This window comes from Phoenix dactylifera, chromosome 2, assembly GCF_051530095.1.
Source record: "Phoenix dactylifera cultivar Ajwa chromosome 2, Ajwa_hap1_PhDact_Kaust_v1.1, whole genome shotgun sequence".
In the NCBI taxonomy this organism is placed as follows: domain Eukaryota; kingdom Viridiplantae; phylum Streptophyta; class Magnoliopsida; order Arecales; family Arecaceae; genus Phoenix; species Phoenix dactylifera.
In genome coordinates, this window is record NC_143191.1 from 48,458,405 (window position 1) to 48,530,493 (window position 72,089).

General features: G+C 39.8%; 1 protein-coding gene and 1 pseudogene across 9 annotated transcripts; one reads left to right on the top strand and one right to left on the bottom strand.

Annotated features, from left to right (window-relative positions):
- The first annotated feature begins 11,760 nt into the window (after positions 1–11,760).
- On the top strand, positions 11,761–26,990 carry LOC103720164 (putative potassium transporter 11). 8 transcript variants are annotated; one of them, XM_008809753.6, is made up of 9 exons: positions 11,811–12,613; positions 13,435–13,660; positions 16,817–17,062; positions 20,957–21,007; positions 21,712–21,972; positions 22,076–22,128; positions 22,213–22,327; positions 22,449–22,667; positions 25,831–26,990. In XM_008809753.6, exons 1-9 carry the CDS (start codon positions 12,494–12,496, stop codon positions 26,868–26,870), a joined length of 2,331 nt encoding a protein of 776 aa, XP_008807975.3. In that variant the 5' UTR covers positions 11,811–12,493; the 3' UTR covers positions 26,871–26,990. The 8 variants fall into 8 exon arrangements, with proteins under 8 accessions (XP_088572859.2, XP_088572857.2, XP_008807975.3 ...); XM_008809752.6 differs by having other exon boundaries at positions 11,838–12,613; positions 22,413–22,667; XM_008809755.6 differs by having other exon boundaries at positions 11,871–12,142; positions 22,413–22,667.
- A 1,779-nt stretch (positions 26,991–28,769) lies between these two features.
- Positions 28,770–47,910, bottom strand: LOC103720163 (nuclear transcription factor Y subunit C-4-like; annotated as a pseudogene). Its single transcript, XR_015975762.2, has 3 exons — positions 47,796–47,910; positions 46,885–46,948; positions 28,770–29,555 (listed from the first exon to the last, which is right to left on the bottom strand). The product of XR_015975762.2 is annotated as a nuclear transcription factor Y subunit C-4-like (transcript).
- Between the last annotated feature and the right edge of the window lie 24,179 nt (positions 47,911–72,089).

A 72,089-nucleotide genomic window follows, 5' to 3' on the forward strand; every position in this document is an offset into this window, starting at 1 on the left:
GACCATCTACCAATCGTACATTATCAACAAAGATTGATGAGATGATTTGTATTTTACCTATACCAATGATGTGACCTTGATTATTGTCTCTAAATGTCACTGCACCTCCCTTTTTAGGCTCTAGGGTGAAGAATTACTCCTTGTCACCCGTCATGTGTCTTGAGCAGCCACTATCCAAGTACCAACAATTTTTGTCGACTTTGGCTGCAAGACACTCCTACAAAAGGAAATCATATAATTTTAGGTACCCAAGTTTTTTTGGATCCTTCAAGATTAGTAAAGTTGGTTCCTTTTGGAACCCAAATCTTTTTATTTTTTCTTTTAGCTCCTACCTTCCTATGGTCACACACATTAGCTTTATGTCCTACCTTTCCACAGCAAAAACAGGTTATATTCTTAATTTTACTTTCCCCTGCTTTCACAAAAAAATTACTAAGGAGCTTTTGCTTATTCTTAGGTTTGTATCCTAAACCAGCTCTATTAAACACAGCTCGTTGATTGTTAAGTATCATTTCCAATTTTTCAGAACTATATGTAAACTTTTCAACAATAGGTTTGTATTTTTCAAGCTCTTGTGTAAGCTTTTGTTTTTCTGTTTTTAGTATGTTTAAGTCTTTTGTGAGATTATCTTTTAAAGTTTGTTTACCGTTTTTAAGTTCTGAAATTTTCTTGGTTAGTTTTTCGTTATCTTTAATTAAGGTATTAGTTTTTTGAATTAATTTTTGGTTGCTTGTTTTAAGTTCTAAATTTTCTTTAATGATAAAATCCTTGTCCTTAATTAATTTATCATACTTATGGAAGTGAGATTGATTAGTTAGTTTTAGTTCTTTATTCTTAAGATTTATTGTCTTATATTCATCCATTAGTTCATTAAACGCATCATACAATTCATCAAAGGTAAAATTTAAATGTGTTTCAGATGTTACCTCATTTTCATTCGCCATGAAGCAGAAGTTGGCCTTTTCCTCTTGTTCCTCATCCGATGATGATGATGATGAATCGGAGTCCGACAGAGTGGAAACGAGGACTTTCTTTTTCTTATATTTACTGCCCTTCTTCAGCAAGGGACAGTCAACTCTAAAATGTCCCGTCTTCTTGCATTTATAGCATCCGATTCCTTCATTTTCCCGTTCCTTACCTTTATCCTTGTTGTAGGAACTTGAGAGACCTCTTCTTTGATGAAAGGACTTCTTCCGGTTGATGAACTTTCTGAACTTTCTTATGAGAAGAGCCTCATCATCATCTCCCTCATTATCTTCTTCTTCGCTGCTGCTACTGCAAGATAAATCCTTGTTAGAAGAAGTAGATTTGAGGGCTATTACCTTTTTCTTATGAGAGGATTCTTCTTCGCTATGTTGTTTCATTATGAGCTCGTGCGTCATTAAGGATCCAAGAAGCTCCTCAAGTGAAAGCTTGTTCAAGTCCTTGGCTTCTTGGATTGCCGTTATCTTGGCCTCCCATGACCTTTGCAAACATCGAAGAATTTTTCTGACAAGGTCACTGTTAGTATAATTTTTGCCAAGGCTTTTTAGGCCATTGACAATATCAGTAAATCTAGTAAACATGCAAGTGATAGTTTCATTGGATTCCATCTTAAATAGTTCATATTTATGAACTAGTATATTTATTTTTTTAGATTCTTTTACTTGATTCGTGCCCTTGTGGGTCACTTCAAGTCTATCCCATATCTCTTTTGCAGAATTGCAAATAGAGACTCTATTGAATTCATTACGGTCTAAAGCATAATAAAGCACATTCATTGCTTTGGCATTTAGTTGTGCCTTCCTAATATCATTGTCATCCCAATATTTTTCAAGTTTGGGTATAGTACACCCTCTACAAAGATTGATGGGATGTATGGTCCATTAAGTATGGTGGTCCAAATCTCATAATCTTGAGCTTGGATAAATATCCTCATCTTAGCCTTCCAATAGGAGTAGTCGGTTCCATTGAAGAATTGAGGTCTATGGGTGGACTGCCCCTCAATATGAGAAGATCCAAATGGGGTTGTCATTTTGATCTTTTACTCTTTTGGTAGAAGAGTTTCGGCTCTGATACCACTTGTTGCCCAACAAGACAACCCAAGAGGGGGGGTGAATTGGGTTTTAAATAATAATTGCAAATTAAAAACTTAATGAGTAACTAATTAAACTTTATTGCAAGTGGATTAATTAGTTTACTATATGCAGTGGATGAGGGGAATGGGAGAGATAATTAAACAATCACAAACACAAGAGATTTTATAGTGGTTCGGAGCTAACCCTTGCTCCTACGTCCACTCCCTAAGCTTCACTTGGGAGTTCACTATAATCCCTCGGATTACAGCCGGTTGTTTTACAAGCTCACAACCCAACTTGTTGTTTTACGAGATCACAACGAACTCGGTCGGTTTTCACAGGCTCACCGACTAGAACCACCCGATTGTTTTTCCGGGATCACAATCGAACCCTTACACCGTTGGTTTTAACCTCGGCTCACCAACAAACCTCTACAACCTTGATTCAATCCCCTGATTGAATCAACTAACAAGAAGACAGTTTGTAAAGAGTACAGGAAAAGCTTCTTAACAAGCAAATATGAACAATATAAATAATGTAGAGTTAGAAGCCCTCAAACAGATTTTGGAAGAGGAAGAAGGGGCTTCTCGAACCTGAGTCTCCTCTTTGAATGCACTGATGATCTGATGTCAGAGGAGAGCCTTGAATGCGAGGAAGACGTTTGGAGAATGGACTTCAATGCACTTCTTTCTTCTTTCTCTTGTATTAACTCTTGAAAGGCTTTGGTAGGTGGAAATCCCTTTTGCTTTGAATGGAGTCGCTCTTTCTTACTCTATTACTGTTCACTCTGGCTATTTAAGCAATCCCCATCGAAAACTAGCCGTTAGACATACTTTTAGAGCTTTTCTGCACAATCTGCAACTCCTGACAAAGTGTCCGTTGGGATCGGAGTCGACTCGCTCGATCTGAAGTCGACTCGGCTGTTGCTGGAGTCGACTCATGCTTTACTGGAGACGACTCGCCCACTGTTCAAAATTTGAAATAAAGTGCCGTCCCATTCTGGAGTCGACTCGGCTAAATCTGGAGTCGACTTGCCAATGTCCGGAGATGACTCTCCCTTCTGGAGACGACTCGTTCTTCAGGATTCCAAAAATTTTTCTTTCGGTTTTACTTCCTCGAGTCGACTCGGATTCTCTTGGAGTCGACTCGGCTCTCAGAGCCAGAAAAACCGGTCTTCTGTCTTTGGAGTTGAACTGCCTCGGAGTCGACTCGGATTCTCTTAGAGTCGACTCGGCTCTCAGAGCCAGAAAAACTGGTCTTCTGTCTTTGGAGTTGAACTGCCTCGGAGTCGACTCGGACTTTGCTGGAGTCGACTCGGCTCTCAGACACCGAAGTTGGCTCTCTGACTTTTAGTCTTGCATTCCTCTGAGAGTCAACTCTTGCTTCTATTAGGAGTCGACTCGCCAACCGTCGGAGTCGACTCGAGTTCTTCTGGAGTCGACTCGGCTCTCAGAGTCCAAAACAACTTCTCTGTCTTTCTGTCTGTTACTCCTTGGAGTCGACTCGCACTTTGCTGGAGTCGACTCGGCAAGCATCGGAGTCGACTCGAATTCTTCAGGAGTCGACTCGGTGACAGGGTCTGAGATTCATCTTTCTGTCCTGCTGTCTGTTCTTAGTAGGAGTCGACTCGTAATGTGCCGGAGTCGACTCGAGTCTGTGCCAGAACGTCTGAAACACTTGGAGTCGACTCAAAATCTTCCGGAGTCGACTCGCGTTCCAGACTTTGGTTCAAACTGAGTTTCATACTTAGCCAAAATGTATTGAACCAAAGCTAGAGACAATTAAACATAAATTCACAAATATTTGGCTGAAACACTAGATTGAATTCATTAATATAACATAAGATATACTCAAATGCTTTGAGCTCATCAAAATCAAATAGGGTTATAATCAATCACTCCACAGGGTGGTTGTCAATCTTTTTTTCTTTTATGGTGTCGATCCGGATTGATACGCTGGGCTGATTTTCGAGGCAGGCATGTGGCGTAATTTGGGTGAGGGGTAAGGCTGGTTCCCGGCGATCTGGTCCATTGGGGATGTCTACATAAACCCCTTGCTAGCTTTGGGAAACCCCATTTGGCCGTCGTAGCTTCTCTTCGTTTTTTTTTTTTTTTTTGCTCTTCCCCTCGATAGTGGTTGAGTCTCTCCTGAAGGTACTTTGGGGTATCCTCTTTCGGTGTGAGCTCAGTCTCGGGGTCGTCTGGTAAGGTGCACTCTACTATGAAGTCAGCGAGCACTTGTGCCTTGATTGCCGACCTTGGTCGGTACTCGAGGTCGAATTATCCAAGCTCGACCATCCACTTTGCGATTCTCTCTGCGCGGTCCGACCGTTGTAGGACTTGCTTTATGGGTTGGTTGATTAATACAGCCACAATATGAGCCTGAAAGTACAGCCAGAGTCTTCGGACTAAAATAAGCAGTGCGTAGACCGTCTTCTCTAGCTTGGAGTATCGGATCTCTGCGTCCCGTAGAACTCGACTGGTGTAGTATATCGGCCTTTGAGATTTGTCTTCTTCTCGAACTAGGACCAAGCTGACCGCTACCGAGGAGACAGTCAGGTACAGGTAAAGGAGCTCACCCGGGTGGGGTTTTGTGAGCAATGGAGGGGAGGCGAGATGGCGTATGAGCTCTTCAAAGGCTTATTGGCGTTCTTCGATCTACACAAAGTCCTTCGGCCGTTTGAGGACTTTGAAGAAGGGAAGACATCGTTCCGCCGATTTCGAGATAAACCTTCTCAGGGCCGCTACTCGTCTAGTGAGTTGTTGTACCTCCTTAACTGTCCTTGGTGGTACCATTTTCTGCAGTGCTCGGATTTTCTCGGGGTTTGCTTCGATCATGCATTGGGTCACCACGAAACCGAAGAACTTGCCCAAGGTAACCCAAAGGCGCATTTGATGGGGTTGAGCTTCATCCGGTACTTCCTAAGAGTGGAGAATGCTTCATCGAGGTCGGCGATGTGGCGCTCTACCGTTTGGCTCTTCACCAGCATATCGTCCACGTAAACCTCCATGTTTCGGCCTATCTGGTCTTTAAAGACCTTGCTGACCAACCTTTGATATGTCGCTCTAGCATTTTTCAACCCAAACGGCATTACTTTGTAGCAATAGAGGCCTTTGTCGGTGATAAAGGTTGTCTTCTCCTCATCCTCGGGCGCCATCCAGATCTCATTGTATCCCGAGAAGGCGTCCATAAATGCGAGCAGCTGGTGTCCTGAGGTCGAGTCAACAAGTTGATCGATCCTGGGGAGAGGGAAGCTATCCTTCGAGCATGCCTTGTTGAGGTCAGTGTAGTCCACGCACATGCGCCACTTTCCGTTGGCTTTCTTCACGAGAACCATGTTGGCTAACTAGTCTTGGTAGGTGACTTCTCTGATGAAGCCGGCCTCGAGGAGCTTGTCAACCTCCTCAGCCGCTGCTCGCTGTCGTTCCGATGCGAAGCTCCGTTTCTTCTGCCTCACAGGCTTGTGGGTTGGTTTCACCTGGAGTTGGTGGACCATGACTTCGGGATCTATTTCCAGCATATCAGTGGGCGACCAGGCGAAGACATCCATGTTGGATTGGAGGAACTCGATCAAGCGATCCTGCTCGCGAGGGCTCAGGCTAGAGCCGATCTATACGGTCTGCCCCGGACAATCTTTTCTCAAGGGGATTTGAATGAGGAGCTCGCTAGGTTTTGCCCGTTCCCTCTTAGGCTCGTCTCATACCTCCAAGATTTCGATGGGCAGTGCCTAGTCCGAACTTTGGGCGGACGCGTCAGTTGATTGTTCTGCTTGGCTTGGTGTTTTAATTGGTTGCTTTGCTTTGAGAGTTGCCATGTAGCATTGCTTGGCTGTTACCTGATCGCCTCGAACTTCGCCGACCCTTCGCTCGGTGGGGAACCGCACGAGCAAATGATAAGTCGAAACTACAGCTCGGAGGGCATTGAGTCCTGGTCGGCCAAGGATAACGTTATAGACCGAAGGCAGTCAGACCACAAGGAAGTCCGTCCTCATAGTGTTTTCTCGAGGAGCAAGCCCGGCCGTGATAGGTAAGTTAATCACACCTTCAACCAGGACTGAATCTCCAGTGAACCCGACCAGCGGAGCGTTCATTTTTCGGAGCTGGCCCTCCGTTATTCCCATTTTTTGGAAAGAATCATAATATAAAACATTTGCCGAGCTTCCATTATTAACTAATTTTACATCAAATTTATTTATGATCATAGAAATGACCACAGCGTCATCATGAGGAGTTTCAACTCCTTTTAGATCTTCATCCGAGAACGAAAGGACTTTTGCGGTACGTTGACGCTTCGGGGGGCTTCCTTCTCAGTGGATTCTCTGGCCAAGCTACCTTCAGCAGGGACACCCTTTATCACGTTGATGGTGCCGGCAATGGGCCTGTTGTCGTTTTGCCCCTCAAGTGATGTGGCATTTTTCACTGGTTCTCTTCCCTCGCGTCGGTCTCGTACAAATCGACCGAGCATTCCTCGACGGATAAGTGCTTCGATCTCTTCTCGAAGCTGGAAGCAATTCTCTGTGTCGTGACCATTGTCTCGATGGAAACAACAGTACTTCCTAGAGCATTTTCGAGCTTTCGTCTATCGCATTTGAGGTGGGGGTCGGAGGTAGCCCTGACCCTCTATCTCCATTAAGATCTCAGTTCGAGTAGAGTTGAGGAGAGTATAGTCTTTGAGCCTCCTCGGTGGCAACCTCGGGCGGGGTGGCGATCTCGATCGATGTTGCGGTCTCGGGCGAGGTGGGCTCTTGAGCTGAGGCATGTTCTTCTCTCGACGGGGCGACCTGCTTCTTGGGCGGCCACGCTACTCGCGACGCTTCTTCTGCATCTTCTTGTGACGCTTCTTCTTCTTGGTCGTTCAGTAGTGTCTCGCCAAGTGGCCATGGCTTCTTCTACCTTCGCATATTTCCAAGCTCGGGCCAGCATCTCTGCGAAGTTGGCGGAAAAGTTCTTTTCGACGGAGAAAAGAAACTTGTAAGACCGAGCTCCAGTCTTCAGTGTCGACATGGCAATCGACTGGTCGAGGTCGCGAACCTCCCAAGTAGCGGCGGTGAAACAGTTGATGTAGTCCTTCAAGAATTCTTCCTCCTTGACCTTCTTGTCGAGTTCTCTACCTTGGGACGTCTCCACTGTTGCCCGTCCCGGCGGAAATTATCCCAGGGCTAGGGCTGACCCGGCCTCGGAGGACTGTGGCCGGTCCCGGGGCTGTGGCCTCCTGTCTTAGCGACTCCCCAATGACTCCTCTTGAGGAGACGTTTGGGTGGAATCCTGGTGGGAGCGCTATTTTCCGTCGTTGATCCTTGAGGAGCCGCGGCGGGGATTTCGACTTCACGACACCTGCCCGTTTGGGGGGAGTGCCGATCGAGCGCGAGTTTGCAGGGGTGGCACCAGAGGGACCCCCGCCTGTTGCAAGCCTTGGACTGCCGCAGCCAATGCCTGGACTTGTTGTACTAGCGCACCAAACTGTTGCGGCTGGATCTGCGGAGCTTGGCCCATCGGAGGCATCGGCGGTAGGTTCTGGACTGAGCGGTCAGGAGTTGGTGCACGTTGTTTGGAGGTATTAGAAGCTCCTCTGCTCCTCAGCCTCATGATCACGATTCGGGCCCTTCCTCTAGCGCCAAATGTTGTTGTTGGAAATGGAACCCGGGGGTGATCGCGTACCAAAGGGAGGAGCTTCCGCCGCAGGCGGTTGCAGAAGGCTGTCTCCGGGAGATGGTGGCAGCTGATGGCTACTTCTGGGGAACCTGCAAAAAGCTTGGGTCGGGGGTTCCCTTCGATGCTTAAGTCAGAGAGAGATTTGGAGATAATTTTTTAGTGGAGAAGTCCCGGCGTGAAGGAGGAAGAGTCCCCCTCTTCTTGGAGTTTTTTCTCTTTATAGGAGGTGGTGTGGCAGTTACATGCTATCAAGCGTTATAGCGGGGATTTCGGACTGAAAATACGTTACCTCAATTGGCCTAGAAATTTGAATTAGCTGGCCCTTGGCGGAGAATGGAAGGATTTAAATTCGACAGATATCGTGGCGCAGATTGCGGGGGTCTATCCCAGATATGGAGAACGTGGTTGCCGTTTCGATTCAGAGATCAGCTTGATTTTTGGTGGAGTCGGCTGTAGGTTTTGACTGGTCCTCTCTAGCCTCGAGTTCAAGCGGGCTCTGCTCGGTCAGGGCACGCTTGCCGGGCTTGCGTTTGTTGGGCTCATGGTTGCCGAGGCCATGTATGCTAAAATCAGGCTTTCTGAGGTCGGTTTTACCGAGATTGCGTTTGTCGAGCTCGTACTCGCCAAGCCCATGGCTGCCGAGACCATGTCTACTGAGATCACGTGCGTCGTCAGATTTGAGTTCCTCAATCACATGCGTTGGTGGGCCCACTTTTTTCCTTATGAGAAATCGTATATTGTAGTGAAAGAGGTAAATCGATTGATATATATCTACTCAACAGGACAACACAAATTGTAATTTTGTGCACTTTTTCTGCATTGTGCGGGAAAAAAAAAAAACCCAAATGGATAATAATATGGTAGAGAAAAAAAAACTCCAGGCAAGCCACATGATACACCCAAATAATCTATAGGGGGATGTCACAAGCACGTAATCGCCTAGATTTTTATTTAAATCTTCTAAAATCTTGCTCATAGGTGACGGGGAAAAAAAAATCTTCTTGATCATAGATTAAAAGAATGTAGTCACGATGAGGATAGAGAAAGATAAAGATCAAAAGGTGGCGCCGCCGGCTTTGGGCTTGTCGGCCGAAGTCGTCGGTTTTGTCGGGCAACGAATCTCTCTAGAAAGGCGAGAAGATTTAACGGGGGGAAGACAAGAAAGCCCGCCGAGGTGGATAAAAGGATGGACAAAGTGCGGCACCAACCCAGGCGGCCTCGGCGACGCTTAGAAGGATAGAATAAGAAGAAAGGGACAGCGAAGGCTAATTATTGGGTGAAGAAAAAGATGGCCAACTTTGATGAGCACAGCGTCTTGATGGTGCTTGAGAACTTATGTGCCAATCTATAGGATCTCCCATGGCGTACGTTGCCTTGTACTTGGTTGTCTACATTGTCATGAGGTCATGGTGTATATTGTACCTTACCTGGTTGTCTGAATCATTTCCATTGGCAGCACCCTTTTACTTGGATTTTCATGGAACGTCGCAGTACGTAGGGAAAGTTGCATGACTCCCATCATAAACTCATGAGATTTTAAAAATATGGTGGACTATATTTTTGGCTAAGTAATTAATATTATGAACAGCAGGGTGCCATTCATACACAATGAGGTTATTAGTTTTGGGAGGAGTGTGAATCCTTATAATTTTAGTTATAGGAAAATTCTTTGATAGTGTAAATTTTTATTGAACATACATATTTGGCCTATTCAATTCTAAAAATAGTCAAGGAGGCATGTCCGCTAAAATATAAATGGTCAACTATTTTTTTCTTTCTATCAAAAATATTAGAATTGAATTTCTTGAGAAAGGAGTTAAGAATTCAAAATCAATAATAGAATATCCAAAAATTTCGAATAGGTTTCTAACATGGAGACCAAATTTAAATCTATATATATTTTAAAAATATAAATCAATATAATTCAATTTATATACCCTATATGATGGAATTTATATTTTTATTATAATATGGAGGTGGATTTTGCTCCTCTCGAAATGAGAGGGCATCAACTTCTTTTAGGTCCAAAATCAATAATCTAGCACTTAAATTGAGCATCCACATACTTGATCATAAGCATAACAAAATATAGTTTCAGATAACTTGAGCCACTAATTTTTGCGTCAACTTGATACATAAATTAAAAATCACTGAAGCATGTGTCTTGTTTTTTAAGCATGATCTTCGATTAATGCTCAATTATTTAATTAGATTTAATAGAACTAGATATCCTATCCTCTCGAGAGAAGCAAAGTATATTTTTGTATTATATATTAATTTTATATAAAAAATGATACAAGACTCATAATATATGCTATTTTGATAATTTTCAATCTTCGAACTACTTTATTTGGACATTAACATTTATCTCTAAGTTAAGTCCAACCATTTCTTTGATGTTGAATTATATAGAACTAAATATCAAAGGGCACTGTCATCCAACATTTATCAGATCACCACTAAGTTCGCATGGTGCAATCCAAAATCGATGCAGCAGATGGGAAAGTAGTTTGTCTGATGAACTTCCAAATTTGTCTGATGAACTCAATGGTGATCTGGTGGTAGGTAGTTTGAGTAATTTCAGTATTAAGTTTGAGATGATTACAGTAATTTAAATTGCAACAGAGTCGATTATATAATTAATTATATGCAACCAAAAAATTGCCCGGTTTGATGCTCACTTAACAACGACTAATGCACGAGCTATACTTAAATAACTTTTCGGTTGCAAGTGGCTTTCTGGATGGTAGAATATCCCAGTTATCAAAGCTTGGGTGCGAAGAACTTTGCTGTCCGTCTCCGAAACGTGCTCATAATTTTACTCTTTTTTATGCTAGGGAGTTCAAAATTTTACTCTTGGACCCACTCAACTTGTCATCTCTCTCGTAGACCCACGCAGCTTGTGGCCTCTCTGGTCCTCCACTCAAACGATCAGATACATGCATTCATACAAACCGCACAACAGGGTAGGTGACAATTCTTGGAAACCTCTTCCAAAAAAACAAAAAAACTTATGGAGAAAGTGATCGCTCTACTTTTTTTTATATATATATATATCGAGATACTCCCTCTTTTTCACACACACACTCTCTCTCTCTCTCTCTACCTTCGATTCGAGATCAGGGGAAAAAAAAATGGCTTTCAGAGATAAAAAAAAGTTAATTTACATGTTAAAAAAATAAAATTTTAACTGACTCATTCTATCCAGCATGCTTCGTTTAACTCTACCCATCCTGCTCTGCTCCAAGATTTTATCCTTCCCACACTAAGGCCTCCAAGACTCTACCCATCCCAAGTACAAATGATAACTTATTTTATTCATACCCAATTAGTTATCATCCCTATGAATATTCTTGGCAGTTGCTGGATATAGTTGGCCAACCTTCCAAATTTCGGAACACTAATCTTTATCTTGATAACCATATATAACAAGTTTTTCTGAGATTAACTATATATAAGAAATAAAAAAATTCATAATTGCAATTCACTTCATCTAGCCAATTGAAGGAGGATCATAAATTTCAATCTCATGGAAATATTTTTATATTTCTCTGCTTTTAAGACTGACCATATATTACTGGCTATAGATAGCTGAATCAAAACTAAGCTCAACCAATTGACGATAAATAATGTCCAAAAATATGAACAAAAGCATGAAGAATTAAGAACATAGTACATCATCACCTTAGTATAATCCATGGAAGCCATAGGGAGACAAAGTTATGCCCGAGACAACCTCAATGGGATTGAATCTAGATAGCCATTTCATGGAGTATATATCATCTTCTTGTGGTTAAACAAACGTTTATCTATTGTTTATGTTAAGAGCTCAAGTTCATTTTTTTCATCAAGTCCATTTTTTTTTAAAAAAAATATTACTCCTTAACAATCTTCAACTTTATAATTATTTCTCAGCAGGGATCTTGTTAGAATATCCTAAGAACAATCCTTGTTAGGAATCTAATAATTTATTAATCAATATATGGTTAAATCCGCAGTATTAGACTGATCTGTGCAACCACCACTGTTTGAAGTTAATTAAAATTTTCCCAGATGCTATCGGGTCGATGGAAAGAAGTAAAACGCCACCTGCTCGCTCTATAAACCCAACCCGCTCTCTCATGGCAGTAGAAATCGCTTGTCGCTCTCTTCCGGAGTCCCCGCTCGATCAACACCCTCCCTGTGATCCGAAACCCAACAAATCCTCGCAACGCGACGCCCCTATCGCCTCTCCCCTCCCCGGGACCACGCCCGCTTCTCCTGGTACCATCTGCGAGCACTCCGAGCTCCGCAAGCGCCTGTCCATCCTGCTCTGTCTTTACTGCCTCCCTGGTGACAACTGCCGCCCGATTACTGGCCAAAGATCGACTTTTGGAGCTGCCTGGCGTCAAAGCTCGGGAAATCCGTGGGCTTTGCCTCTGGAAATGAGCGAAGGTGGTGTTTTCTTGGTGGATTTTTAGTTTTGCAGCGATTTTATTTCCCCTCACCGGGAAAAGTTCGGATCTTTGGATGCCTTTTGTTATATGGGAATGGGTTCTGTGCCAAATTTAGCATCTTGCTTTCCAGTGGCATTCGTTGCAACTCCCCACGTCTCTTTTTTTGGGCCGCTTGGACCCTATCTCAAATCCACAGAAATACCTCTCTCCTCACGAGGTCAGATGTGGTTCTGGTGCCTGTTTATGGTGTGAGCGAGTTGATATCAGTGATTGAGATATTTGTTGTTGATTTGGGCCGCTTCGGGGAGCAGAGATATCGAAAAGAGTGTACTGAAGGAGTTGAGATTCCATGGCGTCGGAAATGGTGAGTGAGGAGACGAAGAAAGGGAGTATGTGGGTTTTGGATCAAAACCTCGATCAGCCGATGGAGGAAGAGGCTGGTAGGCTTAAAAATATGTACAGAGAAAAGGTCTACTTCAATCTTCCATTTTGAGTCCATCCTATAGTTTATAGTACTTCCTGTTTCTCTTTACAGCAAGATTCTGTCTTATTTTTCAATAATTGGGCAGAAGTAGAATGACCACTTTCTTTCAGATGCATCATATTTTGTTATCTTCTCTCCATTTCTTAATTCCAGTTCTATAGTCCTCTATTGTTAGTGGAATCTCTTCATTTATAAACTCAGATCTTATAATTCAATTTAAAGAACACATGACAGCTAACATCTATCTGAAATCTTATCTGATTTGGATCTTTATCATGGTTATTAGGGTTTTTTGTTGTTTCTAGTATGAAGTGAAGGAACGCAAATTCATTCTTACTGATTGTCATGTCATTGGTTAATATGTTTCTTTTTTCAGTCATTTGCTAGCCTGTGTTTGAGATGGAACTAAATGCTGTAAATTCACTAAAAACCATGTTGAAGACTGATATATGAATTATTTGGCAAAAACTTAGCAAGGTGCATTTTGATGATTCACATGATTTATGATTATTCGGTTTCTTAGCTTGATACGTTCTGATCTTCTGAGAAATGTGAAATTGTAAGTTCTTCAGAAAATTGCCTTTCTGACTTCGAGAGCTTCTTGTTGTTTTCTAATGAGAAGAAAATTTCTAATAAGAAGAAAAACATAATCGTCTTACACTTGTGGAATCTCTAGGACACAAGCTGATCTAAGAGACTGTTTTAATTTTTCTATTTTATTTTTATTTTTATTTGCTCAAACTCATGCTTGTGATCTAATCATTAAAACACTTCGATATGCTGACATGCTTTGTTCTTCCGTGCAGAAATTCTCATTGGTTTTAGTTTTAAGGCTCGCATTTCAGAGCCTAGGTGTGGTATTTGGAGACCTGGGCACATCACCGCTATATGTTTTTTGCAATACATTTCCTAAAGGGGTAAAAGATCCAGAAGATGTTATTGGAGCTCTTTCTTTGATCATATACTCCTTAACTCTCATCCCACTCCTTAAATATGTCTTCGTAGTGTTGAGAGCAAATGACAATGGCCAAGGTCCACTATCATTCTCCATTTTTAGTTTCTTTTGTTCATTTTTGCTACATCCAAGTAATGCATAGACAGTATGTGGAAAAAAAATCAATCTTATTGAACTAAGATGTTAGAACAAATTTCGATGCAAATTTCATTACTACTGTAACCCAAAAGAGTTTGGTGATCACGGAACTGGATCTAAAAAGAACAATGTAAAAAAGAAATTTCAAAAGATTTTTGAGCATATTCAGTATTAATTAATGCTACAAGCGCACGTACACATCATAAAAAAGAGAAAAAATCTGTCTAGTAATTGTATGATGAGCAAAAGGATATAAGAATCCTATATTTCAGATGAATTAACAGCAAAAAGGATTCTAATGCTGTGATGGTAAGATATGCCAATTGGTTTGGTGAATTATGTATCACCATGAAGAACATTTTGAGGTAGTTAAATGTAAAGAAGTTTCATAGTTAATAAATTGATATATTGCACTTAGACCCTTATGCTATCACAAGACACTTAGGGATATAAATCCTGTCCCCATGTCATGAACTTTAGGAGCAAGTATTGGGATGCTGTAGCAATGATCAACTTATTTGTGGGTGATGGCCCAAACCTCACACTCAGAAAAGTCCACAAGCTCTCATAGATAGCATTTCTTACAATAAACACATTTTTAGCCACATGTTCACATTTACCAAAAAGAGGGCAGGTCTTGGAACAACGGTAAGGTTGCACCAGTATGACCTGGGTGTCGCGGATTCAAAATATGGAAATAGCCTCTCCAAACCCTCCTTAGACCTTGCAATAGTGGAAGCCTCATACACTAGAATGCCCCTTTTTATGTCATATTTATGAAAACACTTATAACTAACACTTCAAAAGATCCACACTTCTAATGCCTACCATTTTGTTTTCATGGTTTGTTCTGCTTAAATATATGGAAAAGTTTATACAGACTTAGAAATAGATAGATAAACATGAGGGTCCTTGGAGAGACCTCATGCAGTCTTGATGCTTCTCCCTATTTCTCTAAATATGATATCTTGTGAGTTCATATCGACACCTCACCAATATGTCCAATCTGTTGCGAAGCTTGGCATCAAAGAAACATCTGATAATGAGGGATCCATTGAAGTTGTTTTGGCCCTAGAAGCCTCCCCTCAACACCCCCTCCCCCAACCCAAAAGAAGAAAAAAAAATGCTGATGGTATCAAAATGTCACTGTGCCTGGATACCTTATTTGTTTCTCCAAGAAAATGAATATCTCCAAAAAGGATTTCATGATGGTTACAAACTCTGGAATTGAGTCATCATTATGTAGGGCTGTTAACGAGCCGAGCCGAGCCCGAGCCTCCGCAGGCTCGGCTCGGCTCGTTTCACCAACTCCCCGGCTCAGGCTCGGGCTCGGGCTCGGGCGGCATAGCTCGGGCTCGGGCTTGGGCTCGTGAAGCTCGTTTGCCCGAGCCCGAGCGGCGAGCCCGAGCCCGAGCCCGCCCCATCCCCATTCCTGTCCCTGTCTCCGTCGACCGTCGGAGAGAAGAACGAGCAGCCGCCAGCCGAGCTCGGTTCCGGCGGTTCGTCGGAGAAGAATGAAGGAAGGAAAGAAAGAAAAGAAGAAGAAGAGAAGAAAGAAGGATAGAAAGAAAGAAATAAAAAAAAAGAGAGAAGAATGACTTACCTCGTCGCGTGCGGCGGCCGCTGGCACGGGCTTCGGCCGCTGGCACGGCCGAGGACGCCACGGGCACCGCGGGCGTCGCCGGCCGCAGCCCGACCTTCCCGTGCGAGGGACTCCCCTCCTCTGTCGCAGCCTCGCCGTCGTCGCCGGTGGAGGAGTCGGCAAAGAGGGGAAAAGAGAGGGAGAAACGGAGAAGAAAGAGGGGGAGGGACAACCCTATCCAGTCTCCGATCGAAACCTCCGGAACCGAGCTCGGCATCGGCGGCGGAGGGAGGCAGCGAGGCATCGGCGGCGGCGGAGGAAGGCGAGAGGGGAGGGGAGGGACACCCGGAGGGGAGGAGGGGAGGGACACCTGGAAGAGGGGATGGGAGGGACACCCGGACGCTTCTGGAAAAACCCAGAAGAAAGGAGAAGAAAAAAAAAAGAGGAGGTGGGAGGGAAGGATTAACGGATTAGGTTTGGGTTAACGGGCTAAGTCCGAACCCAAACCAATTCAATTCGATTTTGGAACCCTCTTTTGGGCTCGCGAGCTGCTCGGGCTCGAGCTCGGGCTCGGGCTCGGGCTCAGATTTAAACGGGCCTCATTTTGGGCTCGGGCTCGGGCTCGTTTGACTAACGAGCCAAGCTCGAGCCGGGCTTTTACCGAGCCGGGCCCGAGCCGAGCCCGAGCAGCTCGGCCCGTTGACAGCCCTATCATTATGCTTGATTAGAAGAAGGTAGAAGCATAGAACTCCTATCCAAGAACTAGCTTGCAGTAAGCTTTTTTGGCATTCTTGTTTGCATTTCCTTCAAAATCATCTATGTTTAGTTCCTTTCTCCTTCTGCATGACCTTTGTCAATCTAAGAGATTATCATCATCAATCAGCCCTATTAGGCTCATTGCTAATTTGTTGGATATTGAGACCCCATCAAGGATAAGGTCCTTAGCCTCTTATGAGAATTGAAATTATACATGGCCTGGGAACTGTTGTTTCAGATTGCTACATCGCATAATAGTTTAAATGCTCACTGTAGGTTCTCTCCAAGGCGATCCCTTTAGTGAATATCCTTACTTATATCTATCTACTGTTTGGCAAACTTAGGTTACAAATCCACTTAAATATTCTCTCTGCAGTTGGCATTTTTCAGTGTCTATCAATGAGTCTTATGCTTCAACTCCAACGTCATAGCTTCCATGCAGAAGCAGTTGGCATTGTGCTGATTATTCATAATACTTGTCATTATGTGTATACAGTATGATATGCACCTTATTTTACTGGATGATGAAGATTTAGATTGCTTATCAAATATAGGTTTTGACATAATTTGTGGACCCTAATATATGCAGACTGCCGGTTGATTTGTTGTATAAAAAATATAATGTAAACCTGAATGTTGTACATTGTTGTCACTAATATAATGGGCTATTAAATATGAAACCTTTATTTTCTTTAGCTGCTTTCTTTTCCTTCTTATACATACTGAAAAGATATGAATGTCACTTTGTTATGTGCAGGTGGTACATTTGCTCTATACTCACTACTTCGCCGCCATGCGAAGATAAATACTATTCCCAACCAACATAGAACAGATGAAGAACTAACAACATATAGTCGTCAGACATATGATGAGAATTCCCTAGCAGCGAAAATCAAGAGATGGTTAGAGGCACATTCTTATAAAAAGAATGCTCTTCTTATTCTTGTTCTTGTTGGCACATGTATGGCAATTGGAGATGGGATACTTACGCCAGCTATATCAGGTCAGTTTGTTCTGTGTTTTACTTTTCCTTTGCTTAGTAGCTCGACTGTATTATTTTTCTATGTACATCATCTTTAGTCAACTTGCTCCCAGTAATTCTCTTCATGTATCAATTTACATAAGCTCCTGAGGCCTGACGATGGTAATTTAGGTTAATATTTTTTTCTTTTTTGTTGAGGAAGACTGGATCTTGTTCACAATATTTTTTTCTGTAACCATATCCAACAGCTTATCAGCTCCCTTAGTTGCAAAGATTTGTTCCTAAATGTTGTTTGTATTTCTCATTACAGCAATATTTTTAGTCAAAGATCTCTTCATGTTCTTTGAGTTTTTTCTCCGACAGTAAGTGCTGCACAAACCTGTGCAAACACATGCATTATACATTGTGCTTAGTTCACAGAAAGTCCATATTATTGCAAAAGACTGAATAAATTGTTGTGTTGGCTCTTACTCCTTACAAAGTGAGCATCCTTTTTGGTAGTCAAAACAAATCTCTGTTCCATACTGATTCCAGATTTCATGATTATCAAGCTTCTGCTGTTGTTGGTTCCCTAACTTCTCCCGTCATTTATTGCCTCCTGCATCCATGCTGCGGGTCTATGCCATTAAGACTCCAACAACTTTTTGGGTGATTTTGCTATCTTGGGTGTAAATCATGGAAGTGCACATGTATTTAGTACCATGCCTTGTGAGAATTGGATGCGTTGGTTTCATCATCATCATCATTATTGTTATTATTATTTTTATTATTTTTGCTAACATGGTGCATTTACTTTAGTGTTTTGCTCTTCACAACTAGCATTGCATCTTCACAAGGTTTTCACAAAAATGTCCACCAATTAAAAGTCATGCATCTCAAGTCTCCAATTCAACATTTTCATTCCTTTGCTGCAGTAACTCTTTATTTTTGCTCTTTCTTTTGGATGATCTAGCATGGACCTATTGTTGGTCTATCTTCTTAGATCAGTGGGTTTGTAGAGGACCAGCATGTTGATCTATTATATCATAAAACGTTACAGAATAATCATTTTTGTGAGCTGTCCGTATTTTCATTCTATATCCATGGTCAATCAATTAGATTCTTGGAATTGGATTATTTTCACCATTGTATCTGGTGTATGGGCGCTTAAGATTTACATTGCTTATTTAAAAGGAAATATTGTTTGACAGATGTTGTGTCAACCATCACATGGTATGCAAGTGACTGTATAGTGGAAGAGTGCCTTAACGAATGGTTATAATCAAGGTATGCTGAACCGACCGGAACCGGTCGGCTCAGCCCGTACCGAACCGGTGCCGATAGGTACCGATACGGTACAACATATAAAATCGATTCCGACCCAAACTGGATCGAAACCGATTGGTTCCGTACTTGAACTAGTGCGTGCCGGCTCGGTACTCACCGGTACAAGCCGGTACCTGTGCGAACCGGGCCGGTTCGCAAGCGCGGCTTTCCCGCGTGCTCGCGCGGGCGCGAGCTGGGAACTGCACTCGCGCGCAGTTCCCCAGGAGCGGTTCCACAAGCTGGGAACCGCGCCCGCGTAGGGTTCCCCGTGCTAGGAAGCATCCGCGCGCGGTTCCCCGTGCTGGGAACCGTGCCCACGCGGGGCAGCACGCCCGCACGGGCGCGAGCGGGGAATCGCGGCCCCCCCGCCCGCGGCCGAGTTCTCCAGCCCGCGCGGGGCAGCCGCCCACGCGGGCTGGCAGCTCATTTAACGCGTCCGCGGACGTGGGAGCGAACACGAGTTGTTTTTTTTTCCGCGTGCGCGCGCGGACGCCCGCATTGTTTTCTTTTTTTTTCTGTCCACGCACGCGTCTGCTCTATTGGCCGGTTCAGTACCGGTTCCAATCGATACCGGTGCCTACCAGTACGTCGGTACAATCAATCCAGCGGACCTTGGTTATTATACTTGTCAACCATAAAGATTTGGTATTAGAAATTTATTTTATTATATAATTTGTTTTAGAATTTGTCTGGATTGTTCTATTCGTGTGATTCACTTGTTGATTTAAAATTCATGTATTTGATGGAAGTATATGATCCATCAATTAATGAAAAGTTTTTGCTCCCAAATAAGATCTCTTTTTTGAATAGGAGATTCGATATGTTATATTTTGTAAACCTGGGAGTTTTTATCGAGACTTGGGGCATCATGCTGGTCACCAGTAGGCTTTATAGCCTTATACATGATACACCAATCTTTCGTTGTGCTGTCAGGTGTATATTTTCACTGTAATTTTGAAGTTACACGCTAATTACTTGAGGTGTTATGTGTGCTGTGCATTGACCCATATAATGGGCTGAGTCCTGAATGTTAACATATTTTTCCTTAAAAGCATTCACTCTCATGCACAAGGCTTTATGCCCAATGAGATTTTTTGCTTCTTATGTTTCAACACGTATTTTTTTACAATGTATAGCTGTATTTGGATCTAGGAAGCCTGGATGAGTCCACATGCCATTTCCATATGGATATGTATCGGATTAACTTGTTGGGTATTTGAGTATTTCTCATGTCTGATACTTGTGTTGAACATTCTATTTTAAAATAGAAGGCATTCCATATACTTCTTGGATACACTCAAGATGCTGCCTTGATGCTTCCAAAAATACGGCAGGTGTTTTTTTTTTCTTTCAATGTTAATCATTTTTAATGGTGAGTCATCGTTGTTGGAGGAAATGATTTTAATGTAAAATATGAAGTATGCATCAAGGTTTATGGGTTTGAATAATGACAAGTGATAAGCTTGTAAAACTTAATGCTAACATCTGAAGTATGGATTGTTATTTTCATAACATACCATGCTTTATGGATGTTTTTTCCAATACGTATATAGACACCTGTGTATATAGCTACATATGCATGTATAAATGGAAATACATAATTCCTTGATGTATCCATTGCATATTGTATCTTATAAGGTTTACTGTATTGGCATATCCATATCCTGTATCCATTTCTATGCTTCATAGGTTCCAAATGCACTGATGAAATACCTTAATTGGAAGTTCCCGTTTTGCAAAAGGAACTTATAATCTTATGTGCATATTGCATGCATGGCTTAGAAATAATTGAAAAAAATCTTAAATCTCTTCAGTAGTAAAATTTCATGTTTTGCTATTTTCTCCGGTTACTATCTCCTAGAGAGTTATTTATAACGAAATACAACTTAAATAAAATATTGAATATTTCTTTTGATCAAACTTACAAGTAAAAAGAAGTAAAATATGATTTAATTTAAAAGGCATCCATACAAAACCTAAACTTATAAGCAAGGTACGCTGAACCGGTACCGATAGGCGTACCGATCGCCTACTAGACTAGTTCGTACCGGTGCCGAACCGGTCCGCATAACACACGCGCGCCGGTGGGCTGCCCAGCACGCGCGAGCGCGCTTGTACCGGTGCGAACCGGACCAAGGCGGTACCGGGCTTGTACTGGTCGGACCCGATCCGGTTCGCACCAGTACACCTCCGTACCGCTTGGTTCTGGCCCCATAGGGGTTGGAACTATTTTCCACCGTGTGTTGAACCGGCCGGTACGGGCCAGTTCAGCATAACATGCTCGCAAGGTTTTCTATTGAGTTTCGAATGTTATTTTTTGTGGAGGCATTTCCATAATATTAATCAAAAATTTTATTGTTGACTAAAAATATGTTATGGGAAAGAAAGACATTTCACTGAACACGGTTCATTGCATGTGCTTGAAAAGTTGCCATTGGATCTGTATGATTTCATAAAGGGGCTTCTTCAATTTTACAAGCATTTTCTAGGATACTTTTAATTATATAAGGCAATCTTACTATTAATGTTTCTATATATCTTGAATGTGAGTGCTTTGTTAACCTCTGTAAAATTCTAGCTTTAAATTTTAAAATTTTATCTTTTTTGCAGTTCTTTCAGCATCAGGTGGAATAAAGATTGACCATCCCAAGATGAGTAATGGTATAGTTTTTTCCCCCAACCGTGCATATATCTACTTTGATGCATACTTTTGAATTCATGGAACCCTTGATTCTCTAAATTGCAGAAAATCATTTTTGTTTCTTATACTCTTAAGCATGATGCCAATGTTTTTCATTTATTGATTCTAATGATGAGGATTGTTTGTCCCATGAAAATTGTCCATCACGAACATATTATAAATGCCTTTCAAAGGGGTATGTCTGGACTGGAAATAAAAGATCTAGTAACATTTCCATGTAAAAAACAATCATCCGGTTTTGTGATATTTTTATGTGTTTGAAAGTTACAAGTTATATTAGACAATTGGGTGTTCACTAGTATTATGACTTTTAAAGTCCCTAAAATCATGGAATTAGAAATCTCTACTTTGAGTAGAATTTTCCAACTACATGTTTTTGGCTCTTCATTTTCTAATAATTTTCCATTTTTTGAATTTCTCCTTTTAATTATCAAACAACTGCTGGAAAATATCAACATTTAAAATATAAAATTTTAATCTAGAATGAGGATAAATCTTGTTTTTGAATGATAAATCCTCCTAACTTAACATAAATAAATAATTGACTTCAATTGTCTTATGCTTTTTGTTTATTGCTGTTGATATTTGAGGGTTTTTGAGGGGTTATCGATATTTTAATTATGTATGGCTAATTGCTCTTTTTCCTTATATCCCAATGCCTCAGATGTGGTTATACTTGTTGCTGTGGTCATATTAGTTGGTTTATTTAGCATGCAGCACTATGGTACAGACAAGGTTGGATGGCTTTTCGCTCCCATAGTCCTCCTCTGGTTTATACTAATTGGTGCTATTGGTGCTCTGAACATATGGAAATATGATAGTTCTGTTCTCAGGGCTTACAATCCAGTTTATATATATCGGTATTTTAGACGAGGGAAGGCTAATAGTTGGACGTCTCTTGGAGGAATTCTGCTTAGTATCACAGGCGAGATTCTTCTGAACTGATGCATTTTTCTGCAGTGTTATATATATATATTTCTTGGTGTACTGAAAGCTAACTTGCATTATCCTGCAACATTGTTTTGCAGGGACAGAAGCATTATTTGCTGATCTGTGTCATTTTCCTGTCCTAGCTGTTCAGGTTTGTATATCCATTTACACAGTTATGATCAATATCTCAACTTCCTATTTACTTGCTCAGATTATGTGGTTTCTCTATATGCAGATAGCTTTCACTCTCATTGTGTTCCCTTGTCTTCTTCTGGCATACACTGGACAAGCTGCTTACATAGTTAGCAACGGAGGGCATGTGTTAGATGCTTTTTATCGTTCTATTCCAGGTCCCTTCTGACTCTTACAGCATAGAGCCCTTTAAGTCCCGCTTTCAATATGAGTGGATGATTACATCTTTTTTATTCTTTATAGGTATTATATACTGGCCAACTTTTGTTGTTGCAACAGCAGCAGCAGTGGTTGCTAGTCAAGCCACCATATCTGCAACATTTTCAATAATCAAACAAGCTCTTGCACTTGGCTGTTTTCCAAGGGTCAAAGTTGTTCATACATCAAAAAAGTTCCTAGGTCAGATATACATTCCAGATATTAATTGGATCCTTATGGTTCTTTGCATAGCTGTTACGGCTGGATTCAAAAATCGAAGTCAGATTGGAAATGCATATGGTAAGCTGGCCTTAACTTCATGCACATCAACACTAATTGCAAGACATATCTGCTTTATTGTAATATGGTCAGATGTTACCATGAATTAGTATGATGACAATAGTTAAGAAGACTTGTCATGTGACTGATCATCATAGGTTTGATAGTTATGGATACTTTTGCATACATAGCCTTAAAAAAGTGCTTCTTTGCTTGTTAATCCCTTCATCAAGTGAAAAATGCACATATATCCCTCGAGAAGTGTACAACTTGCACATATACCTCTCATAAAATCTGCAAGCTACAGATATGCCCCTCCAAAATCTGACAATTGCATATACACTTCTACAATTTGATGACACACATACCATATCATCTTATCATTTTTTCCTTCGCGTTTTTTTATCCATGATACAGGATTTCTTTAGTCCCTAGAACTGTAATGGAGTTGTTTTTCCTTTGTTTTAATCCTTGCAGATTTCTATATTTTTTCTTTTTGATCTTTCAACAGAAATTTAGACTGTTCTTCCTGCCATATGTCCTCTGTTTGCTGTTGCACATGATCATACCATCTAAAATTCCCAATTTAATGAAGCCCCTAAACTTCCTCTAATGTTACTTCTACCTTAATATTCACATCTAAGTGTTGCTCACGCAGTAAACTTGCTTCCCTCTTAAGGCCCAACCTTTTGTCCATGCAGTACTATCAGCTTAGCTTAAAATACTTTCACTTGTGAAGAAAGGCCTATGCAGTAATATGACGAGTTGCTGAGCAACTCAACATCATAACCCACTTTAAAACTATCGTTCATGCTTTCATTCATCTTCTTTCCAACAGTAAACATAATGCTGGCATTGGAAAGTTTTTGGAAACAACCCAGTATGTTTTCTGAGAATAGCCTGGGGTCTTTGCATGTAATGCATCCCTTTATGTAGACTAAAGACAGGACTTGACCAATGGATACACGAAGCACACAATGGTGTGAGGCAAAGATGTTTGATGGTGCTGCAATTATCTCAACAAGTTTTGTCCACTCATCAAGGATCACATTTTGATAGCAATTAGTTGTGCAAGTTTTAAAGCCATTGGTGGTGGACCTGCTTGTCACCTGCCAGCAAGGTATGTGTCATGCAGTGCTGTGCAGGCATGTTACCACACATTGCTGAAACTAAAAGAAAAATATGAAAGGGTTAAAATCTTTTGAATTAAAAATCAAAAGAAAAAATATGTGCTCTGCTGTCTTGTGATGGGTTACAACCTAGCTTAGCATGGACTGGTGCGTCAAGTACTTGGACGCTTAAAGATTTCTTTTGACATTGATATAACTTCTAATTAGTGAGTTTAACACCAATGTTGGAGGGAGACGAAGTCTTTAAAAGTAAAAAGCTAAAACTGAAGCATAGGCCACTTACATTTGTAGCCTTGGCACTAAGCAAGAGAATAATATGCTCTTAGCATTTTCATATGTGAGAGCATCTATCAGCTAGAGGCTGGAGTTGGTTGTGGAATGCTTGTCAGGAGAATTACTAGCTTAAAGTCAACAAAGGTCTACAGAGCAGGAGAGTAACAATCCATCAAAAGTATCCAATAAGGCATAACAAAGTTAGGCAATGGATGAAATGAGCCTTCAAAATTTGATCTACTTCATGGACACATGATGATTACTTGTCCAAGAGATTGGTAAGTAAAACAGTAAAAGTCTACTAGGTAATGATATCAGAAGGGGATTTCTTGTAATGAGAGCAAGCTGTAACTGAATCTTCATTTGATTAGTAGAAATGAATGTATCAGTCAGATAGTCACAAATAATCAGAGAAAGGTATGCTTCTCTTCCTTTATCAAGTGCCATTTAGAAGAGATGTAAACCACAAGAAAATCAATAGCTAAGATGGTGATGGAAATGCTGAAGCCTCATAGTGGAGCTTATTTGAAACTAAAAATTGCAAATCAGATATAGTTAGCATTATCTAGAGGTTGCAAGGGATAGGGGGTATGTTTCATGTCTATCTAATAGAGAGGCTGGCCATGAGCTGTAGTCATGACAATCAAAGCATCACTGGTGTCAATTCTTTGCCACTTGAGCAAAAATCTAGTTATAGTAAGCAACATATTCCTGAGTGAAATCTTTAGCAATTAGATGAACTTTGTGATCTATTAACCTGTCAAAATACTCTCTCCTAATTTTGTAGGCCCTGATACCACTAGAACATGAATAAGGTCCTATTTTTCTGTTCTTAGAGGTGTACATTGCTTTTCTATCATGGCTAGCTATCAGTCATGATCTTGGGCTGACTTCCAAGGTTCTCACAACCAGGGTGCTGTACTGACACATACACCGTTAAGGTGTTGGCACCCTTATTGAGAGAGAGGGAGGGGGGGGGGGGGGGGGGGGGGGGTATGACCCGGAAGTGGGGATGATTTTATATTTACTGATGTAGCTCGGGTGAACCGGACAAAACCAGTTCAAACTGCACAGAATCGGTCTAGACTTGTTTTGACCAGTTCCATCTCCACCCGGAACGAGACTTGCATACTAACCCAGTTCCGCACTCATTTGGTTCAGTACTCCCAAACCAGGCAGCTCAGGTTTTAATAGTAGACCTTCCTTACTCTTACTGAGAATCAGTCTTCTTTATGGGCATGAATGTCAATGCGAAATGATAAATTATAAGGAGTGGAAGTCAACTTAGATAAGTACTTCACCTGGGTGTATCACGTCATGCTCAAAATAACGAAAGACAATACCATAATCGCAGGGGTCAGGAGGGCTTTTTCAAAGAAAACATCAACGGAAGACACTCTGAAGAACTCTTGATTGTAAAAAACTTAGTAGGCACCTAAAATTTCCATGATATATGTTTGCGAACAGAATATATAATTGATGACTTAATGCTGCCACCTGCATGATATGTCCTTGCTGAAATTCGATCATTTATAAGTTGATCTATGTATCTGATTTGCATTCTGTAAAATCTGTGAACAGAAAGTGTCAGCAAATTGGTTTTTCATGACCTTGAAATGACAACCTATTTTGTGCCATAATTATTCTTCAGTTTTCTGCAAGAATCTGGTTTGTAACTGATCATTGCAAAATAGAATCTATGTGTTTGATACATGCATCTCTCCATCAAATTTCTTCATGCTTGTTTCATATATATAATAAATTCTATACTTTATGAACAGGAACTGCTGTGGTGATAGTTATGCTGGTGACAACATTTCTTATGGTTCCAATAATGCTGTTGGTATGGCGGAGCCACTGGATCCTTGTTGCCATCTTCACTGGTCTTTCCTTGCTGGTGGAGCTGCCATACTTTTCTGCAGTGCTCTTCAAGATAGACCAAGGTGGTTGGGTTCCACTGGTCATTGCTGCTGCCTTCCTCCTCCTCATGTATGCATGGCACTATGGTACTGTGAAGCGGTATGAGTTTGAGATGCACAGTAGGGTCTCAATGGCCTGGATCTTAGGCCTTGGCCCCAGCCTTGGCTTGGTCCGGGTTCCTGGGATAGGCTTTGTGTACACAGAGCTGGCAAGTGGTGTTCCTCACATCTTCTCGCACTTCATCACCAACCTCCCTGCCATCCACTCTGTTGTCGTCTTCGTGTGCGTCAAATACCTCCCAGTCTACATGGTGCCCCTAGAAGAACGGTTTCTTGTAAAGAGGATAGGCCCGAAGAATTTCCACATGTTCCGCTGTGTTGCAAGGTTTGGATATAAAGATCTCCACAAAAAAGACGATGATTTTGAGAAGATGCTTTTTGATAGCATCTCTCTCTTTGTTCGTCTTGAAAGTATGATGGAAGGTTACTCTGATTCTGATGAGTACAGCTTATGCGGGCAGCAGACTGAGAAATCTGCTGATTTCCTTTTTACTGAGAATGACAATGCCAACACAGTCTCCTCCAACATAGATCTAAGTTACTCGTCATATCATGATTCTATAATACCTTCCCAATCCCCAGTCAGGGGAAACAGTTTGGTAAGGTCATCAGGCCAGACAGTGGGGGAAGAATTGGATTTCTTGAACAGGTGCAAGGATGCTGGTGTGGTCCACATTTTTGGGAACACAATTTTGAGGGCTCGAAGGGGATCGGGACTTATTAAAAAGATCGCTGTTGATTACATTTATGCATTCCTTCAGAAAATCTGCAGGGAAAACAGCGTGATCTTTAATGTTCCCCATGAGAATCTATTGAATGTGGGACAGATATTCTATGTATAGTTTATTTGATCAAAAGAAGGTGGTTAGCTGCACCTGCTGTCATGAACTCTCTTTTCCCAAAACTTTTTTTTGAATGTGGTATCTTTACAAGATGAATATAAAGGTAGAAGTGTTTTTTCATAGATAGGTAGGACTGTTTTTTGATAGATGCCTTGTTTTTTATTTATTTTTATTAATGATCTTAACTGTTGTCACCAATCCATGCAGGCACTTGGCTGAGCACCATGTAGTTGTTTCTTCCCCGCTATTCATCGTACGAAGAAAGTGCTCTCCCCAAGTGCCTTGCTGGTTTGGACTAATTATAAGGTATGCTATGTTTGGATATGTATTGGTTAAATTGAGTAAAAAGCATTTGGGTTTTGTGGCTCCTTAGCTCTATCAAACGAAGTTGTTTCATAATGCATAGAAGGGTTGGTTGCATTATGGGCATAGGGATCTTTCCAATTACAAATAGCAATATTGCCAAAAAGAGTTTAAATTCTTTTATCCTATGATTTGTGGGCAATAGTAAGTTCATTTTCTTTCTTAATCTTCACATGCTTTATTGTATACTTGGTTTTCTCAGCCCCTTTTAGCATTGACCCAGAACCATGCTGTAACCTGAGGAAGATCACTTTGGGAACCCTGTGCTTTCGTAAGTACGAGCTGCGAAGGTATATCAAGAGCTTATGTGGGAATTTAGTTTTTGACTACCGATATTGGAACAGGATCATTTTGTAGGAGCATCATGTAGGAACTTGCATTGGTAGATAGGATTGAGTGCAGAAATGCCAAGAGTACTGGTGCTATGTCGTAAGAGGCAAAGCGACAGGACTTTGTGGCTTAGTTCTGCTGCACACCCCATGGAATAGAGTAATCTCATAGTCATAATAGCTCCTTTGAAAAGTGATTTGATTGCTCTCGCAAGATCAGACACCCTTGGGAAGAGAAATTAGATAAATTTCTAATCGTATATTTGTTGATGAAGATCTGAAGTATAGGTATCCACCAAGGCATCCCAATAAAGGTTCTGCTGAAAAGAAGGAAGAGCCTCATCTTGAGACATAAAAAGTAGAGAGGCTTGGAAATAATATCGAGACTACTCGTATCTTCCCAAATTCTCTAGGAAGAAGTCTTTGATGATTCATGCACCGAAAAATTTATATTTTTGTAGATTAACTACAAATTATGGAGTTCCTGCCTAGAATTTATTGGCTCACAAGAGATCAATTCTGCCTGTTGAAAGACATGCTTAATTATGCAAGTATAGAAGCACTAAATTAGTAATATTTGGTGCGCGCTCCATGTTACCCATCACCAGCTTACCTACAGAAAGACATGCTTATTGTTTGCATGTAAGCACCAAACCAGCAATGAATGGCTTGCATTTCATGTGAACATCTTCATCGCAAATACCATATCTTACCTGTTAAAAAAAAAAAAAAAGACCTGCTTAATGGGATTTACTATGCAGCACTGAACTAGCAAATTCTTCGCGTGCATTCCATGGTGACACCATTCTCATAGCCTGTAACCTACCATGAAGAAAGAACTATTGTTAAGACCTGACACCAGGGTTCCACCCTCCCAGTGTTGCTCCTTACAAAATTGACCTCACAAGATCATTGACGCCACAGTTATAGATTAAGAACAGTACAATTTATTCTCTATGCAGTCGCAGAATGGAAGCTGAGATAAAACACCACTTTACAAAGTTGTGCCCCCTTCCATCTCCATGCAAACTACATTAGTTTTTTCTTAGTTCACCAACTACCCAACTAAAAAGAGGTCCATCACTAGCTTGTCATAACGACCGCTAGGACTATCTGAACCATTAGGGAACATGCCATTCCATCTAAAAATTAACCTCCCTACATCTGAAGAAACCAGAAACACAAAAGGCTCTCTTAAACTATATCATAAGTTCAACTACTATCGGGCATCTTGTTGCTGCTGTGGCTGGTGCGATATGTAAACCACTGGAGAAGGCAGCTAGGCAGTCTACAATGCTGTTCTAGCTGCCTGATCAATGGGCTTCCTGATGATCACCCCCTGCGCCTGTTATCTGCTGCTGTTGTGGTACATAGTAGTAGGGCATCGTGTTGGCAGGACCACCTATGGCTGGCAAACCAGCTCTCGCTATCCCAAATCCTTCTTCCTTCAATTCATCCCTCGGAACTATATCAACAAGGAAGTCAAATATGTCAGTCCTGGTGATGGCAGCAGCTATATCATTCTTCTGGAGTGTCCTCCTCTTGTTCTCTTCCGTATGCATCCACGATCTCAGCGTCAGCTCCAGTATGAACATCTCACATGCCTTCGCAAAGATCACAGGAGCCTCAGCTGAGATCATCCTGACATCCTCATCCGCTTTCATGATTTTCTTTATCCTGGCGAGAGGCAGGCTGTGGTTCTTGAAGTCATTGGCATGTTCTATCTCTAACATCTGTGTGGCCCAGAAGGTCTGGAGCTGCTGATGTTGCTGCTGCTGATGATGATGATGAAGCTGTTGGATTTGCTGGTAAGCAAGCTGGTGCGGGTTTGTTTGTATGTTGGGTGATAGGGCTCCAATCACTGCAGGAGCTCCGGTTACCATTGCAACAGATTGGTATGGAGGAGCAGCATATGCTGTTTGGGCAGCACAGGTTACAGCTCCCATTACAGGCTGAGACAGCTGAGCGGACCGTTCCATGGCCGGAGTGACCCCTAAATGTTTTGATTATGAGTTTTGGTCACATGACTGAAAAATATAGTACGATACTTAAAAAATTAAGATTATGAGCATTTCAAGATTTAGAGTCAAAAGGAACTAGTAGTTCAATGCTTGCCTAAATTAAGTGTGAAAATTTTACAATTTCATACTCTATAAAAGTTCAGCGGACAACCAAATCATGAGGAGTGCTAATAAATGTATTACATTTTCCCATTAGATCTATGTATTTATTTGAAAATGGTCAGCAATGAGGCTAATATACATTTGCAACACCAGTAAGAAAAAAAAAAGTACTATGGATTTTAATGATAATACAATTTTGCATCTTTTAGCCAGGGTTATACTATAAACTGGATCATGGCAGCACGTGCATTATTCGTTCCATAAGAGGTATTAAAACCAATATGACTTGCATGTAAAACATACTGTCCTACAGATAATCCTGTCAAAAGCACTTGATTTGAAATCTAATAATAACTTGTGCAACATCAACTGGACGTAAAACATTATTCTTAGCTATCATCAACGACCTTTCTTTAGTACATTAAATATTAAACCATCAAGTGACCAAAGATAAAATACATTACTGCAGTATCCATATTCAGAACCCAAACCACTTAAACATCTTTCAAGCTTACAATGCAGTTATGAACATACTTTCCGAGCCCCCAATATCTAATGATTAAATTCTTCAGGAGTTATCTATATGTTAGAATGATGACAATTGCGAAAACAATAATGAAACTTGTCTTGCTTTGAATCATAATGATCTTCTAAATCTTGTGCACTACCTAACTTCACTAGTTGGCAAGAGTTTTACTCATAAGGTCAAAAGAGTGCATACAGACATGGACTGGTTCCAGTTCCCAGACAAACGCATCAGAGGATAGATATTATAATTTAGAGAATACAGGATTCTGCGAGCCACATTCATGTACGTGAGTTAAAATATTAGAATTTGAAAAACAGCTACGTTCGCTCGAAACGAGCAATAGCCACTTCTGCCAGATTAGGTGAAACTTATGTAGGACTTGTTTTACCCAACACTCCTGTACACAATGCTTGTAAGAGCTTCTAGTTGCATAATATTTCATTTGTTATAACCACCATAAATAATTTAATAGTGCCAAATAATATACCAAGTAAAACAAGAAAAATATTTGAAGTCTTTTAGATTAAAGTCTTAAAAGGATGTTTTCTTTTCCAAAATAAGCTATTCCAATAAATCATGAAAAGGGAAACTGAAAAAATAACAAGATAACAATTAAAGAAATTTGAGCTTAAAAAACATATTCTGGTGCAGCCTCCTCGAAACTCTGTACTTACAAAAGTCATCAGCTCCTTAAACTTTTATAAGCTTCTTGAATCATTCGCCTTCAGATTTTAATAATCATATATTGTTTCTAACAACCAGATCCTTTTCCAGTTGACATGGAAATGTTTGATTTCATATTCATTCAAGGATTTGAGCTTTTGAAATATCATGATTATTCTTATCATTCTTGCAAGTATTTTACTAGATTATGCAAGTTCAAGAAAATGCCAAATGATTAAATACGTGCTATACCATTCATCTATAAGAGTAGAGGTTATACCCAAACTGCAACAGCTATACTAAAACTTAAGTCGTGAGATACATTATGAAGTTATAGGAAAAGGCGATGGAACCAAGATTACAATAGAATAACAATGATCTTCAAGAACTAACTTGCATTTGAACCAAGAAATATGATAATCAATGCTATCATTTAAAAAGACAATTGAAAATATTTGGAGAAAAGGAAACAAACTTACATGGCCTTTGTCACCTTGGGAACAGCATATGATAAGAATATCATTTAGGCCCTGTTTGGACTCCAGAAGATCTTATCAGTCTGATAAGATCTTCCTGGTGAGGCTTTAAGTTTAACCAATACAATGGAATTTGGCTGGTTGAAAGACATTGGGAAAGCTGGGCAACAACTAATTCCTATGTTTGAGAAATAAGTTCGAACCATGTTGAAAATCATCCCTAAAAAATAGGATAGCTATATCTGGCTGCCCGATTCTCATTGAGTCACCCGGTTTCCTATGTATTTTTAAGAAAGAAGCCCCCTACTAGGAATATCTTATTGGACCATTAAGGTCTTTTGCCACCCAAACATGCATTTATTGTAAAGTGGTGGGTTCAAAAGCAAGGTCTGCAATCTCGGTACCAGATACTATATCGGTACCTTATCGGTTCGGTACAGTACAGTTCGGTACATCTTTGTACTGAAATAGCTCTCTAACTATTTTTTCCAATTTTTATCTCGATACGCCTCGGTCCACACCAAAGTACGGGCGGTACGGACTTGTACCGACTTAAAGATATGCTTCATACCGATTTTCTTCCGGTACGGGGTGGTACGGCAGACCTCATTCCCAAGTCTGGATAACAAATATGTTGAAATTTTTTTGGGCAATCATGTTGGAGCATTGATGAGTATCTAGTAATTACGCTAAGACAATTGTGTTTCTGATCATGATGAGCATACATCAACTATCATCAGTAAGTATTTACTTTCTTTAAAATTCAACCCTTGGTGCATTTGCTGACTGCAAAAAATTCAATATTTATTAAGACAATCTATATTTTGCAAATGATACAATGTTGATTTATTGGAAAAGGGACAAACTTAATTCTAAGTTGGAATTGTGAATGAAATTCCTCAGAGGAACAAGCTTTTCGAAATAGAAGAATCAGAAACAAAATATGCAATATTAGGCAAAATGAAAACAAATCGAGGCCCTGTCAAATTTGATAGCCAAAAGATACCAGATTTCAGTGGTTTATTAGCTCAGTCTAGTGAAAAGGAATATAGAAACAAATGTAGGCATATATAATTAACATTAGAGCAGAGATGATGACACAGAGAAAGGTGCTTCTGAGTATCATCTGACCAGTGCATTCTTTGGCTGTTTAAAGGATACTTTATGCTTGGAGTAATACTTATCGTGATTTTTTTATCAACATTCAACATTTTTTTCTTAAAAAATCATTTTGAGTTAGTGCCATTACTAAACAAACATACTCCAAGAAACATAAAAAAAAGAAGGCCGAATGCACGAGCCCCCCACCATTGCAGGGTTTGAGAAGGGTAAGATATACACAGAAGTAAAGAATGCGACAAACAAATATATGTTCTCAAAAAGACTGCTGCTTCAAATCCTAACGAACTTTGTCACTTGACGGTGGGAACTCTATCAAACAGAAGAAGAGTATGACCAGATATGACAAGATACTAGTTTAGGGGAGTGACAAAGCATAAGAAACTAAACCAAGTAAAAAATTATTGATGATTACAAGCTTTCATTTATGAAGATACAAATCAATAGAGACAGTAAGATACAGAAATTAAAAGGATAAGAAATAGGCTATTAGTCCATTACTAGATGCTACGATGTAAGATAACTAATGCTTTGAACTGTATATAATAAACTGTAGAATTTGAAGAAGGAAAATTTGGCCAGTTTTGGGATAAAAATGAAGTCACAAGCTCAAAGGTTGGGAATTATTTTACAGGATCAGTCAAGGAAAAATAATAAAGGACATGAGGGTAAATCTAGAAAAAAAAATTCAATAAGGAAATAGAAGTGATAGCATGCTTAGTTTTGCAAGAAAAAAATAAGTTAATGGGATTTGACAGTTGCATGTATTCCATTGGAACATCTAGACTTCTTTTCTTTAATTTATTAAATGCACACTCAATAATACCTCAATTTTTTATAAATAAAAAGGAGATCTAGAAGACCCATATCTGTTCAAAAGCTAAGTCAAACTGAGTACTGATTGAATCTTAAACCTTGCCCCAATATCTATTAAAAGGGGGGAAAAGGAGGTATATGATAAAGGATCACGTGGTTAAGCATGCTCGCAAACACAAATAAGTAGTAGCAGCCGTAATGTCACTTTCATGAGCACATTATGTTTCTACTGTCAAGGATGGAAATGTTCACAAGGGTTGAGCCCAAAACCTGTAGACAACCAAAAACCTTCAAATTGCATCAATAGTTAGCCACATCCATCGTAAGCCTTAGCAGCAACATAAACTCATAAATCAAAGAGCGACATAAAAGAAAGGGAAAATAGAATAACCAGAGCAACATGTAAATTCATATTCTACAGAATGTTATCTGAGTAAAAAGAATTCTTAGACATGTCAAAATTCATCCTACTGCATAGCAAGATGAATTTGTAATTCCCATGCCCCCCCGAAAAAAGTGATATACTAAAAAACTCCCCGTGAAATTTATTTTATCCCACCAAAACATAATACACGTTATACAACAAAAAGTATTTGCATGTTATTTATGTTCATGCTGTATATTTTAGTATAGTAAAATAAAACATCTTTTGTGAAGTAACTTAAATTCTAATTTTGAGTCAATTTGGTTTAAATTATCCCTGGTTTGTCCTAAATGACAACAAATAAAAGTTAATTTTCTTTTGAAAACTTATTTATTCAACTAACATTGACGATGATCATTTGGTGCTAATCAAACTACAAAAACATCAAGACTTCATGACATTGTGACATGTCACTTACGCATGCTATGTGACATACAGATGAATTATTAACATACTTGCTCGTCTTATGATACATCCAGCATACAACTCTTAATGTTGTTGAAAGTTGTTCATCCCTATTAACTTTGGTTGCAAGTCTGAAGCCTAATAAACAACGTTGATCGAGTCATTATCAGCTTAAGCTTTTGGGGTCAAATTCTTAGTTAACATGACATCGTAGCTTATTTTGCCGCACTTGAGTGGAACCACCCTTTTTCTTTGCCCCCCGCCCCGCCCCAACAAAAAAAAAAAAAAGAAAGATGGGCGGGGTGGGTGGTGCTAATATATATATTTTGATCCATTCCCTATCATCTCAAACTTGTCGGTTCAAATGATAAGTTAACCGTAAAGCACTCTCAACCCCTAAAAATGCCTTACAATAATAAATAGTTTATATTCTGCATTTAGCACTGGCACTTTTTGGGGTCATGGTGTTCAAATGCATATGTTAGTTTTGTTTATTGCATGTCATTACAGACTGAGTAATTACATATAGGTACCGTTTTATTCATGACCCTTGTTTATGTTGCATTAAAAGCCCTAATATGCAAAAAAACATTTTACAGGAGAAAAGGAATTTGGGCCTCATGAGTCTTCATCTAATATTTGGAAAAATAAGGCTGCACTAATGACACCAATGTTATTGCTTGCCCATACAGCAATCCAAATTTCTGCCTCAGAGCATGCAGTTCTGACAAAAGCATTCACACATACTGCAAAGATTTTTGATAAAATAGACAATCAACGATACCTACAGAAAACCAACCAGCTCAATAGACATGTCCAAATTTCACTTTCCTCAATTAGCTCATTAAGAAACTCTGAGAGATACAAAACATCATTTAGATGGGTTCATCTCTCCTTAATCTCATCATTGACATTACAATTTACATCAGTCCATGCATCTTAGCAATTCTACACCTTCTACGCTCATTAACCTTTCATTCATAACCATTTTTTCCTTCAAAATAATGGGAAAAAAAATCCTGCAAGAACAATAGGGAATATAATTAATCTGGTTGGGATTGGGATAGCTGTGAAATGGCAATTGCCAAAGGAGGTACTTATGAGTTTGGGAAATACTCTAGCAAAACCCAATCTATTACTTTTTGTTCCCAAAAGTAAACTGGCTCCACTATGCGATGCACCAATTCCTTATCATATGCCTCCTATCTAAATCTATCACCTTCCGGATGTTTCTTGATCATCTGTTTTCAACAAAAACCCCACCTAAAATATTTCCCCCTTTCTCTATTTACAGATTGGATTCACACCTTTCTTCTTCTTTCCAATATCTAACACATCTCTCTCTCGCATCCCCCCCATCTCTACTCACCTAACATCCCTCATGTTTGGTCAGCCTAACAGTTACCTTCTCTTCTTATCCAATTTCTCCTTAAAATTCTCTTAAATATTTCTCCTTGATGTCCCTCATTAAATTACCTTTAACAATGGCATGTTAGTTAATGGTTCAAGAAAACCCTCACCATACTATACCGAATCGGACGGTACAGGGCATATCATATCGTACAAGTTCGATACCAATACGCAATACGGGGGGGCATACCGACACTCGGTATGTTGAACCGGCTCCTGCACCGGGCGTACTGATACAGTAATAAGGTAGCATCGGTATGGGGCTTGGTACCAAGATGGCTCACCTTGCGTGACATCCATCCAGCCGACTCTCTTTGTAATTCTTGTCCGGTATTTACTTGGTTTTCATTTCATTCTTATATTTTTCACTTGACTCAATTTGTGATATTTTATTTTTTATCTATTTTGTTGTATTTTGTAGTTTATCTACTTCTGTCTAATACTTTGGAGTGTCATTTTTTATTTTACTTTCTAATTTGTATTTTATTTTCTATTTTTATAATTTATTTTCCCTTTCTTGAATTTGTTTTCTTAATTCAATTGATTTTGTTCTTTTAGTTATACATCTCGTTAATGTGATTCTTCATATTCCCCCTTCAAACATGGGCACATGCTCACTTGCAACTTTAACTTTATTTTGAAAAGAAAAAGGCATGTTGCAGGGACCACAATTTTGACATCAAAGAGTTTTACTCCTTCAGCAAATGTAACTAATGTGTTAGACCTATAAGCGCATGTTGGTCTCCTTGGCCTACACATACTCTAGGCTAGTCACGTATCGCACTTGCTGGTTCAACCAGCTCCTTCACCTGTGGGTTTTTTTTTTGGATGTCAGCTTCATCTCTTCCCCATCACCTTTCCTTTTTTATCATCTAACACCTCAATGCTAATGCCATCAAGACAACACCCTCAGCTGACATTTGATTCCAAGATCTTTAGAACCTTTTGATGTTTTGCCAACAACACACACCACTGCCATGAGCCCTATATCCTAATCTCAATCTTTCTCTACCTTATTTATTACTAGAGAGATAATATGCATTGACAATTGTTGCTCCATTGGCAGCCACAATAGTGGGAACATGGAGCTGCTAAAAGCTAGAATCAATGGCATCCTTCTATTTCCCTTTGTTTCTCTCTTTTTCTTACTAGAAATGGGACCTTTGCTCGCTTAACTTCATCTTGTCATGGATGGCTGGTTTGACATCAACAGGAGCACAATCAGTGATCCAATAAAAAACCTCATATTTCCCTTTAGCACTTGGTCTCTTAGAAAGTTAGAATAGTCACTGTTACGACCTCCAAAGCCATCGCCCTCCACTACTGTTCTTCCCCTCCAACTCCTCCAAGGAGTTCATGACCATTGCAATCCTCATACAAGTGCCAATCATCAAAGCATGTGAAGGTCGGGAACTGGCTGACCTCCAGAGCATAAGGTCAAGAAGTGCTTGCTCTCTTATTCTTCTATAAATTATCATGATTACGTTCAAAATCAAACAGGAGCTGAATAGACTCAATGTTCCAGTGAAATCATCCCAAAAGATGATACAAACTGGTCTTTCAATCCAGTAGGCCATTACTGAGGTTGGTTCTCTTTTTTTCTTTTTTTTAATACTCAAAGGACAACAAGAATGAGGTCCATGGAACCATTAGCCAATTGAAGCATCTACAAGTGAATCAAAAGTTTAATATGCTTGAAGAGCTGACCTAAACCCATCCAAATAAAATGATGTTTTGATGGCTTAAATTTAGATTTTGAAAAATATATAATTAGGCTTCATTAATTACAAGGTGTGGTCCTCTGGTAATTTAATATGTTATGTATCATTGCACTTTTTGTAAGCAATAATGTATTTATATATCACACAAATATGAATTTATAATACATTTAACAACATCTTATCGCAGAAGATTGAGGCATTAAATTTTAAGCTCCTTTGTCAGATAAAAAGCACTTTCCATCTATGTCAGATCATAAATTAATTCTCATATGCATTGTGGACTTGATGTCAAGTTCAAATTTTACAACATATGACCCAGTTTCTTTTAAAAGGTGATAAGATGGAGTAATGTGAAGGCCTCAAAAGTTTATGAAGGCAGTTCAAGCAGAACCAAATTCTCAAAAGCCTATACCTCCTACCCAGTTATTGATGCTTCCAGCACATACATTCCAGATTCTTCTAAACCTGGAAATCCCCTCTTTAAAATTCTAACGTAATAACATCGGTGCCAAAGTGCTCTGTGTTACTTTTTTTAAGACACGGATGACCGCATGCTAACCACAAGGAAAATTTCAATCAGCAAATTGGATGGACTTCTAAAAGGCATGTTCAAGAAGTGAAAAGCATAATGCATGCAATATTAAGGTTTCTTTATCTTCATAATGTAGATTACACAGTTTCCATCCAAATCGATTCCACTTTTAAGCACCAGATATCTCAGCAAAAATTGTTAACACCTAACAGCTTAACTCAATAAGCAAAGGAATCAAATCAACTCAAAATTTCAATAAGATAAAACAATAGCATACAACCAATTTCCTCAAAACTTTAGGTTCCACAACAGCCAATTCCCCAGCAATCGGAATTATGAAATCTCAATTCCCATGGAAAAAGCACAACCAAAACCTGATCAGAACGTAATCATAGACAAACAAACAACTACATGCAAGTAATGAGGTAGAAATAAAACCATTATGAGCTTATCCATAATTGAAATGGTTGAAAACAGATGAGGTTTTGACCTAGTCAAGCCCTAAGCGTCCACACGTTTTTTGGCTCTACAAATTCAAAACGTGGTGTCGTGGTTAGTTACAATAGGAGTCCAAAACAGAAGCGTCTTTTGGTTTTTGAAAGACTCCTGAAAGGTTGCTATCTCCTCTCCTCTAAGACTCTATAAAAAGCGAGCCTCTACACAAGTTTAAAGGGTGAGTCATTGAATCAACAGTGATTCATATATAGAGAGTTAGAGAGAGATACAGTGAGTGGGAAAGTCTTCACCACTAAGGGATCATCTCTAGAGGGATCGTCATTGGGGTAACCATTCTCGGCCCGGGAACTTGAAGGGTGGAATCAACAAGAAGACTCTAGTAGCTTTCTAAAGGGAGACGTGCAAAGAAGATCTTGGTCGTGATCGTGGGCTGTAAGATAAGCAAGAGATCCAGGTAATTTCAATATTTGCTGCATAAGGTAAACGCTATGATCTTTTGTTTGCTATTTAACATTGGTATTAGAGCCACGATCTACTTGTTTTTGCCCTCATGGATGTGATTTCATGATTTTCTATGCCATCATTTGCATGTTGGATGAGTTCGCAATGAAAAATTTGCATAACTTATATATTCGGATTTCTCATTTGAGGTTCCATTATGGCATGTTTTTGGTGAAACTCTTTACATGTTTATGTTCCTTATGATGTCAGTAACATGATAGTAAAATATCTTGAAGTTTCGTGCTCCATAGAGGGAGAAATTTGAAACACTAATTTTTGATTGCTCAAACAAGGCCGAATGTTTCAGACTATTTTTAACATGATAAACATCATTTATTGAAACAATTGATTTGATGGTTTGATAGAGGATTTCAAGAGCTTTAAAACGACATATCATATGCGTAATTTCAACTTGAATTGAGTAAGTTACGGCTGATAGAATATGTGGTTGAGATAAGGCAAAACCAAAAAAAAACATGGGGCTGGAGGTTGAAGATGACGAACAGTGCCATACAGCACGTCATAAGTTGTGGCGACTATTGAAAACTTGTGCCTGCAGATACAAACAAAAATTCCTATTGCTGGGACTCGAACTAGAGTCTCTCGAGTGAGAACCGAGTATCCAAACCAACTAGACTACAACATATTACATAATAATATTTTTTGGAGGGTTAAAATATAGGTTGACAACTTGTGCTCATCAACCCCAAAATAATAATTAAAAAATAAAAAAAAATCATATAATTTTTGGCAGTGCACTAGAAAATATTATTGACCTCTAGAGATCAATATCATGGCATGAATCTTCTAGTTTGACTTAGTTAGCTATTTCCATGATTGAAATAACATGTTTATCGTATATGTTTTGAGTTGAATTACACAATTGAATACATTATTATACTTATTGGCTTAATATGTTGTGAAATCAAAATATGATCGTTTTTTGGATGCAATCAATGTGCAATTTTGATGTATACAAGAACATTTTTTTTTTACATTATGGATTAAATTGGTTGATTCCTCCTTTAGTGTGATAAGAAACTCAATTAGATGTAGTGTTCTAACTTACATAGTGAGAGATGATTACTAGCTTTGCAAAATTTTCGATCTCATTACATTAGAAAGAATATCATGGTCTGATTTGGAGTTAAAATGTTAAATGTGTGCTAATGTCGACCTCGTGCGTTGAATGTAGTTAAAATGGCCACTAAGAACGTTGTTGCTGACCTTACTAAAGGAGAGAAACTAGATGAAACCAATTATGATATGTGGCACAGGAAGATCCAATATCTCCTTAAGGAGCAGGATGTCTTAGAGACTTTGACTCATAGCATGAGCCAACCTGAAGATGGAAATACTGCTCAGCATTGCCGTGATATGGATGCCTACCAGGCTTGGGCTAAGAAGGATCGGTACACACGCTTTACTATGCTTAGCAGCATGCACAATGATCTGATTGGGCAGTTTGAAAACTTCTCAATAGCCCAAGATATGTGGAACCAACTGAAGATTGCCTATGGAGGGACATCAGCAACTAGGTTGTGTGCTCTTACTCTGAAGTTTGAGTAGTATGTAATGGACTCAAGGCACTCGATGGCTGAGCATTGGAGGACTATATCCGCTTTAATCCACGACCTAAAGGCTGCCGGCAATAATCTCACTGATGAACAACAGGTTACAACAGTGATACGAACTTTGCCTGAGTCCACTTGGGGGCAGATGAAGCTTGTTCTCACACATAACGAGAACATTAAGACTTTTGCTGATATATCTTGCCACCTTGAGCTAGAGGCAGAGCGTCTTAAGGCACACCGTGCAACTCTGCTTGTTGCTCAAGAAGGGCAGCGCAAGGCATTTGGGCCTAAGCGCAAAGGCAGTGGGAGATTCTCTAGAAAGACAAAAGGTCTTGGGCCCAAAGATGGAAGGACTGCAAAGCGCCACCGAGGCAAGCATGCTGGCAAGAAAGATAAGTCCAAGATGAAGTGCTATAACTGTGGAGAAATAGGTCATTTCACTAGTGAGTGCACTGAGACGAAGAAGGTATTCACTAAACACAACTCTCTCATTACATTTGTATGTTCGCATGTGCTTGTTGCTCACCCGATCCCTGATTGAATTGTAGACTCAGGAGCAACCAAACATGTAGCTCGAGATCGAGTTGGGTTCGTAGATTATAGACGGATACCAGCGGGTACACAGTATGTTATATTGGATAACGGAAGTCGAGAAGTACTTGGGGTTGGCACCTACCAACTCAAGATGCGTCTAGGACGCTTGTTGCTTCTCCATGATGTGCTCTATGCACCTGGTGTTTAATGTAATCTGTTTTCAGTTATTGCTATGCTAGAGCTTGGTTTTAGTTTTCATTTTGATGGCACTCAGTTGGATTTTTATTTGGATAAGACTTTGTACAGACATGGCTATCTTTCAAATGGTTTATTTAGATTGGATTTGGATAATTCATCTTTTTCTCTCATAGTTGTTAATGATGATGATGTTGTTTCTGAATCTTTGAAATGTCATGCTAGACCAGGACACATGGGAAAAGATAAAATAGTTAGACTAGCTAAAGAAGGCCTATTGGGGACTCTCGCTAATGTAAGCCTACCTGTGTGTGAACCATGTCTAGCTGGGAAAACCTGCAGGAAGCCTTTTGGAAAGGCACCTAGGGCATCTCGTCCTTTAGAGCTGGTTCATTCAAACATTTGTGGACCTATGAATGTAAAGACGCGCCATGGCACCTTTTATTTCCTTACCTTTATAGACGACTACTCACGCTTCAGTTATGTCTATCTGATCTCCCATCGCTTTGAGGCTTTGAAATGCTTCCAGCGCTTTGTAGCTGAGGTTGAGAATTAGAAAGATATGAATTTGAAAATTCTTTGAACAGATCGAGGTCGTGAATATTTGTTAAATCAGTTTCACAGATTTTGTGAGGAGAAAGGGATACGCAAGCAATTAACAATCCCTAGAACTCCACAACAACATGAAGTTGCAAAAAAAAAGGAATCGCACGTTACTGGATATAGCTAGGTTGATGATGGCACAAGCTAACCTCCCAATATCCTTCTGGGGAGATGCTCTCTTAATTGCAGCCTACATCCTTAACCATGTGCCTTCCAAGTCAGTTCCAAGTACCCCATATGAGTTATGGAATGGCGCAAAACCTAGTTTGGAACATTTGCGGCCTTGGGGTTCTACAAGATATGTTCATAACACCTCTCACAAGGATGGAAAACTTGGTCCTAAAGCTAATAAGCAAATCTTTATAAGATATTCAGAAAGCTCAAAAGGATATGTAATGTTTGGTGAACATCCTGACGGTGGAATGTCTGAGATAGAATCACGTGATGTCACATTCATTGAGAATGATTTTTCCAATATTGGTGAAGTAAATAAAAGTCTTGAACTTTATGATTTGCAAGAACTTGAAGGAGTTGCACCATCTTCTCGTGAGGATAGAGAAACGCAATCTCATCCTGAAATTGCCAAAGATAGTAGGAGTGACTCACCGGTCAGTGGGAGTGTACTACAAGAGAGTGTCCCACAAAGAGCGTGGAAGTATTCCCCATCGTCGTTTTGAGATTGAAGGGGAGTTGTTCATAGGTACTCCGTCTGACTTTGATGAGCCCACTTCTTATGAAGCATTGACTTCGCCCATTTCGAATGAATGGTTGGCTGCTATGAAAGATGAGATGAGTTCTATAGAAAGGAACTAAGTATGGGAATTGGTTGATCTTCTGCCTGGGCGCAAGACCATAGGGAACAAGTGGGTCCTAAAGGTCAAGCGAAAGGCAGATAGATCGATTGACAAGCGTAAGGCACGTCTCATGGTGAAAGGCTATACCCCAAGAGAAGGTATAGATTATGATGAAACATTCTCCCCAATGGTGAGATTTGCTTCAATTCGCCTTATTCTAGCTATTGTTGCATATCTAGATTTGAAACTCTTTCAAATGGATGTGAAGACTGCATTTCTCAATGGAGAACTAAATGAAGAGATCTATATGGATCAACCTGTTGGATTTGAGGTTCAGGGGCAAGAGCGCAAAGTATGCTGCTTTAAACGTTCCATTTATGGCCTTAAACAGTCGTCTGGACAGTGGTACTTCAAATTTTATCAGGCCATTGTTTTGATTGGCTTTGAAATGTTGGAAGAAGACCATTGTGTGTATGTCAAACATGCAGAAAAGAACTTCTTGATTCTGTCTCTATATGTGGATGACATCTTGTTAGCTGGAAATGACATGGAGATGATTGTCACCACAAAAGTGTTGTTGTCCTCTATTTTTAAGATGAAGAACATGGGGGAAGCAAATTATGTGCTTGGAGTAAAGATCCTAAGAGATCGATCTAGAAGGCTCCTTGGTTTGTCCCAAGAGACTTACATCAAGAAAGTCTTAGAGCAATTCCGTATGCATAACTCCAAACCTATAGATACTCCAATTGAGAAGGGTTATGCTTTAAGTCTTGAACATTGCCCTAAGAATGATGAGGAGAAGAATAAAATGGCAAAAATTCCTTATGCGAGTATAATTGGGAGGCTGATATACGCTATGATGTGTACACGACAAGACATTTGCTTTGCAGTAGGCATGGTCAATCGTTACCAAAATAACCCAGGACCTGCTCATTAGCAAGCAGTTAAAAGGATCTTCCGATACCTTCGTGGGACTTCGGATCTCGTGCTTTGCTATCAGGGTGGAGACTTGAGATTAAGAGGCTATAGTGATGCTGATTGGGCCAGTGATAAAGATGAGTGAAAGTCCACCACCGGTTATGCATTTCTACTCAATGGAGGGGCTATCTCTTAGTGTAGTAAGAAATAATCTTGCATTGCCTTGTCCACAATGGAGCCTGAGTATGTTGCTTGTTCAGCAGCTGTACAAGAAGCTGTTTGGTTGAGGAGATTCTTTCAGCACTTAGAGATTACAACCATTACAGATGATGCTGTTAAGATATATAGTGATAGCATGGCAGCTCTGGCATATGCCAAGGTTTCCAAGTATAATGGCAGGACCAAACACATAGATATGCATTTTCACTACATCCGTGATGTTGTTGCACGAGGGGAGGTAGTCCTACAACACATCTCAACTAGCAAGATGATAGTTGACCTCCTTACTAAGGCTACAGCTAGAGGTGTTTTCAAACTCATGTAAGGAGTTTGGGACTTTATAGGATTTGACATTTAGTAGTGATACCTTATTGGACATTGTAATCATTAGTATCTTTTGCATAAATGAAATTGTGCTTCTATTTGTGATTTGATTGATACTATAGCACACATGAATTTGATGATGTGTCACTAGGCTAAGATCAATCCACTCACATGGATGATCACCTTAGCGCTTGAATAGCGAGTAGCCGAGTAGGATGAGACAATATAATTACTTGGGCGCTTGAAAGCGAGCAAGTAATTATCTTGATGCTCAAGGAGCATGCACGATGAATCAAGAGAATGTCACCTTAGTTGAGCTAAGATGAGACTATTGATAGTCACACATGAAGTACTCACACAACTTCATGAAGCCTGAATAAAGTCGAATATGAGATCTTAGATAGGTGCTTGAAGAGCGCCTGTGCTAAGAAACTCAAGTTAGGGCGCCTTTATGGTGGCTAGACTAAGATTCGTACAGCATATGAGCGTGACAAGCCCAATTGAGTGGGAGCTTTGCTATAGCATACATTTCATACTATATGTGCTATGGACAACCAATTGAGGGAGTGACGAGATAGATCCCTGCTCTGTCACTATGTGAGCCCTAATAGACCAATAAAGAGTCTATTATGTGCCCTTTCTAACTTGGAACTATGTTATGAAGTGGATACTCGATGTTGCTACTTTAGCATATTTTTTTCTAGGGCTATGAGTAAATACAGTCTCACGGAGCATGTCTATGAAAGCAGTCAAGTAAAAATGGATTGACATGAGTGTCTGAGGAAGACTGTTTGGATTCACACTGTTATGGCTTATAGCCCAGGCGATTATATCATTTTGTTTTGGTATAATCCTAAGCATAGGTGATATAGGTTGAGTATTGTTTTTGAGCTATAAACTCATGAGGAATTAAAGATGCTCGACCTGATGTGATTAAATAGTTGGGGCATAAACGAGATATTTTGAGTGATGTGCTATGTTAGTAAAATGATAACTTAATATGGCACTCCTACCATATCCTTTCTTGTCAAGTCGCACGCTTCATTTTCTGCATGAAGGGATGATCAAATTAGAGATCCAGTGAAGACAGTTTACATAGATGACACCCAATGTGGACGAGTGGGAGATGTTGAAAATAGATGAAGTTTTGACCTAGTCAAACCCTGAGCGTCCATATGTTTTTTGACTCTACAAATTCAAAACATGGTATCGTGGTTAGTTACAATAGAAGGAGTCCAAAACAGAAGCGTCTTTTGGTTTTTGAAAGACTCCTGAAAGGTTGCTATCTCCTCTCCTCTAAGGCTCTATAAAAAGAGAGCCTCTACACAAGTTTAAAGGGTGAGTCATTGAATCAACAGTGATTCATATATAGAGAGTTAGAGAGAGATACAGTAAGTGAGAAAATCTCTAGAGGGATCGTCATTGGGGTAACCATTCTCGGCCCCAGGAACTTAAAGGGTGGAATCAACAAGAAGACTCTAGTAGCCTTCTAAAAGCAGACGTGCACAGGAGATCTTGGTCGTGATCATGTGGTGATCGTGGGCTGTAAGATAAGCAAGAGATCCAGATAATTTCAATGTTACGCTGCATAAGGCAAATGTTGTGATCTTTTGTTTACTATTTAACAGAAATAAAATAGAGAATAATATAAAAAATAAGTTAGTCAAGTTAAATGCAACCAAAAACAGTTGGCAATCCCACTCCATCCATGAACCTTGATCGAGTCACCTCTAAGATTAGAAACCCGACACTAGATCTCAACTAATTCCTCACAAATCAAAGAGAAAACACCAAAACCCTTTACCATTAATCCTACAAAAAGTTCTTATTAAAGTCTGGACATTTTTTTTCAAGTAATGCCACAGCCAATCAATGCCGAGCAGAGGAAGATCCAAACAAAAGAAAACTCCCTCTGATAACGACAAATTCTTGATAACAAAAATAATAATAGTAATAATAACAGTAAAATTAGTTGAAATAATAATAAGCTTAGATAGAACCCCACATTACAACTTTACAGGGCAGAAACTAAACAGATGCCAATTCAAACATGAACTTTCATTCAAATAAAACTTCTTCAATGTGAACCATGAAAATTAATATTCTTACTGTACAAGTTTACAAACTACAATTTTAAAGTACGATAAAAATGAGGACATGGTAATAAGAAATGAATGTTTAAGCACAACTGAGTGAGAGGAGGTGACAAGAGGTGGCTTTTCTAGGGTGAAAGGAAAGGGATTAGTTTAGGGAAGTGTTCATTTGACGAATTTGGGGAAGGGCTTTTCATATGACTTGAATTTTCAGGTCAGGCCAGTTCATGCTCAGATAGTGTCGGGTATATTTTGGCTTGGCTCAAATTAGACCTAGGTAATATGCAGATATAGTTAAGTCAGAATTCACAATACCCAAACCTGACCCAAGATTTGAAAACAGGTACAGGCTTTTAGTCCCAACATGAGCCACGGTTATTAAAAAATAGTTTGAGCCAGGTCTAACCAGGTTGGTTGATGGTTTGACCCAACCCATTTCAGCCCTAGATCCAACTTGCTTATCTATTCTGCTCTGTCCAAGAACTAAATTGTATGATTGATCAAAACCCCACATCAAATTTCCTACCACTAGCTGAAGACACCTGTGAATCACAACTATACATTGCAAAAAGGAGTCCTAATATATCCAACTATGGCATTCAAATCGACCAATTTAATCACAATTAAACAGCCAAAGATCCAAATCTCTACTATCAGCAAGGTGGTAAATTTTCAGGCTACTTGTACGAATTTTCTCAGGGAGAAAAAAAATGGAGCCGTGAAGGCTTGAACCAAATGAAAAAACCTATGACAAAGCAGCACAAAATGGGGCATATCAAAATTATCGGGCTCAACTATATTGATCAAATCTATAAAATGAACTCAAAGAGAAGTGATGAAACTTCAATATCATTCTATATAAAAGCTGTTGGTAGAAGTATAAATGAAAATACCTATGATAAAGCAGCACAAGACAGGGTGGATCAAAATTCTCTGCCTCAACTGAGTTGATCAAATCTACAAAATGAACAAAAAGAGAAGTGATTAGACTTTGTTGACAATTTGTTACAAAAGCTGACAGTGGTACAAATATAATCCCTGATCACATTCTCCAATATCCTAAAACCGCCTTCAAAAACCAAATTGTGAACTTGTAATCCCTCATCAAAAACCCAAGTTTTCATAGAAATGTCGACAAAAGAATCATCTTCCAATGCCAGCACATTTGAATAGATGAGTACAAGCTAGCAAGCTCCTAATATAATCAACAAAAATCCCAGGAAATAAAGGCAAGACCTAAAACACCACGCTTCCAGATGAAAGAACAGAACCACCACATCAGATTCCTCATACGGTCCATTCAAACCCTAGAAATCAACAGATACATTGTGGAACCATGCGAAATCCGCCACAAAAACACCAACAACCAAAAACAAAATCAGACAGGACGGACATCAAAGTATACCAATAGATTTTGCTGCACATATTTTTAAATTCTGATAACGGATTTTGAAAATAAAGAAACAGAACTACATTTTAATGCGTCTCTTTTTATCTCCATCAGAAAGCACCAACTGAAAACGATACCAAAGGTACCTGAGAAATTTTGAAGTACAAAATTCGAATTAACAGACAAAAACAGAGAACTAGAGAGAGAGAGAAGCATATGAATCGATTTTGAAAACGAAAATCTTAAAAAGAACTACAATGCCAAGATTTTTTTTTTCCTTTCTTGATCAGAAAACGAAACGAAAAAACGCATACAACAAATGACACCAAAAGCACCTAAGAAATAAGAAGCAGAAACTTCGAACTAGTAGAGAAATAAAGCTAAAAAATTGGGGTTTTTTTTTACTATTTTTACCTGCGAGAAGACGAACGGCTCCAATGGCTCCCTTGGAAAGTCTGAGCAGGGAGCGAAGAGAGAAATCAAGAAAACAGGGAGAGAGGGGGGAGGGAAAAAGAAGCGGGGAATAGGGTGCGGGGGCCACGTGTATGGTGGGGCCAATGACGTTCTTTGTACGTGGAAACATCTGATTGGCCGGATGCTGTCTGGGATAAAGACGTTGTGCTGGAGGGTAATTTTGTGAATTTTGGACAGTCCAGGGGTGTCTGCCTTTCTTGGTGGCTGTTCAGTGGGTGGTTCTATATACACCCCCCCTATTGCTAAGGACACCCCCCAAAAACCAAAAAGAAAATACCCAAACTAACCTTTAGTGTAATTACCATATTGCCCTTGAAATTTTCTCATACACCCCCCTTCCTCCTCCTCCGTTTCGTTTTGAAAAGAAAAAAAAAAAACACCCCTCAAACCCCCCTTAAACCCCTCGATCCATTTACATCGTTTAGGCGATCTTTGAAGGAGATTTAAGCCCCATTCGAAGCATGGACAAGCAACTAGTGATTTGGGACAAAGAATCAGCCGCAAAGGTACGTGTTCCACCTTGTTTCGAAATTTTTTTTTTTCACGGTTCGTGCTCCGTTCGGCACTGGATCACCGAACAAAAGGCTTCTGTTCGGCTGAACAGTGCCGAACAGAAGCCTTCTGTTCGGCAACCCTCAACCGAACAGATCTGTTCGGCTGCACAGTGCCGCACAGAAGGCTTCTGTCCGGCACTGTTCAGCCGAACAGCCGAACAGAAGCCTTTTGTTCGGCGATCCAGTGCCGAACGGAGCACGAACCGTGAAAAAAAAAAATTTCGGGAGAAGCCGGCGAGGTGGTTCCGGGAGAAGCCGGCGAGGTGGTCGGAGATCGGGAGAATGCCGGCGACGAGAGGGAGAAGGGGGAACGGGGGGGTTTTGGGCGTTGGCGAGGTGCTTTGGGCGGAACAGTTCAAAGGGAGACGGAGGGGGTTTGGCCGCCGGCGAGGTGCTTGAGGCGAGGTTTTTTGGGCGGAAGGGAGAAGCCGGCGGGTGTTTTGGAGGGGAAGAGCGGGGTGGGGGGGGTTTGGGGGGTGTAGAGAGCAATTTAGGTGAGGGGGTGGGGAGGGTGGGGGGTAATTTAGGAATTTTTAATTTTTTAGGGGTGTCCTTAGCAAATGGGGGGGTGTAGAGAGTATTTAATTTTTTTTTAATTTTTGGGGGGTGTCCTGAGCAATAGGGGGGGTGTATATAGAACCATCCATGACAGCTGGGGAAGAAGTCGGAAAACGGCCGTTATGTTGCAATAACAGTGGCAATAGTGCGTGGATAACTATCAAGGTTTTAGGGTGACATTAGTTCACACAAAAGATTCCATGGGTCTCTATGCATTATTATTATTATTTTTTTATCAAAGGGCCACTTACACGACCCTAGAATAGAACCCTAGAATTGACAAACCGACCAGCATCGGACACAAGAATATCCTCTCTTTTTTTGTTGATAAATTAGATAAATTGAACAAAACAAGTATAAGTAGATCCATAGGAATCAAAAAAAAGAAAAGAAAAAAACTAACAATAGAACAAGAAGTTTCTTCAATGTTTAGGATAACGATGTCGTCTCTCTAGCACAGCTCCACTATGCATGATCAGCCACAAATGATGCCAACCAGTTAATTGCGCTCTCTATCTCTAGGTATTACCAGCTTCTTAGCAGCACCCCTCGTCTATAAATCCACTCATGCCATAAGGAGAATTTTGTGTGCATGAAATAGGTACCCATAGATATTGCTTGTATGTGTTCTGTTTGTTTAACACTCTTTTGTATGCCTGTGGGCCACTCAATTAGATGGCAAACATGTCAGGTGGATAAAGTTGGAACAAAGTCTGTAGGTGGTTTTTGCTTTATAGCTGTATGGATAACTATTAGAATGGGGAAAATGTTTTGGGGTGCCCATGATGCACACCAAAATAGTTTTTATGGGTCTCCAGTGTCATTGGGTTATTAGCTACTCAGCACCCCTCCCAAACAAAACAAACCCATGCTATGAGGAAGTCCTTGTGTGGAGGGTAAAGGGGCCCCATAGCACATTCATTAGCGATTCGTTTGCTTAACACCCTCTTTTATCCCTGGTGGGCCACACAATGAGGTGGCAACGGAACCATTTCGATTGAATCCGGAATAACGTCTCTAGGTGGTTTCGTCATGACCCTAGCTTAGCATGGATTAGGAGACGAGAGATTTCTTGGGGTCTACTATTCTTCTTTACATTTTGTAGTTCTTTATCTACAGACTACAGGCCTCTTGTCCAAAGAAGCATGAGGAGGAAAACAAAGAAGAGAATGGGGTGTCCCTCCACTTTTAAACTAGCTTGGACAAACTACAATAATGTAAGCTCACATCATCCCACAACTAAACAAACATTAATTACCAACAGGTTATAAATTTGTTTAACTATTTACGCAATAAAATATTATTTTCAAATTAATATATAGATCTATTTGTTTGCAGCTAGCAGCAATTTGTAGTAATAAAATTAATTATAACAACTATAATTGTGTATGTAATAGCCCAGCCCTTGGGTTAATGGACCGGCCTGAGACCATAGTCTGTAGAGTGAGATCACGCCCTGTTGTGAAGCATAAAGATGAATAGGCTTGGCAATGCTCTCAGTTCTCACTAAGAGGTGGGGCTATGCCTGTATATATAATAAAGTTGGTTACAACAGATTCAGAAGATTACAATTCAAAAAATACAGATTCAAGAAATCAGGAGATTGTTGTGGAGATATGTTGCCCAGATAGACAACCCAAGAGGGAAGGTGAATTGGGTTTTTAAATAATTTTGCAATTAAAACGTTTGTGGATGACTAATTAATACTTTTGCAAGATGATTAATTAGTTGCTATGTGCTGTGAGTGAAATGAGAGTGAGAGAGAGAGACACAAGCAATCACAAACACAATGTTTATAGTGGTTCGGAGCTAACCCTTGCTCCTACGTCCACTCCCCAAGTCTCACTTGGGAATTCACTATAACCCCTTGGATTACAGCCGGTTGTTTTACAAGCTCACAACCCAACTTGTTGTTTTACGAGCTCACAACGAACTCGATCGGTTTTCCCAGGCTCACCGACTAGAACCACCCCGATTGTTTTTCCGGGATCACAATCGAACCCTTACACGTTGGTTTTACCCTCGGCTCACCAACCAACCTCTACACTCTTGATTCAATCCCCTGATTGAATCAAGCAAAGACAAGATGGAAAGAACAAGGACAAACAGAAAAACAGAGCTTCTAAAAAAACAGATATACAGCAATATAAACTAGAGAGAAATTAAGAGCCCTCAAACACGTTTGAGTTGGAGTAGAGTAGGGCTTCTTGAACTGTGAGTCTCCTCTTGAATGTCTGGTCGACTTGAAGGCAGGAGGAGACTTCTTTAAATGCTGGGAAGAGGTAGCTGGATGGAGTTAATGGCGCTCTTCCTTCTTTTCTGTTGAAAACCAGTTGGCAGAGATAGGATGCTTGATTTCTTTGAGTGGAATGGTGCTTCTCTGCCTTGCTACAGTCCTCTATGGCTATTTAAGCCATCCCCCACGGAAACTAGCCGTTAGACACCTTTTTCTGCCCGTTCTGCACACTCTGCACATCCTGACAATATGTCCGTTGGGGTCGGAGTCGACTTGCGCGATCTGGAGTCGACTCGGCTGTAGCGGGAGTCGACTCATACTTTTCTGGAGTCGGCTCGGCAACTGTTCCGGATTTGAATTAAAGTGACCTCCGCGACTGGGAGTCGACTCGACTTAACCCGGAGTCGACTCGCCAACTTCTGGAGCTGTCTTGCCATTTTCGGAGTCGGCTCATCCCATGAAGTCCATGGAGCTAATTTTTCAACTTGGCCCACTCGAGTCGACTCGACAATCCTGGGAGTCGACTCGGCGCTCAGAGCCCGAACTCCCGATCTTCTGTCTTTTGGCTCGTCCAGTCTTGGAGTCGACTCGAACTGTTCCGGAGTCGACTCGGCTCTCAGTTTCCGAAACACAGCCTTCTGCCTTTTTGATGTAGCGCTGCCTTGGAGTCGACTCGAGCTGTCTGGGAGTCGACTCGGCTCTCAGAGACAATAATTTGGTCTTCTGTCTTTTTGGGGTCGCGCTGTCTCGGAGTCGACTCGCGCATTGCGGGAGTCGACTCGGATCTCAGAGTCCGAAAACTGCTCTCTGACTTTTGCCTTGTGTACCACTGAGAGTCGACCTGCCAACCATCGGAGTCGACTCGCGTTCCATAGGAGTCGACTCGAATCTCAGGGTCGAAAATCGCTCTCTGACTTTTCTGTCTGTAACTCCTTGGAGTCGACTCATACTACTCCGGAGTCGACTCGGTAATTATCGGAGTCGACTCGCGCACTTCAGGAGTCGACTCGCTGACAGGTTTTGAGTTGAGTCTTTCTGTTCGTCTGTCAGTTCTCAGTCGGAGTCGACTCGTAATGATCCGGAGTCGACTCGAGCCCGTGCCAGTGATTCTGATACGCTTGGAGTCGACTCGTAATATCCCGGAGTCGACTCGAGTCTCAGACTTTGGTTCAAACTGACTTCTTAACTTATCCAAAATATCTTGAACCAAGTCTAGAAACACTTAGACAAGATTTTCACTGAAACACTCAATTGAATTCATTAGTAAACAAAAGATATACTCAAATGCTTTGAGCTCATCAAAATCAAATAGGGTTTTAATCAATCACTCCACAATCTCCCCTTTTTTGATGATGACAAAACATTGAGTATATGTAAAGTGAATTGCTCAATAAACAAGAAAATGAAATCTATAAATGAATTCAAGTGTCTGGTTTTTTAATTTATCCAAACTTGAAAGGTGTGAAACAATAAATTTTGGAGTTAAAGCTCCCCCTTCATTTGGAATTATATAAGCCTTCATGTCATGCACTCAATTGTTTGGCTTATATATATTTAATGATTTGACTTTCTTAAAAATTCAGATTCTCCCCCTCAACATATGCATTCTACTTTGTTTTGATTCTCTGAATTTCCTTTTAATGCATTGAAGTTTTTGAACTGAAATTTTTGGTTTTTAGAGGGAAAATCTGTCAATTTGTTCTTGAGTAGGATTCAACTAATCTCCGAATATCCCTTGAATAGATTCTGGAGATTACTCCATTAGGAGCCCCAACAGAGAGATAATGAGCCTCGAGGTACCAAATCCACTACGAACAAATTATGTTTTAATTTTTGATTTCTTTTATGTTGATTCCATTTACATATCTATTAAATATTTCTCCCCCTTTTTGTCATCGTATCAAAAAGGAAGTGAGTATAACACGCAATCATTTAGAGAGCAAATTGCACAAAATTGAAGAGAATATGTCTACTCATTGTATTGATGTGTATGTAAATACATTTGTGAAGACAATAAGTAAAGCAAAAAGAATACATGTCAAAATACAAAAAGATATCTAAGGCTTCCTCGAGGAGGATGCGGCTCCCCGGGGCATGCGCTCTGCAAGTAGTGTGACTGCATTGGTGACGTGCTCGAGCTGTTGGATAATGGCCGAGGTGGCCCTGCTATGTGTCGTATCGAGCTCGGTCACCGACTGCTGAAGTGTGTCAAGCTTGGCGATGAGCACATTCGCCAAGCGCTCGGCCCCCTGGGTAGTGGTTCCCATGTCGTGTCGCATGTCATCGCGCATCTTCCGAGTGGTGCTCGTGACATCGCTCATACTGGAGAACTGGGCCTGAATCAAGCTCCTGACGTTGTAGATCTCTTCCCGCACATGGGCCGTCATCTCAGTCACGGCTGACAGGGAAGGGACCAACGCTGAAGAAGGTGCAGGAGAGGGAGCAGTCACTGTACCTCGGAGCTCCCTAAGCAGGTCGTCCCGGAGATCTCTAACTATCTCCTGCCGCAACTCCCGGAGCTGCTCAGGAGAGATCCGGACCTCCATGGGCTGAGTAGGTGGAGCTGAGGAGGAGGGTCCGGCAGAGGTGGTGGGAGCAGAGGTGGAGGGAAAGGTAGGATAGTTCGAGTCTGGGTCAGGACTGGGGGAATGTCTAGTGGTATGTGTGGAGGTGGATGATTTCCTAACCCAGGTTCCCTCGACCTTCCGAAACCCCATCCTGTGTAGGGTTCCCGGATGCATGCGATCTGTCCATCGCAATGCGCAAGAGGGTTCCCCCTCAGGAATGGGAATCTCGGCCTCCCTAAACAGAAGAGTGAACATCATGCCATAGGGGAGGGTGAGCCTAGGTCTATCTAGTGGCTCACATAGGTATCTATACATCATCTTGGGAAAGTTGATTGGGGTGTCCTGGAGGATGTAGAACATAAGAGCTAGGTCTCTCTCAGATACAAAATCGAAGCGGCCAGTCTTCGGGAAGAGGGACCTAGAGATGATACTCAAGAGGAGCCGCATCTCAACTGAAAGTGAGCTAGCGGACACCTCATTTAAGGGGGACTGAGGTGGATGTCCTAGAATGGCCGTAAGGGCCTCAGTCCTATCCTCGGGGTGTGTGGGAGCCACCCCTACTTGTGGAAGATGGAGGACCTGAGCAATGATATCCTCCGAAATGAACAATGGGACACCGGCTACCGTGCCCTCGATACCCCCATCGCCCCTATGTACAGTACCGTAGAACTCCCTAACTAGGCCAGGGTATGTGGAGAGATCTAGGGAACAAAAATACTCTAAGCCCTGGGCCCGCAGTCTCTCTCCTATAGTAAAGCCCTCCCGGGAGAGATAGTCGAAATCGACGTATCTCCCGGTGGAGACCGCCTTCCCGGCGCACGGCCTCGAGGGAACCTCCCTCGGCGGGGAACGAGCCGGAGGTTGTGGCCTCGCGGGATCGTTCCGAGCCTTGGAACGCCGCTCGGCACCGGTCGCGGGTTGGGGTCTCTTCCGGACAACGGCTTTACGAGGCATTTTGACCTAGGGAAGAGGAAGGAACCTAAAGAAGCGAGGAAGATGGACGGGAAAAACCTTAAGGTCGGCCGGAGACGCTCTAGGAGTCGGCTCTAGGGCTTGTGAACAGTGGCGGCGGTGAATAGAAGTGTTGAGTAAACGATGAAGTTAGGGTTAAAAAATCGGATCCCGACTGCGAGTCGACTCCTCTGAGTCGCGAGTCGACTCGACCTCGAGTCGACTCCAAAGTATGCGCGAGTCGACTCTCCTTATGCGCCTATTGACCTCGAGTCGACTCCCGACTGTATGCGAGTCGACTCCCCATTACGAGCCGACTCTGAAACTTGCTCGAGTCGTCTTGAACTCTGGCACGCACCTAAAAATCATGCTATGTTCGTGCCGAATGAGGGAAAATCACTAAGTTATGATCTGATTTGATGATCATTGTAAAGAAACTCTAAATTAGCCACAATCTAATCATCAAAATCAATGAACTAGTGGAAAATACCACTAGGATGGATCAATCACTCCCAATCCCCTCCTAAGCACACTAAATCTCTCTTCACTTAAGGGTTTTGTAAAAATGTCAGCTAATTGATCATCAGTGCAAACAAATTGAAGTGTCACATCACCATTCAGTACATGATCTCTTATGAAGTGATGTCTTATCTCAATATGTTTAGTTCTTGAATGCTGAATTGGATTTTTAGTTAGATTAATGGCACTTATATTATCACAATTAATGGGAATTTTATCTTGTTTAATGCCATAGTCTTCCAATTGTTGTTTGATCCACAAGATTTGAGCACAACAACTTCCGGCTGCAACATATTCAGCTTCAGCAGTAAATAATGCAACCGAGTTTTGTTTCTTGCTAAACCATGAGATTAAGTTTTCTCCTAGGAATTGACATGACCCGCTGGTGCTTTTTCTATCAAGTTTACATCCAGCAAAGTCTGAATCTGTGTATCCTATTAAGTTTAGGCTAGATTCTTTAGAATACCATAATCCTATATTCTTTGTTCCTATTAGGTATTTAAAGATTCTCTTGACTGCAATTAGATGAGATTCCTTAGGATTAGACTGATATCTAGCACACATGCAAATACTAAACATGATATCAGGTCTACTTGCAGTAAGATACAATAAAGATCCTATCATACCTCTATATAGTTTCTGATCTACAGATTTACCTGATTCATCTTGGTCCAATTTGCATGATGAGCTCATGGGGGTGCTGATTGACTTGTTCCCCTCCATATCAAACTTCTTAAGCATCTCCTTGATGTATTTAGCTTGATTGATGAAGATGCCTTCTTCAGATTGTTTGATTTGAAGCCCGAGGAAATAATTCAGCTCTCCCATCATGCTCATTTCAAATTCACTCTGCATCAAGTCAGCAAATTCTTCGCAGAGGCGATTGTTAGTAGCACCGAAAATAATATCATCAACATAAATCTACACTAACAACATATCTTTGTTTTTCTTCTTTAGAAACAATGTTGTATCTACATTACCCCTAGAAAACTCATGTTCTAATAGGAATTTGCTAAGCCTCTCATACCATGCTCTAGGTGCTTGTTTCAAACCATAAAGTGCCTTGTTCAATTTATATACATGATTAGGGTATTGATGATTTTCAAAACCAGGAGGTTGTTCTACATATACCTCCTCATTAATATACCCATTTAAGAATGCACTTTTTACATCCATTTGAAATAATTTGAAGTCCTTAGAGCATGCAAATGCTAGTAAAAGTCTAATTGCCTCAAGTCTAGCTACAGGAGCAAAGGTTTCATCAAAATCTATACCTTCTTCTTGATTATAACCCTTTGCTATTAGTCTAGCCTTATTCCTTATTACAATTCCATTTTCATCAAGTTTATTTTTATAAATCCATTTGGTACCTATAATTGAATATTCAGTAGGTCTTTCAACTAGATTCCATACTTTGTTTCTAGTAAATTGGTTTAATTCTTCTTGCATTGCATTTATCCAATTTACATCTTTTTCAGCTTTTTCCTATGTGTTTGGGCTCAAAATGTGAAACGAAAGCTAGATGATTGTTTAAGTTCCTAAGAGATGCTCTAGTCCTAACAGGTTGAGATGGATCATCTAGAATTAATTCCTTAGGATGCCCGTGAGCAAACCTCCAAGCCTTAGTCAACTCATGATCCATAATAGCCTCTTGGCTTGATGATGCATTTCCAATTAATTTTTGATTATCATCTTGTAATGTCATCTCATCTATGTTCTCTTCAAGAATTTCACCATCATCATCAAAATTAACTCTCTTGCTAGAAGAGATATCACTAAAATCATCAAAAACAACATGTATGGATTCTTCTATAACTAGAGTTCTTTTATTAAAGATTCTATAGGCTTTACTAGTTGTGGAGTACCCCAAGAATATACCCTCATCAGATTTAGAGTCAAATTTTCCTAGAATATCTTTCCCATTATTATGAACAAAACACCTACATCCAAAAATATGAAAATAGTTCACTTTTGGTTTTCTGTTTTTCCAAAGTTCATAAGGTGTTTTCTTTATGATGGGTCTTAATAAAACTCTATTTAATATATGACAAGAAGTATTGATGGCTTCTCCCCAAAAGTACTTAGGGAGGTTACTTTCACACAACATAGTTCTAGCCATTTCCTCTAGAGTTCTATTTTTCCTTTCCACAACTCCATTTTGTTGTGGTGTCCTAGGTGCAGAAAAATTGTGTTATCCCCTTTTTACTATAAAACTCATCAAATAAATGATTTTCAAATTCGGTACCATGGTCACTTCTAATAGCTATTACTGAAGTATCTCTAGCATTTGTTACTTCTTTACGAAATTTCTTGAAAGTTGAAAATGCTTGATCCTTATGGCCTAAGAACATGACCCAAGTATATCTAGAATAATCATCTACGATAACTAGACCATATTTATTTCCACCTAGACTTGTGGTTCTAGTTGGTCCGAATAGGTCCATGTGTAGTAGTTCTAGAGGTCTAGAGGTAGAGACACAATTTATAGATTTAAAGGAGTTCCTTGATTGTTTGCCAAATTGACATGCTTCACATATTGTATTCTTTTCAAACTTTAATTTTGGCAAACCTATCACAGAATCTCTTTTAACTAGTTTAGATCTGGTGTCCATGCTTGCATGACCTAACTTACGGTGCCATAACCAACTAGCATCATTATCCTTAGTTTCATTAACAACTAAACATGGGTTGTGTTTGGCAAGATCCTCAAGGTCTACAACATACACATTTCCACGTCTTATTCCTTTAAAAACTAAACTATTGTCATTTGGGTTTGTTATGATGCATAGTGATGGTTTAAACATAACATTATAACCTCTATCACATAATTGACTAATGCTTAATAAATTATGCTTAAGACCATCAACATATCGAACATTATCAATAAAAGTTGAAGGGGTAATTTGTACTTTACCTATACCAATGATGTGACCTTGGTTATTGTCTCCAAAAGTCACAACACCTCCCTTCTTAGCTTCAAGGATGAAGAATTGATCCTTGTCACCCGTCATGTGTCTTTGCAGCCACTATCCAAGTACCAACAATTTTTGTCGACCTTGGCTGCAAGACACTCCGACACAAGCAAATCATATAATCTTAGGTATCCAAGTTTTCTTGGGTCCTTCATGGTTAGTAATGTTGGTTCCTTTTGGAACCCAAACCCTCTTAATTTTTCTTTTAGTTTTTTCTTTCCTATAATTACACACATTTGCTTTATGTCCTAAAGTTCCACAACAAAAGCAGGTTATTTTCTTAGTTTTACTTTTTCCTGCTTTAACAAAGAAGTTACTAAGAAGTTTTTGCTTATGTTTAGGTTTATACCCTAAACCCGCTCTATTGAATACCGCTCGTTGACTATTAAGTATCATATTCAATTTTTCAGAACTATATGTAAATTTTTCAACCAAGGGTTTGTATTTTTCAAGTTCTTTAGTTAGTATTTGTTTTTCTGCTTTTAGATCATTTAGTTCTTTTGTGAGACTATCATTTATATGTTTATTGTTTTTGGGTTCTAATGTTTCTTTGTTCAGCCTTTTATTTTCTTTAGTTAAGGTATTATTCTTTTGTATCAAGATTTGGTTGCTTGTTTTAAGTTCTGCATTTTCTTTGATAAGAACATCTTTATCCTTAACTAATGAATCATACTTACGGAGATGAGTTTGGTTAGTTACTTTTAGTTCTTTGTTTTTAACGTTTATTGTTTTGTATTCATCCATTAATTCATTGAAAGCATCATATAATTCATCGAAAGTAAAATCTAAATGTGGTGCGGATGTTACCTCATTTTCATTGGCCATGAAGCAGAAATTGGCCTTTTCTCCTTGTTCCTCATCCGATGATGATGATGATGTGTCGGAGTCCGATAGGATGGTGACAAGGGCTTTCTTCTTCTTGTACTTGCTCCCCTTCTTCAGTAAAGGACACTCAGCTCTGATGTGTCCCGGCTTCTTGCACTTATAACATCCAATCCCCTCATTTTTTCTTTCCTTACCTTTATCCTTTCGATAGAAATTTGAGGGGCCTCTCCTTTGATGAAAGGACTTCTTTTGGTTGATGAATCTTCTGAACTTACGTACGAGAAGAGCCTCATCATCCTCTCCCTCGTGATCTTCTTCTTCACTGCTGCTACTGCAAGACAAGTCTTTGTTAGATGATGTAGATTTGAGAGCTATTACCTTTTTCTTATGGGAGGACTCTTCTTCGCTGTGTTGCTTCATTGTTAGCTCGTGCGTCATTAGGGATCCAAGAAGCTCCTCAAGTGGTAGCTTGTTCAAGTCCTTGGCTTCTTGGATTGCCGTCACCTTGGCTTCCCATGACCTTGGTAGACAGCGAAGAATCTTCCTGACAAGATCACTATTAGTATAGTTTTTGCCAAGGCTTTTTAGGCCATTGACAATGTCAGTAAATCTAGTGAACATGCAAGTGATTGTTTCATTAGAATCTATCTTAAATAGTTCATACTTATGAACCAATATGTTTATTTTGGATTCTTTGACTTGATTCGTGCCCTCATGGGTCACTTCAAGTCTATCCCAAATCTCTTTTGCAGAATTACAAGTAGAGACTCTATTGAATTCATTCCTATCTAATGCACAGTAAAGCACATTCATTGCTTTGGAATTGAGTTGTGCCTTTCTCATGTCATTGTCATCCCAATTCTTTTCGAGTTTGGGTACAGTGACACCCTCTACATAGATGGATGGGATGTATGGTCCATTTACTACAATGGTCCACATCTCATAGTCTTGGGCTTGGATAAATATTCTCATCCTAGCCTTCCAATATGAGTAGTCGGATCCATTAAAGAATGGAGGTCTTTGGGTGGACTGACCCTCAATGTGGGAAGATCCAAATGGGGTTGTCATTTTGATCTTTTACTCTTAGGGTAGAAGAGTTTAGGCTCTGATACCACTTGTTGCCCAGATAGACAACCCAAGAGGGGGGGTGAATTGAGTTTTAAAATAATTTTGCAATTAAAACGTTTGTGGATGACTAATTAATACTTTTGCAAGATGATTAATTAGTTGCTATGTGCTGTGAGTGAAATGAGAGTGAGAGAGAGAGACACAAGCAATCACAAACATAATGTTTATAGTGGTTCGGAGCTAACCCTTGCTCCTACGTCCACTCCCCAAGTCTCACTTGGAAATTCACTATAACCCCTTGGATTACAGCCGGTTGTTTTACAAGCTCACAACCCAACTTGTTGTTTTACGAGCTCACAACGAACTCGGTCGGTTTTCCCAGGCTCACCGACTAGAACCACTCCGATTGTTTTTCCGGGATCACAATCGAACCCTTACACGTTGGTTTTACCCTCGGCTCACCAACCAACCTCTACACTCTTGATTCAATCTCCTGATTAAATCAAGCAAAGACAAGATGGAAAGAACAAGGACAAACAGAAAAACAGAGCTTCTAAAAAAACAGATATACAGCAATATAAACTAGAGAGAAGTTAAGAGCCCTCAAACACGTTTGAGTTGGAGTAGAGTAGGGCTTCTTGAACTGTGAGTCTCCTCTTGAATGTCTGGTCGACTTGAAGGCAGGAGGAGACTTCTTTAAATGCTGGGAAGAGGTAGCTGGATGGAGTTAATGGCGCTCTTCCTTCTTTTCTGTTGAAAACCAGTTGGCAGAGATAGGATGCTTGATTTCTTTGAGTGGAATGGTGCTTCTCTGCCTTGCTACAGTCCTCTGTGGCTATTTAAGCCATCCCCCACGGAAACTAGCCGTTAGACACCTTTTTCTGCCCGTTCTGCACACTCTGCACATCCTGACAATATGTCCGTTGGGGTCGGAGTCGACTCGCGCGATCTGGAGTCGACTCGGCTGTAGCGGGAGTCGACTCATGCTTTTCTGGAGTCGACTCGGCAACTGTTCCGGATTTGAATTAAAGTGACCTCCGCGACTGGGAGTCGACTCGACTTAACCCGGAGTCGACTCGCCAACTTCTGGAGCTGTCTTACCATTTTCGAAGTCGGCTCATCCCATGAAGTCCATGGAGCTAATTTTTCAACTTGGCCCACTCGAGTCGACTCGACAATCCTGGGAGTCGACTCGGCGCTCAGAGCCCGAACTCCCGATCTTCTGTCTTTTGGCTCGTCCAGTCTTGGAGTCGACTCGAACTGTTCCGGAGTCGACTCGGCTCTCAGTTTCCGAAACACAGCCTTCTGCCTTTTTGATGTAGCGCTGCCTTGGAGTCGACTCGAGCTGTCTGGGAGTCGACTCGGCTCTCAGAGACAATAATTCGGTCTTCTGTCTTTTTGGGGTCGCGCTGTCTTGGAGTCGACTCGCGCATTGCGGGAGTCGACTCGGATCTCAGAGTCCGAAAACTGCTCTCTGACTTTTGCCTTGTGTACCACTGAGAGTCGACCTGCCAACCATCGGAGTCGACTCGCGTTCCACAGGAGTCGACTCGAATCTCAGGGTCGAAAATCGCTCTCTGACTTTTCTGTCTGTAACTCCTTGGAGTCGACTCATACTACTCCGGAGTCGACTCGGTAATCATCGGAGTCGACTCGCGCACTTCAGGAGTCGACTCGCTGACAGGTTTTGAGTTGAGTCTTTCTGTTCGTCTGTTAGTTCTCAGTCGGAGTCGACTCGTAATGATCCGGAGTCGACTCGAGCCCGTGCCAGTGATTCTGATACGCTTGGAGTCGACTCGTAATATTTCGGAGTCGACTCGAGTCTCAGACTTTGGTTCAAACTGACTTCTTAACTTATCCAAAATATCTTGAACCAAGTCTAGAAACACTTAGATAAGATTTTCACTGAAACACTCAATTGAATTCATTAGTAAACAAAAGATATACTCAAATGCTTTGAGCTCATCAAAATCAAATAGGGTTTTAATCAATCACTCCACAAGATATGATTTGGTTGTTGTAGATCCTAAGGAACCGAGCTTAAATGATCTTTGCAGATCTTTTTGTTATCACTCCCCTGCAAGCTGGATGGTGGTGGGGTAACTTTCAGCTTGTCTCGCAGAAACTGAAAATGTGAGGAAGGTAGAGGCTTGGTAAGTACATTGGCAATTTGATGTTTGCTTGATAAGAACCGGACGTCTGGTAGCTTCTGTTGAACCTTCTCACGGACAAAATGATAATCTATTTCCATATGTTTCATCCGTGCGTGGAATATAGGATTAGCAGAGACGTAAGTTGCACCAACATTATCACACCACAACATTGGAGGACAGGAGAAGAAGATGCCCAGTTCACGTATGAGAGACATAATCCACAAGGTTTTTGTAATGGCATTGGCAACTGCTTCTTAGATGACCAAGAGATAAGGTTGGAACCAAAATAAACACAATAAGCTCTAGTGGATTTATGGTCATCTACACACCCTGCCCTATCGGCATCTGAAAATATAGATAAATAAGAAGAAGAGTCTCGACTGAGAAAGTGGCCAAGGTCTATGGTGCTCTTGATATAGTGAAGAATTCGCTTGACGGTTGCCCAATGATTCATGAATGGGTGATGCATGTACTGACATACTCTGTTGACAGGGAAGCAAATATCAAGTCGAGTTAAAGACAAATATTGCAAAGCCCCAACAGTACTCCTTTACAATGTTGGATCTGAGAATGATGGACTATCAAACTGAGAGAGTTTGGAAGAGGAGGACATTGGCGATGAAACTATTTTTGCTTCAGCCATTTTCGTCCTCTGTAAGAGGTTGAAGATATATCTCTATTGAGACAAACATTTTCGATGGAGATCTAGTGGCTTCCACTCCCAGAAAGTAGTTGAGATCACCCAAATCTTTAAGTGCAAACACCCGATTAAATGAATGAATAAAAGCCTCAATGGAGGCCAAATGAGAGCCGGTAATAATAATGTCGTCAACATAGACTAATACAATGATATGGACACCGCGATAATTGTAAATAAAGAGAGAAGTATCAACCTTGGAGTTAGTAAAGCTATCGGCAAAAGATGAACATGAAGTTGAGCATACCAAGCCCGTGGGGCTTGCTTCAAGCCATAAAGAGCCTTATGCAGGCGACAGATATGATCAGGAAACCGTGGATGAACATACCCTGGAGGTTGTAACATGTAGACTTCCTCTGATAAGCACCCGTGGAGAAAGGCATTATTGATGTCTATTTGCCGAATGGACCAATTTTTGGTAATAGCATGGGACAGTACAAGCCGAATGGTGCAGGGCTTAACGATAGGATTGAAAGTCTCTGAAAAATCAATATCTGAAACCTGGTGATAGCCCTTAGCAACTAGGCGTGCCTTCCTGCGATTAATAGTACCATCAAAGTTAAATTTGCTGCGAAGTACTCATTTATTTCCTACAATATTCATGTTAGGATGACGAGAAACCAAGGACCACGTGCCATTTTTGATAAGAGTTGTAAACTCTTGATCCATGGCTGTATGTCATTCACTGTATTTTGCAGTTTCCGTGTAGCAAGATGGTTCATCAGGAACATTAGATTTTGCAGCAAGAAGAGCTTTGGAAATAGGATACTTGACTGTGCCATCTATAGAAGTCTTTGGTTTGAGAACACTGGACACTGCAACTTCTTGTGGTCATCGGATGAACTCTGGACACTGGAGCTGGCAGTGCATCAAGACTAGACGAGGGTAATGGTTGAACATTACGTAGGTGGGACTCTGGAAGTGTTTCAGAGGAAGATGAGTTTTCGTGAGGCAATGAAGGAAACGAAATATTAGGAGCAGAAGACAGATCTGTTAGAGAAGGATGGGTTGGGCCGAACTCACTTTGTGAGTTTGAAAAAGTAGAAGAGTCTGAATGAGATGGAGGAGAATCCAACATTTGCTGAAAATCAGGAGTTGAGAATAAAGTCAAATTTGAGGGATGAGGAATTCAAGAGGGAGCTGACATATGGGAAGAGAGAGAGAGAAGATACAGGAAGCTTGGAGAAAGAAAAGATTTCTCGTCAAAAAGAACATACCGTGAGATGAAAAAAATTTGGAGTGAAAGTCCAAGCGTTTGAATCTTCTATGGAAAGGACTGTAGCCAAGAAACACGCATAAGCGAGATCGGTAATCCATCTTGTGCTTGTTGAAAGGCCTTAGATAAGGCCAACAGGCACATCCGAACATGCGAAGCATTGTGTATTCTGGTGAAAGAAGAAATAATTGTTCGAAAGGAGTTTTCATGTCAATAGAAAAACTAGGACGACCAATAATTAAATAGGACGCCATTAGGAAAGCATCAGCCTAGTAAGTTTGAGGAATAAACGAGTAGAGAGAAGAGACAGACCAGTCTCAACGACTTAGCGATGGCATCTCTCAATGGTACCATTTTTCGCTGATGTATAAGGATAGGTAGTCCGGTGTTGGATACCAGTATTCATGAAAAATTTGTGAAGAGGTTGAAACTCACCTCCACTATCAATTTGTACAGATTTGATTTTGCAATTAAGTTGACGTTCAACATGAATTTGAAAGGCGTGAAAGATAGAGGGAACATCAGATTTATTTGCAATAGAAAAAACCCATAAGAACTTACTGAAATGATCAACAAACGAGACATAATATCTATAGCCATCAACTAACATAGTCGGGGCTGGACCCCAGACATCAGCAAATAATAACTCTAGAGGACTAGTAGACTTAGAAGATGACGCAACAAAGAGAAGCCGGCAGCTTTTGCATTGTTGACATGCTGAGCGGACCAATGGCAATTTATTGAATAATACTGGTAGATGAAACTGAGAGACCAACCGCTTCACAGTAGGATAAGAGACATGCCCGAGTCGAGAATGCCAGACTTCAAGAGGAACACGAACAGAGGATAGGGACGTGAAAGGAGCCATATGGAGAGATGGGAGAAGTGAGTGGATATAGACCTCCTCTAGTCTTGTCGTGGTGTAGCATTCTCCGTGTGAGCTCGTCCTTCACACAAAAATGATCAAAATGAAATTCAATAAAGACATTATTCTCACGAGTAAACTGAGAAATAGAGACCAAATTCTTGGAAATATGAGGCACATGAAGAATGTTATTAAGTTTAAAATCAGTAGCCGGAACTCTTAAAGAAGAGGAGCCAACATGAGCAATTGGCAGGCTTTTACCGTCCCCCACTTGAATCTGATCGGAGCCAAGATACTGATCTGCCTAGAGTGTCGACTTTTGCAGATCATGAGTAACATGGTTTGTGCAGCCTAAATCTGTATATCAAGCTGCATTCGGCTAAGCATGTGATGAAGCAACAAATGGTACAGCTGCAGGTGGAGTGCTGTTGACCCTCTAATGGATTTTGATGAATACAAAACACTAGAGCATAATTCCCTTTATCTTAACAAGTTATTTGAGGATTTTAGTTGGTTAATTAAGAATATTGTTAAGAAATGTCTAGGCAAGTTCCCATGATTTTTAAGAACTTATTGAAGAATTTTTGAGATGAAAGAAAAAGTTCAGGGACAGCCGAGACGTCTCCGGGTTGTCTCCGAGACGTCTCTGGCACAAACAGGAAGAACTGGCACGTCTGGAGACGTCCCCGGTACCTGCGGAGTCGTCCCCGCAAGTAAAAAGCAGACCAGCGGAGTCGTCCCCTAGATAGCGGAGACGGCTCTCTCAGAGAATTCCAGAAGACTTGTTTTTCGGAGATATAACGGCGGAGACGTCCCCGTAAAGCGCGGAGACGTCTCCGGAGCGCGGAGACGTCCCCTGAAAAAGCGGAGTCGACTCTCTCAGAGAATTCCAGAAGACTTGTTTTTCGGAGATATAACGGCGGAGACGTCCCCGTAAAGCGTGGAGACATCCCCGGAGCGCGGAGTCGTCCCCGAAGAAGCGGAGTCGTCCCCATGCAAAAAGCGCAAACAAGCGGAGACGTCTCCGTAAAGCGCGGAGACGTCCCCGGAGCGCCTGGGACGCGACTAACAACTTTTTCAGGTTTGATTTGAATTTCAAACGTCTCTTTTTTGTGTCTAACGGCTATATTTGCTTTTGGGGCTATAAAAGGGACCTCTTAAGTGCTTCTCAACATCTTCTTACCAACCCAATACAAGATCATTCAAGAGAGAAGAGAGAAAAAGAGGTTCAAGAGAGTTAGTGCATTCAAGTGAAGAAATCAAGCGCCTTCAAGTTTTCCAACAGATTTCGTGCTCAACTACTCTCTCCCGTTTGGCATCCAAAGCTCACATTCAAGCCAACGCGATCCACATCGGAAGAACCATCATCTCCCACGCTTCCAACGGCTAAAAGGGTTCTTGCGGGTTCTATTGTTTATATTGTTATATTTGCTTGTTTAAGAAGCTTTGATTTGTTTTAAATCTTTATTCTAATATCTTGTAACTTGATTCAATCAAGGGATTGAATCAAGGGGTTAAGGTTTGTTGGTGAGCCAAAGGGAAAAACCAACGTTGTAAGGTTGTGGTTGGTGAGCCTTTGGGAAAACCAATCGGGTTGGATTGTGAGCCCGTGAAAACAATTGGTTGGTTCGAGTCGGTGAGCCTGTGAAAACCGACCGAGTTCGTTGTGATCTCGTAAAACAACAAGTTGGGTTGTGAGCTTGTAAAACAACCGGCTGTAATCTGTAGGATTATAGTGAAATTCCCAAGAGGTCTTGGGGAGTGGATGTAGGTGCTGGGGTGCACCGAACCACTATATGTTTGTTGTGTTTGTGATGCTTTTTGTCATTGTCTAACTTGCTCACCTACTTACTTAGATAAATTGCTTGCTTAACTCTTATCCGTGCATCCTTTAGTTGCAAGCATATTCAATTTACGTAATCAAGTCTCATTCAATAAATCAAACTGTTGCTAAGTTTAAATTCCACTGTGCATCTATACAACTTAGCATAATTAATCAAAAAGTTTCAAAAGAAGCTTAAAAGTTTTAAAAGACCCAATTCACACCCCCCTCCCTCTTGGGTTGTATTTACTGGGCAACAAGTGGTATCAGAGCGGGTGCTCAAATATTATTTGTAGTCTTAACCGACTAGAGCCAAAGATCATGACAACTCAAATAGATAGTTTTTCTAGGAGAAGGACAATCAATTGATACACCTCCACTATTTAATGGCATAAACTATACACATTGGAAAATACGCATGCGCATTTTTATTCAATCACAAAACTATTATTTATGGAAATTCATAATAAATGACCTTCACACACTCTCTCAAACTTTTAATGAAAAGGACTTAGCACAATTGAATGCTAATGCTATGAACATATTATATTGTGCTATTCAAGAAACAAAGTTTAATGAAATTTCTGCATGCTTATCTGCTAAGGAGATCTGGGATACTTTAGAAAATATTTATGATAAATCTCAGACTAGCTCACATGTGCTTCAATTACATACTAACAATAAGACTGCAGAAAAAGGTGTTGAATCTCCCTCACTCGAGTCGACTCCAAGTATCTCAGAGTCGACTCTCAAGTTCACCGAGTCGACTCCAATAAGGTCCGAGTCGACTCCGAGGCAAATCAGCTTCCTAAAGACAAAGAAGAAGAGGAAGCAAGAAGAAAGGAAGAAAGAGATAAAAAGGAAGAAAGCCTTGACTAAGAAAGAGTCTAGCAAGAAAATAAAAGTTAGGAGCAATAATGATGATATTAGCTCCAAGAAACTACAAGAGGTAACTAACGTGTGCTTTATGGCACAAGAAGACAAGGTAAAGACTGAATCTACTCTTACCTCAAATGATTTTCAAGAAGAATTCTCTTATGATGAATTATTAAATGCTTTTCATGATTTGTATAGTGAATGTAGAAAATTAGCTGTGAAGAATAAAAATCTTAAGAAACTAAATCTGAAAATTTCAAAAGAAAGAAATTCTAATGATGAAATACAAGATTCTGAAAATAAAAGCTTAAGGTTAAATTTAGAACAATTGATTCAGAAAAATCAAAATTTAATTAAAGAAAATCAAAACTTAAGCGAAGAAATTAACCAATTAAGATGTTTTATTAACAAATTCACTGTAAGTTCAGAAAGATTAAAAATGATGTTTGAAAGCCAACATGCTGATTTTGATAAATCAAAATTTAGCTTGACTCCTTCACTTAGCCATAAATCTCTAGAGAAAAAGGTTATCAATTCACCAAGCAAACCATTAAATAAGATAACTTATTTCAAACATGAAAAGAATGGGCATAACAACTTTACCTATCGTTCTAACACAATTAAATCAAATGGTAAAGTTATTACTATTAAACAGATTTGGGTTCCAAAAGGAACCATATGTCCTAACTCTCAAGGACTCAAGCAAGCTTGGGTACCTAAAATGAAAATATGAGGATGTAGACATAGATGTGCCAAGATACCCATGGAACAAATAGATTCATACAAATGGGTGTTCTAGACACATTGAAACTTAAAACTTACTTATGAAAAGTAATTTTAAATAAACATAATAATTATAATAATAAGGAAATTAGTAATCCTTGCATCTCATCATTATTTTTGTTTTAGTATTTGATTAAAGTATGAATTGCATGTGTTGATCAATTTTGTGATATAGAAAATACTTTTGGAAATATAATCAAATCACTTCATTTTATAGGATACTTTACTCACTATTGGATAAAGTTGCTAAATGATTAATCATTATTAAGATTAATTCTATGAATTCTCTATATGCTTGATTGAGAGTTTTTATCCATGGCATTATTGTTTATTGATCATAGATATGATAATGTGTACTTGGTATGCTTTTGAATATATGCACTATGAATACCAAGATTAAAGAAACCATTCTTGGCACATAGAATCAACTCATGCTAGTATGTACTTAATCTCAAAAGACCTTGCCATAGGCTTACTTAGATTATCTACTTAAAGGTCAAAGTTTTGCTATGCATGCTAACTAAGGAAACAAACAAAAATCATTTCTAAATCTAAAGATGTTGTTTCCATCTCTAAGTTTTCAAAAGCTTACATTGGATTTGTTCTTGGAAAATAAAACTGAAGTATTTTTCTGTATTTACTAAATCTTGTAAAAGCGTTTCAAATGATAAAGGTTTGCAAACTATGAAAGTAATGTATCATGGCATAGTTTTGAAAACCAATTTTATGTTAAGTTGTGCACAGAAAATAATATTAAATTCGATTATTTCAGCACCAAGGACACCTTAAGTAAAATAGGATTAATAGAATTCTTGAAGAAATGAAAAAGACAATTGTGTATGATAGTCAACTACTTAAATGATTTTTAAAAAAAAAAAAAAAAAACTATCATCACTACTTGTCATACATATGACTTCTATTAGACCTATTTTTGATGAAAACTTCTTGTAATCTTCTGAAAAATAGAAAATGAACTATTGCGTATCTCTCATATTTTTCAGTCGTACATGTTATGCTTGATATGTTCTCTTGAAAAGTAATGCCAAATCTAATAAAGATATTTCTATCCTTGGATATCATTCATCAAGCAATGCATATAGAACATTCATGAAAAATTCTAGTTGTAGCAGTATCAATTCATTTTATTCTTTATGAGACTAATGATTTGTTATCAAAATACTAAAATCAAATTATATGGTTAATCTTTTACATATACACTTAATGAAGAAAAATTGATGACTACTAAAAGATTAAATCAAGAAAAGATGAAATAGATCTTGATAAGATTCTTGCATGATTAGAAGTAAAAATCACCATTATCATTTGTTTGCTTAAGAAGCTTTATATTCTGTCAAATGAATGTGTAGAATTCACTCCTATGTGGTTACGTCATTAAAAAGGAGATCTATGAAAAATAACCACCATATTTAAAAATACACATTACATATATGATAAAGCAATATGTGATTTGGAACAAGCATCAAAAGCATGATATATAAAAGCTTAAGCAACCTTTTTGATAGAAAGTAATAGTGATAAATCTATGCATCAAAAAGATGAATTTGTGATATCTTATTTGCTCAAAGTATGCATTGATGACATCATTTTTGGTTCTACTAATGAAGAGTTATATTGCAAAGTGAGTTTGAAATATGATGAATGAATTAACATCTTCTCTCAAACTCCAAATTAAGACAAACAGGAAAAGGGATCTTCATTGACCAACGTTAGTCCACAAGAAAACTCTTATAGAAGATTGGCATGAAGAAGGTATATCTATGACCCCATCTTGTAGAATTTGAAAAAGATGAGCAAAGTAGATCTATTGTTTTAAAGCTGTATTGAAGCATGATAGAATAATTATTTTATCATACAGTTAGTAGACCAGATTGTATGATCATTATGTGCCCTTATGCAAGATTTCAATCTAACTTTAATGAATCACATTTTATTGATAACAAATAAATCATAATCTGAATTTTGATAGAAACAACCGTTTAAGATAAGTTGATTAAAACTTAGCTAACATGTCTTATTGATAATTATCTTAAGCAAATAGAATCTAAGCTAAATTGATTCTGAAAATAAAAAAAAATGAATTGATCTTGATAAATCTTTCTATTGCTTCACATGCTTGTCTTTGAACCATCTTGGTTAATGAAACTATCTCTTTAAGTTCAAGTGACATATGCTTGCTTATATTTAGGCAATCTCTTGAGTAAAATGACTCAACACTCGATTATTGTCATATCGTACGTTGAGTCATCTAGTTAAGAAATATATGGTATGAATGTTTTGTATCTTGAAGAAACTAATGATTTTCCTTCAAGAAAGAAAAGAATTTTGTTAATAATGCAGGATCTTTAAGCAAGAAAATGAGAGATTTCAACTTGAAGGAAACCTCCACATAAGATATAATAAACATTCACATGCAAACAAGAGAGAGGATCTTCTTCAGCCAAAAGTTCACACATAAGAAATCTAGTTTGGCTTGAAGAATATAGAATGAATAGGTAATTTTAGATACCTTTCTCATAAATTAATTGAGCAAAGTCAATAACTTAAATCTTATTATGGCATGATTATATTCTTTAATTATTAATTTTTGATATCATGTCTATGTGTGTATTGACTGACTTATACTTTTAGAAACTGTTTCATGGTTTGCCCAAACTAAATTATTTCTTTGCCTATATCATAACCATGAAATACACAAGTATATGATTAAAACTCTGATTTAGAATGACTTGTGAGAAGCTACGAATTCTTGGGCATAATGAAAATAGTGTTTGCATGATATACCTCTATACGATACATTTCATTATTTCTTTATTCTGCTCTTTCATGTAGAATAACTAAATGAAAGAGAAATAAAGAAAAGAAAATGAACATTATTCAAGTGAAGTAGAGATCTAAGTAAAAGGAAAATACTTCAATCCTAAGGAAAAGTAAAACAAGCATAATATATTCGGCACATATGGAAGGGATAAAATCCATAATTAATTACACTTAAACAGGGAGAATTTGAAGTAAACATTTTAACCTTTTTTATATTGCTCATCATAGGGATGGTGCCAATGGGGAGGCTAGTGGTAGTACCCGGCACTATTTGACCCAACTATTCGGTGTAGGGCATATTAGGGACGGCACAAGAGGGAGGCTAGTGGTAGTACCTCGTGCCCCTTCCCAACTCCACCGGATAGGGAGCAAATAGAGTATAGAGCTTAAGAAAGTTAAAATAAAGACAAAGTAAATGAAAGTATATAAGAAGAATCAGGTCAATTTTTTAAACACTTGAAAACATACTTTAAGGATGAAATCAGTGCAAGATTATATATAAATAAGGGGAGTTTATTTGAAAAGGAATAGATTTTGATTCTTGACATGCTTGTTCTTAGTATTTTAATGCATGACTCAACACATGATATATTTTGCATATGGTATGATGTCTTGATTTATGGGTTCTCAATATTTTGTAATGCTCCATGCTTGGACAACTTGATTGAACGTTTGGAATATTACATAAAATTTTTGTTTGGCATTATTGAAAAGAAATTTTCAGATTGGTTGTT

Excerpts from the sequence above, each read along its gene's own strand:
- LOC103720164 (XM_088716731.2), top strand. The coding sequence starts at position 11,776 with ATGGAAAGAAGTAAAACGCCACCTGCTCGCTCTATAAACCCAACCCGC. Across the intron at positions 17,063-20,956 it reads ACTTACGCCAGCTATATCAG|TTCTTTCAGCATCAGGTGGA; the intron begins GTCAGTTTGTTC and ends TCTTTTTTGCAG. Across the intron at positions 22,668-25,830 it reads TCAGATTGGAAATGCATATG|GAACTGCTGTGGTGATAGTT; the intron begins GTAAGCTGGCCT and ends CTTTATGAACAG.